This window comes from Staurois parvus, unplaced genomic scaffold (assembly GCF_062004578.1).
Source record: "Staurois parvus isolate SC_StPar_1 unplaced genomic scaffold, SC_StPar_1.0 ptg002753l, whole genome shotgun sequence".
NCBI classification, from domain to species: Eukaryota; Metazoa; Chordata; class Amphibia; order Anura; family Ranidae; genus Staurois; species Staurois parvus.
Window position 1 is genome coordinate 3687233 of NW_028320549.1, and position 60715 is coordinate 3747947.

The 60715-nt window shown below is 52.3% G+C and overlaps 1 pseudogene across 1 annotated transcript; it reads left to right on the forward strand.

Annotated features, from left to right (window-relative positions):
* The first annotated feature begins 6246 nt into the window (after positions 1-6246).
* Positions 6247-50393, forward strand: LOC149429324 (putative proline--tRNA ligase, mitochondrial; annotated as a pseudogene). The gene is made up of 3 exons (XR_016310494.1): positions 6247-6335; positions 47346-47944; positions 49591-50393. The product of XR_016310494.1 is annotated as a putative proline--tRNA ligase, mitochondrial (transcript).
* Positions 50394-60715: the final 10322 nt, after the last annotated feature.

The following is a 60715-nucleotide window of genomic DNA, read 5'->3' on the forward strand; positions in this document are numbered from 1 at the left end:
CAACACAGCTTTCTAGGGACAACATCAGGCTCACGGGGACTCTGCGGAACTCCAGGGGCATATCAACGCTGGGCCCAAGCCCAGGATCCGCCATCCTCCCTGGTCTTGAGCAGAGCACTTTAGCCCCAGGCTTCTCGGGCCTTCCTGGAGCTCACCAGCACAACCTCTCTCAGGAAAAGACTCACTGCTGGTGGTGCTGATGGGCTCACCTGCCGTGTGGGCTGCAGTATCAGTTCTCACCAGCAGGTGCTTTTCAGCAGCCAGGATCTCACTCCTGCAATCAAGCCATCACCTGAGGCTGATTGCAAGAGGTGTATTTAAGCAGTACCAGGCCTGCAATCAGTGCCTTGGTGTTTTCCCATGAGCCCTGAACCTGTATCCTGTCTTCTACCTGCTTGACTCTCCTGCTCGATTCTGACCACAACTGTACTCTGCTCTGCTCCTGACTTTGGCTTTTCCTACTGATTCTGTACCACGCTGCCCGCCTGTTGATGACCTAGCTCTCCTTTTTGACTGTCTGTTTGCCTGCCCCTCTGTGCCATATCTGCCCGATTGTTCCTGACCCGGCCTGCCTGACCACTCCACCTCTCCAGCCCTGACTACGCCTGTGTTCTTGAACATATTGATATTAGTTGAAGGTTTGGTTTTTGTTTGCACTGTGCGTTTTTGAATATTTGTGCAGCTCTTAAAAAATTATATTACTATTACATCATTCCTGAAGCCTGCTGTTCCCTGTGTCAGTCCACACATCTCTGGTCATACCCGGATCCCTTACAGGGGCCCTCACAACGACCAGCTTTCCAGGAACAGCAGCGATTAGCAGGAAGGGGCCCTCAAAGCGGCCAACTTTCCAGGGACAGCACCGATCAGTAGACAGGGACCCTCGCAGCGGCCAGCTTTCCAGGGACAGCAGCGGTCAGTAGACAGGGACCCTCGCAGTGGCCAGCTTTCCAGGGCCTGCAGCGATTAGTAGACAGGGGCCCTCACAGCGGCCAGCTTGCCAGGGACAGCAGCGGGAGTCCTAGCTGTGGGGTCTGGCCTCAGCGCAGACCCCACACAGCACTTCTCCCGAGCGCAGGGGATCAACACAGGCTTGCAGGTGCTCAACAGGGTCTTGGCTGTGGGGTCTGGCCTCAGCACAGACCCCGCACAGCACCCTGTCCCGAGGGGGGATCGAGCATCATTGCCGGGGCGATAAGGCACGCCCCCTTGACACGGGCCACGCTCTCGAGAGCGCAGCCTTTGTCTCTGGCATGAGACATGGGTACGGATAGTTGGCACTGACTGGCAGCACTGCTGGGCATTGACTGGTGCAATTGCTGGGCACTGACTGGCAGCACAGACTGATGGCACTGCGAGGCTGCACTGATAGGCACAGGTAGGTGGCTCTGCTGGGCACAGGTAGGTGGCACTGCTAGGCAAAACTAGTGGTTGGCACTGCTGGGCACTGATCATCAGGGCACTGATCATCACTGCCCTGATGATCGTTGCCGATCCCTGCTCTGACAACTGCCAGTTCTCGGCAGTACTTTCCTCATGCTCTGACAGTGTGAGGAAAGTGCAGCCGAGAACCTGTAGCGGCAAGATCTGTCTCCCATGAAGATCTGTCTCCCATGAAGCGACTGCGCATGTCCCGGTTTTAGGCATAAGAAGCCGATCGCGGTCTGTAGCACGGAGCTGCCACAGTTAACCCCTTTTAGGCTGGATTACACTTACACGCACCGCTGAGTCTGATCCCTCGGATCACTAGGAGCCGACGATGCTCCCGCAAGATGGTTCTAGGCTGCGTATTGGGGAGCATCAAGGATCGGAGAGAGGACAGTTACATAGGGGAGGGGGATTGTGACATGGGAAGTAAAGTCACATGTGGGGAGGACAGTGACATGGGGGGTGACATGTGGGGGGATCAGTGACATGTGGGGGCCATAACATGTGTGGGGGGGCCGTGACATGGGGGGGCATGACATGCGGAGGACAGTGACATGTGGGGGGCCAGTGACATGGGGGGGTGAATGACATGGGGAGGACAGTGACATGTGGGGGGAGGACGGGGGGGCGTGACATGGGGAGGACAGTGACGTGGGGGGAGGACAGGGGGGGCGTGACATGGGGAGGACAGTGACATGTGGGGGGAGGACAGGGGGGGCGTGACATGGGAAGGAAAGTGACATGGGGAGGACAGTGACATTTGGTGGGGTCAGTGACATGGGGAGGACAGTGCCACATGGTGGGGTCAGTGACATGGGGAGGACAGTGATGTGGTGGGGTCAGTGACATGGGGAGGACAGTGACATGTGGGGGGGTCAGTGACATGGGGAGGACAGTGACATGGGGAGGACAGTGACATTTGGGGGGGGTAAGTGACATGGGGAGGCAGTGGCATGGGGGAGTACATTGAAATTGGGGGGGCAGTGACATGGGGAGGACAGTGGCATTGGTGGGGGCCATGGCATGGAGAGGACAGTGACTTGTGGGGGTCAGTGACATGGGGGTGGGGCAGTGACAAGGGGGGAGCATGACATGCGGAGGGCAGTGACATGTGGGGGGGCAGTGACATGAGGGGGGGAATGACAAGGGGAGGACAGTGACATGTGGGGGGAGGATGGGGGGCGTGACATGGGAAGGACAGTGACATGTGGGGGGAGGACAGGGGGGCATGACATGGGGAGGACAGTGACATGTGGTGGGGTCAGTGACATGGGAGGAGAGTGACACGAGAGGGGGAAGTGACATGGGGAAGACAGTGACATGTGGGGGGGGTCAGTGACATGGGGGGGCCGTGACATGGGGAGGACAGTGACATGTGGGGGGTCAGTGACATGGGGAGACAGTGACATGGGGGACATTGACCTGGGGGGGCTGACATGGGGAGGACAGTGACATGAGGGGGGGCACTGATATGGGGAGGACAGTGACATTGGGGGGGGGGGCAGTGACATGGGGGAGGTCAGTGACATGAGGGGGGCGCTGACATGGAGAGGACAGTGACATGAAGGGGGCAGTGACATGGGGGGCCTCACATGGGGAGGACAGTGACATTTGAGAGGCAGTGACATGGGGAGGACAGTGACATTGGGGGGGGCAGTGAAATGGGGGAGGTCAGTGACATGAGGGGGACACTGACATGGAGAGGACAGTGACATGAAGGGGGCAGTAACATGGGGGGCCTCACATGGGGAGGACAGTGACATTTGAGAGGCAGTGACATGGGGAGGACAGTGACATTGGGGGGGACAGTGGGGCATTGGTGGGGGCCATGACATGGAGAGGACAGTGACATGAAGGGGGGCAGTGACTTTGGGGGCCTCACATGGGGAGGACAGTGACATTTGAGGAGTAGTGACATGGGGAGGACAGTGATATTGTGGAGGACAGTGACATGGGGAGGGGGCAGTGACATGGGGAGGACAGTGACATTGGGGGGACAGTGATATGGGGAGGACAGTGGCATTGGGGTGGGCCATGACTGGGGGAGGTCAGTGACATTGGGGGGCAGTGACATGGGGAGGACAGTGACATGGGGGGCATGACATGGGGAGGACAGTGACATGGGGGGCACTGACATGGGGAGGACAGTGACATGGGGAGGACAGTGACATGTGGGGCGAGGACAGGGGGGGGGCATGACATGGGGAGGAAACTGACATGGGGAGGACAGTGACATTTGGTGGGGTCAGTGACATGGGGAGGACAGTGACATGTGGGGGGGGGGGGTCAGTGACATGGGGAGGACAGTGACATTTGGGGGGGTAAGTGACATGGGGGGCAGTGGCATGGGGAGTACATTGAAATTGGGGGGGCAGTGACATGGGGAGGACAGTGGCATTGGTGGGGGCCATGACATGGAGAGGACAGTGACTTGGGGGGTAAGTGACATGGCGGGGCCATAACATGGGGGTGGGGCAGTGACATGGGGGGAGCATGACATGCGGAGGGCAGTGACATGTGGGGTGCAAGTGATATGAGAGGGGAAAAAAGACAAGGGGAGGACAGTGACATGTGGGGGGAGGATGGGGGGCGTGACATGGAGAGGACAGTGACATGAAGGGGGCAGTGACATGGGGGGCATGACATGGGGAGGACAGTGACATTTGAGAGGCAGTGACATGGGGAGGACAGTGACATTGGGGGGGGCAGTAACATGGGGAAGACAGTGACATTGGGGGGACAGTGGGGCATTGGTGGGGGCCATGACATGGAGAGGACAGTGACATGAAGGGGGGCAGTGACTTTGGGGGCCTCACATGGGGAGGACAGTGACATTTGGGGAGTAGTGACATGGGGAGGACAGTGATATTGTGGAGGACAGTGACATGGGGAGGGGGCAGTGACATTGGGGGGACAGTGATATGGGGAGGACAGTGGCATTGGGGTGGGCCATGACTGGGGGAGGTCAGTGACATTGGGGGGCAGTGACATGGGGAGGACAGTGGCATTGGGGTGGGCCGTGAAATGGAGGACAGTGACATGGGGGGGCACTGACATGGGGGAGGTCAGTGACATTGGGGGCGCAGTGACATGGGGAGGACAGTGACATTTGGGGAGTAGTGACATGGGGAGCACAGTGATATTGTGGAGGACAGTGACATGGGGGGGCAATGACATGGGGAGGACAGTGACATTGGGGGGACAGTGATATGGGGAGGACAGTAGCATTGGGGTGGGCCATGACTGGGGGAGGACAGTGACATTGGGGGGGGGCAGTGATATGGGGAGAACAGTGGCATTGGGGTTGGCCATGACATGGGGGGGCACTGACATGGGGAGGACAGTGACATGGGGGGGGGGCATGACATGGGGAGGACAGTGACATGTGGGGGGGCAGTGACATTGGAGGGGGGACATGACATGGGGAGGACAGTGACATGGGGGGCACTGACATAGGGAGGACAGTGACATGGGGAGGACAGTAACGTGAGGGGGGAGCAGTGACATGGGGAGGACAGTGATATGAGTGGGGGCACTGACATGGAGAGTACAGTGACATAAAGGGGGCAGTGACATGGGGGGCCTCACATGGGGAGGACAGTAACATTTGGGGGGCAGTGACATGGGGAGGACAGTGACATTGGGGGGGCAGTGACCTGTCATATCCCCACATGTCACTGCACCCCCACATGTTATGCCCCCCTATGTCATTGAACCCCCCCACATCAGTGGCCTCCCCATGTCACGGCCCCCCTATGTCACTGACCCCCCGCACATGTCACTGTCCTCCCCATGTCACTTCCCACTCTCGTGTCACTGTCCTCCCCATATCACTTTCCTCCTCATGTCACGCCCCCCTCTCCTCCCCCCACATGTCACTGTCCACCCCATGTCATTCCCCCCTCACGTTACTGCCCCCCCCACATGTCACTGTCATCCACATGTCATGCCCACCCATGTCACTGCCCCACCCCCATGTTATGGCCCCCCATGTCACTGACCCCCCCCACATGTCATCGCTCCCACCAATGCCACTGTCCTCCCCATGTCACTGTCCCCCCATGCCTCTGCCTCCCCCCCCAAGTGGTCTTAATTGGGTCGTGTAGCGCCCCCGCGGGCCGTGGCGGAGAGGAGGAGAGAGTACTCTGAATTGGGTCGTTTAGCACGCTCACATACCGTGGCAACATAAAACATATGGTGAGGAGAGACATCCTAGGCCCCTCTCTACCAAGTTCCTTATGCTGACATATGCCACACCACCCAATGGGCAGGATCAGACTGGGAGGGCGAACCTGGCTAGCCGCACTCCTCAATTTTATACATGTGGTGATTAGCTTTTTGCTCAAGACCCCTCAGCAGACAGAGTAGACAGAATGACCCCCCACATCTGCAAGTGGGAATGACATATGTACGGAACCTAGTAGAGACTCTCTCCTCACCTTAATTCTATAGTGTTCCGACTCTTTATATAGTGCTCCACAATCTGTGAGGTTCAGCTCACGGAGAGCTGAGAGCCCATCAATCTCATTCCCTTTATTCCTAGACATGTCTGCTCTGATGTATGTGTAGATGTATACCTCCTACACCGAATACCATACTCATACATGACACACAACCGCTCAGCCTTCACCCCCGGATCATACACCGGCATACCCACAATCCTTTGCGACATTTATGTAAATGAGATGGGCGGAGACTACCAATCAGAAAACGGGGGCGTGGCAGCAGTGCATGGGGGCGGTGCGGCAAAGCCTTAGGGCGGCATCCCTATGTCCTCCCATTGAACATTTTAGGGGGCGTGGCTTTCAGCTCCATAAACAGATGTGATAGGCTGCCCTCCTTTCTACTTCCCGGTCACCTCGGTTTCCACCATGGCGGCGCTCAGGCACCTGTTTGTAGTGGCAGAGGTGAGTATCCCCATGTCACTGTTTTCTGCAGAAGTAGCCGATCGCCATCCATAGCACAGAACTGCCACAGTTAACCCCTTTTAGGCTGCACTGCTGAGTACACGCACCGCTGAAGCTGATGCCGCAGATCAATAGCCGACGCTCGCTCGGAGACACATCTTCATTGGGACTCATCTTGCCGCTACGCCAGCAATTGCATTTCCCTGTAATCAGTGCTATAAACAAAGAAGACCGTCAATTTTGGGGAAATTTTTTTTTTTGACTTTTTGCTATAAAATACATTCAATAAAAAAAATGTAAAAAGTCAAATTTCATACATTTAGGCCAAAAAATATTCTGCTGCATGTGTTTTGCTATAAAATCCCACTAGGTGTAAATGTATTGGTTTACATGAAAGTTATAGCAAATGGCAGTACAGATACTGGAATTATTATTTTTTTTTTATACTAGTAATTGCAGCGATCAGCAACTTCTAGCGGAACTGCGGTGGGCATTCTGACGCTGGGTGGGAACTAATGGCCACTGACAAACCCAGAGATACCAACACTGTGATCGGTGGTAATAAAAAGCGCTGACATTGTGATAATGACACTGGGCAGGAAGGGGCTAACATCTGGGCCAATCAGTTGTATCCTGTTGCTCCTGCACTGTGCTGTTTCACTAGGGGAACATGCTTCATGTCCATGCTGACAGGAGAAAGATCTATGTTGTTTACACACAGATCTCTCCCCTCTCACCTTTAGCGGTGATCACCAAGTGCCAGCCGGGACCCAGTGAATGGCAGCGCAGGTAGGATGGTGTGTGCGTTCTCTACCCAAGGCATGAGCGTGCAGGCATCGCACAGACCCCTCTCGGGGCCTGAGCGTGCGGGCGTCGCACAGACCCCTCTCGGGGCCTGAGAGTGCAGGCATCGCACAGACCCCTCTCGGGGCCAGTGGGTGCCGTCATCGCACAGACCCCTCTCGGGGCCTGAGCGTGCAGGCATCGCACAGAGCTCTCTCGGGACCCTTCTTTTGGTCTGAAGGTGTAGGCATTGGGACCCTTCTTTGGGTCTGAGAGGGCAGGCATCGGGACCCTTCTTTGTGTCTTAGAGTGCAGGCATTGGGACCCTTCTAGGGGTCTGAGGGTACAGGCCTAGGGACCCTTCTAGTGGTCTGAGGGTGCAGGCATCGGGACCCTTCTAGGGTTCTGGGGGTACAGGCATCGGGACCAACATTGGGTCTGAGGATGCAGGTATTGGGACCCTTCTTTGGGTCTGATTTTGCAGGCATCGGGTCCCTTCTTTGGCTCTTAGGGTGCATATATCGGGACCCTTCTTTGGGTCTTATGGTGCAGGCATCTGGACCCATGTGGGGTCTGAGGATGCTGGCATCGGGACCCTTCTTTGGGTCTGAGGGTGCAGGCATCAGGACCCATGTGGGATCTGAGGGTGCAGGCTTCGGGATCCTTCTTTGGGTCTGAGGGTGCAGGCATCGAGACCCTTCTAGGGGTCTGAGGGTGCAGGCATCAGAACCCTTCTAGGGGTCTGAGGGTGCAGGCATCGGGATCCACGTACGGTCTGAGGGTGCTGGCATTGGGACCCTTCTAGAACTCTGAGGGTGCAGGCATTGGGACTCTTCTAGGGGTCTTAGGGTGCAGGCATCGGATCCCACGTAGGGTCTGGGGGTGTAGGCATCGGGACCCTACTAGGGGTCTGAGGGTGTAGGCATCGGGACCCAAGAGGAGTCTGAGGGTGCAGGCATCAGGACCCTTCTAGGGTTCTGAGGGTGCAGGCTTCGAGACCCTTCTAGGGTTCTGGGGGTGCAGGCTTTGAGACCCTCCTTTGGGTCTGTGGGTGCAGGTATCGGGTCCCATGTGGGGTCTGAGGGTGCAGGCATCAGGACCCTTCTAGGGATCTGAGGGTGCAGGCATCGGGACCCTTCTAGGCGTCTGAAAGTGCAAGCATTGGTACCCTTCTAGTGGTCTGAGGGTGCAGGCATCCGGACCCTTCTAATGGTCTGAGGGTGCAGGCATTGAGACCTTTCTAGGGTTCTGGGTGTGCAGACATCGGGACCCACATGGGGTCTTAGGGTGCAGGCATTGGGACCCACGTGGGGTCTGAGGGTGCAGGCATCGGGAACCTTCTAGGGGTCTGATGGTGCAGGCTTTGGTACCTTTCCTTGGGTCTTAGCGTGTAGGCATCTGGACCCTTCTTTGGGTCTGAGGGTGCAGGCTTCGGGACCCTTCTTTGGGTCTGAGGGTGCAGGCTACGGGACCTTTCTAGGGGTCCTAGGGTGCAGGCATCGTGACTCTTCTTTGGGTCTGAGGGTGCAGGCATTGGGACCCACGTGGGGTCTGAGGATGCAGGCATTGGGACCTTTCTTTGGGTCTGAGAGTGCAGACATCGGGACTGTTCTAGGATTCTGGGGGTGCAGGCATCGGGACCCACATTGGGTCTGAGGATGCGGGCATCGGGACCCACGTGGGGTCTGAGGGTGCAGGCATCGGGAACCTTCTAGGGGTCTGATGGTGCAGGCTTTGGTACCTTTCCTTGGGTCTTAGCGTGTAGGCATCGGGACCCTTCTTTGGGTCTGAGGGTGCAGGCTTCGGGACCCTTCTTTGGGTCTGAGGGTGCAGGCTACGGGACCTTTCTAGGGGTCCTAGGGTGCAGGCATCGTGACTCTTCTAGGGGTCTGAGGGTGCAGGCATTGGGACCTTTCTTTGGGTCTGAGAGTGCAGACATCGGGACTGTTCTAGGATTCTGGGGGTGCAGGCATCGGGACCCACATTGGGTCTGAGGATGCAGGCATCGGGACCCACATTGGGTCTGAGGATGCAGGCATCGGGACCCACATTGGGTCTGAGGATGCAGGCATCGGGACCCACATTGGGTCTGAGGATGCTGGCATCGGGACCCACATTGGGTCTGAGGATGCTGGCATCGGGACCCACATTGGGTCTGAGGATGCAGGCATCGGGACCCACATTGGGTCTGAGGATGCAGGCATCGGGACCCACATTGGGTCTGAGGATGCAGGCATCGGGACCCACATTGGGTCTGAGGATGCAGGCATCGGGACCCACATTGGGTCTGAGGATGCAGGCATCGGGACCCACATTGGGTCTGAGGATGCAGGCATCGGGACCCACATTGGGTCTGAGGATGCAGGCATCGGGACCCACATTGGGTCTGAGGATGCAGGCATCGGGACCCACATTGGGTCTGAGGATGCAGGCATCGGGACCCACATTGGGTCTGAGGATGCAGGCATCGGGACCCACATTGGGTCTGAGGATGCAGGCATCGGGACCCTTCTTTGGGTCTTAGGATGCAGGCATCGGGTCCCTTCTTTTGGTGCAGGCATCTGGACCCATGTGGGGTCTGAGGATGCTGGCATCGGGACCCTTCTTTGGGTCATGTGGTGCAGGCATCAGGTCCCATGTGGGGTCTGATGGTGCAGGCATCGGGACCCTTTTTGGGATCTGAGGGTGCAGGTATTTTGAACCCTCATTTGGGATTGAGGGTGCAGGCTTCGGAACCCTTCTTTGGGTCTGAGGGTGCAGGTATTTTGGACCCTCATTTGGGTCTGATGATGCAGGCATCGGGAACCTTCTTTGGGTCTTAGGGTGAGGGATCGGGACCTTTCCATGGCTCTGAGGGTGCAGGAATCGGTACCCACGTGGGGTCTGAGGTTGCAGGCGTCGGGACCCTTCTAGGGGTCTGAGGGTGCTTGCATCGGTACTTTTCTAGGGTTCTGGGATTGCAGGCATCGGGACCCACATTGGGTCTGAGGGTGCAGGCATCGGGACCCTTCTTTGGGTCTGAGGGCGCAGGCATCAGGACCCACATTGGGTCTGAGGGTGCAGGTATTGGGACCCTTCTTTGGTTCTTAGGGTGCATATATCGGGACCCTTCTTTGGGTCTTATGGTGCAGGCATCTGGACCCATGTCTGGTCTGATGGTGCAGGCATCAGGACCCTTCTAGGGGTTTGAGAGTGCAGGCATGAGGACCCTTATAGGGGTCTGATGGTGCAGGCATTGAGACCCTTCTAGTGGTCTGAGGGTGCAGGCATTGGTACCCTTCTAGTGGTCTGAGGGTGCAGGCATCGGGATCCTTCTAGTGGTCTGAGGGTGCAGGCATCGAGACCTTTCTAGGGTTCTGGGTGTGCAGGCATTGGGACCCACGTGGAGTCTGAGGGTGCAGGCATCGGGACCCATCTAGGGGTCTGAGGGTGCAGGCATCGGTACCCTTCCTTGGGTCTTAGCGTGCAGGCATTGGGACCCACGTGGGGTCTGAGGGTGCAGACATCGGGACCCATCTTTGGGTCTGAGGGTGCAGACATCGGGACCCATCTTTGGGTCTGAGGGTGCAGGCATCGGGACCCTTCTTTGGGTCTGAGGGTGCAGGCATCGAGATCCTGCTTTGGGTCTGAGGGTGCAGGCTACGGGACCCTTCTAGGGGTCCTAGGGTGCAGGCATTGGGACCCTTCTAGGGGTCATAGGGTGCAGGCATCGGTTCCCACGTTGGGTCTGGGGATCTAGGCATTAGGACCCTGCTAGGGGTCTTAGGGTGCAGGCATTGGGACCCTTCTAGGGTTCTGAGGGTGCAGGTATCGGTACCCATGAGGATTCTAAGGGTGCAGGCATCTGGACTCTTCTAGGGTTCTGGGGGTGCAGGCATCGGGCCCCTTCTTTGGGTCTGATTATTCAGGCATCAGGTCCCTTCTTTGGTTCTTAGGGTGCATATATCGGGACCCTTCTTTGGGTCTTATGGTGCAGGCATCTGGACCCATGTGGGGTCTGAGGATGCTGGCATCGGGACCCTTCTTTGGGTGTGAGGGTGCAGGCATCAGGACCATTTTTGGGATCTGAGGGTGCAGGCTTCGGGATCCTTCTTGGGGTCTGAGGGTGCAGGCATCAAGACACTTCTTTGGTTCTTAGGGTGCAGGTATTTTGACCTCATTTGGGTCTTAGGGTGCAAGCATTGGGACCCATCTTTGCGTCTGAGGGTGCAGGCATCGGGACCCTTCTTTGGGTTTGAGGGTGCAGGCATCGGGACCTTTCTTTGGGTCTGAGGGTGCAGGCATCTGGACCCTTCTAGGGGTCTGAGGGTGCAGGCATCGATATCCACATGGAGTATGGGGGAGTAGGCATCGGGACCCTGCTTGGGGTCTGAGGGTGCAGGATCGGGACCCTTCTTTGGGTTTTAGGGTGCAGGCATCGGGACCCTTCTTTGGGTCTACGAGTGCAGGCATCAGGACCCACGTGGGGTCTGAGGGTGCAGGTATTGGGACCCTTCTTTGGGTCTGAGGATGCAGGCATTGTGACCCTTATTTGGTTCTTAGGGTTCTATATATCTGGACCCTTCTGTGGGTCTTATGGTGCAAGCATCTGGACCCATGGGGGTCTGAGGGTGCAGGCATCAGGACCCAAGTGGGGTCTGATGGTGCAGGCATCAGGACCCAAGTGGGGTCTGATGGTGCAGGCATCAGGACCCTTCTAGGGGTCTGAGGGGGCAGGCATCAGGACCGTTCTAGGGGTCTGAGGGTGCAGGCTTTGGGACCCTTCTAGGGGTCTGAGGGTGCAGGCATCGAGACCCTTCTTTGGTTCTGAGGGTGCAGATCTCGGGACCCTTCTTTGGGTCTTATGGTGCAGGCATCTTGACCCATGTGGGGTCTGAAGGTGCAGGAATCAGGACCCACATTGGGTCTGAGGGTGCAGGAATCAGAACCCACGTGTGGTCTGATGGTGCAGGCATCGAGACCCTTCTAGGGGTCTGAGGGTGCAGGCATCGTGACCCTTCTAGGGGTCTGAGGGTGCAGGCATCAGAACCCTTCTAAGGGTCTGAGGGTGCAGGCATTGGGATCCACGTACGGTCTGAGAGTGCTGGCTTTGGGACCCTTCTAGAAATCTGAGGGTGCAGGCATTGGGACTCTTCTAGGGGTCTGAGGGTGCAGGCATCGGAACCCACGTAGGGTCTGGGGGTGTAGGCATCGGGACCCAAGAGGAGTCTGAGGGTGCAGACATCGGGATTTTTCTAGTGGTCTGAGGGTGCAGTCTTCGAGACCCTTCTAGGGTTCTGGGGGTGCAGGCTTCGAGACCCACATAGGGTCTGAGGTTGAAGGCATTGGAACCCACGTGGGGTCTGAGGGTGCAGCCATAGAGATCCACATGGGGTCTGGGGGTGTAGGCATCGGGACCGCTAGGGGTCTGAGGGTACAGGAATTGGGACCCTTCTTTGGGTCTTAGGCTGCAGGTATTGGGACCCTTCTTTGGGTCTGAGGGTGCAAGCATCGGTACCCTTATTTGGGTCTGAGGGTGCAGGCATCGGGCCCCTTATTTGGGTCTGAGGGTGCAGGCATCGGGCCCTTTCCAGCGGTCTGAGGGTGTAGGCATCGGGCCCTTTCCAGCGGTCTGAGGGTGTAGGCATCGGGCCCTTTCCAGCGGTCTGAGGGTGTAGGCATCGGGACCTTTCCAGCGGTCTGAGGGTGTAGGCATCGGGACCTTTCCAGCGGTCTGAGGGTGTAGGCATCGGGACCTTTCCAGCGGTCTGAGGGTGTAGGCATCGGAACCTTTCTTTGGGTCTTAGGGTGCAGCCATCGGGACCCTTCTTTGGGTCTTAGGGTGCAGCCATCGGGACCCTTCTTTGGGTCTTAGGGTGCAGCCATCGGGACCCTTCTTTGGGTCTTAGGGTGCAGCCATCGGGACCCTTCTTTGGGTCTTAGGGTGCAGCCATCGGGACCCTTCTTTGGGTCTTAGGGTGCAGCCATCGGGACCCTTCTTTGGGTCTTAGGGTGCAGCCATCGGGACCCTTCTTTGGGTCTTAGGGTGCAGCCATCGGGACCCTTCTTTGGGTCTTAGGGTGCAGCCATCGGGACCCTTCTTTGGGTCTTAGGGTGCAGCCATCGGGACCCTTCTTTGGGTCTTAGGGTGCAGCCATCGGGACCCTTCTTTGGGTCTTAGGGTGCAGCCATCGGGACCCTTCTTTGGGTCTTAGGGTGCAGCCATCGGGACCCTTCTTTGGGTCTTAGGGTGCAGCCATCGGGACCCTTCTTTGGGTCTTAGGGTGCAGCCATCGGGACCCTTCTTTGGGTTCAGAGTGCAGGCATCGGGACCCTTCTAGGGGTCTGAGGGTGCAGGCATCGGGACCCTTCTAGGGGTCTGAGGGTGCAGGCATCGGGACCCTTCTAGGGGTCTGAGGGTGCAGGCATCGGGACCCTTCTTTGGGTCTGAGGGTGCAGGCATCGGGACCCTTCTTTGGGTCTGAGGGTGCAGGCTTCGGGACCCTTCTTTGGGTCTGAGGGTGCAGGCTTCGGGACCCTTCTTTGGGTCTGAGGGTGCAGGCTACGGGACCTTTCTAGGGGTCCTAGGGTGCAGGCATCGTGACTCTTCTAGGGGTCTGAGGGTGCAGGCATTGGGACCCACGTGGGGTCTGAGGATGCAGGCATTGGGACCTTTCTTTGGGTCTGAGAGTGCATACATCGGGACTGTTCTAGGATTCTGGGGGTGCAGGCATCGGGACCCACATTGGGTCTGAGGATGCAGGCATCGGGACCCCACATTGGGTCTGAGGATGCAGGCATCGGGACCCCACATTGGGTCTGAGGATGCAGGCATCGGGACCCCACATTGGGTCTGAGGATGCAGGCATCGGGACCCCACATTGGGTCTGAGGATGCAGGCATCGGGACCCCACATTGGGTCTGAGGATGCAGGCATCGGGACCCCACATTGGGTCTGAGGATGCAGGCATCGGGACCCCACATTGGGTCTGAGGATGCAGGCATCGGGACCCCACATTGGGTCTGAGGATGCAGGCATCGGGACCCCACATTGGGTCTGAGGATGCAGGCATCGGGACCCCACATTGGGTCTGAGGATGCAGGCATCGGGACCCCACATTGGGTCTGAGGATGCAGGCATCGGGACCCCACATTGGGTCTGAGGATGCAGGCATCGGGACCCCACATTGGGTCTGAGGATGCAGGCATCGGGACCCCACATTGGGTCTGAGGATGCAGGCATCGGGACCCCACATTGGGTCTGAGGATGCAGGCATCGGGACCCCACATTGGGTCTGAGGATGCAGGCATCGGGACCCCACATTGGGTCTGAGGATGCAGGCATCGGGACCCCACATTGGGTCTGAGGATGCAGGCATCGGGACCCCACATTGGGTCTGAGGATGCAGGCATCGGGACCCCACATTGGGTCTGAGGATGCAGGCATCGGGACCCCACATTGGGTCTGAGGATGCAGGCATCGGGACCCCACATTGGGTCTGAGGATGCTGGCATCGGGACCCCACATTGGGTCTGAGGATGCTGGCATCGGGACCCCACATTGGGTCTGAGGATGCTGGCATCGGGACCCCACATTGGGTCTGAGGATGCAGGCATCGGGACCCCACATTGGGTCTGAGGATGCAGGCATCGGGACCCCACATTGGGTCTGAGGATGCAGGCATCGGGACCCCACATTGGGTCTGAGGATGCAGGCATCGGGACCCCACATTGGGTCTGAGGATGCAGGCATCGGGACCCCACATTGGGTCTGAGGATGCAGGCATCGGGACCCCACATTGGGTCTGAGGATGCAGGCATCGGGACCCCACATTGGGTCTGAGGATGCAGGCATCGGGACCCCACATTGGGTCTGAGGATGCAGGCATCGGGACCCCACATTGGGTCTGAGGATGCAGGCATCGGGACCCCACATTGGGTCTGAGGATGCAGGCATCGGGACCCCACATTGGGTCTGAGGATGCAGGCATCGGGACCCCACATTGGGTCTGAGGATGCAGGCATCGGGACCCCACATTGGGTCTGAGGATGCAGGCATCGGGACCCCACATTGGGTCTGAGGATGCAGGCATCGGGACCCCACATTGGGTCTGAGGATGCAGGCATCGGGACCCCACATTGGGTCTGAGGATGCAGGCATCGGGACCCCACATTGGGTCTGAGGATGCAGGCATCGGGACCCCACATTGGGTCTGAGGATGCAGGCATCGGGACCCCACATTGGGTCTGAGGATGCAGGCATCGGGACCCCACATTGGGTCTGAGGATGCAGGCATCGGGACCCCACATTGGGTCTGAGGATGCAGGCATCGGGACCCCACATTGGGTCTGAGGATGCAGGCATCGGGACCCCACATTGGGTCTGAGGATGCAGGCATCGGGACCCCACATTGGGTCTGAGGATGCAGGCATCGGGACCCCACATTGGGTCTGAGGATGCAGGCATCGGGACCCCACATTGGGTCTGAGGATGCAGGCATCGGGACCCCACATTGGGTCTGAGGATGCAGGCATCGGGACCCCACATTGGGTCTGAGGATGCAGGCATCGGGACCCCACATTGGGTCTGAGGATGCAGGCATCGGGACCCCACATTGGGTCTGAGGATGCAGGCATCGGGACCCCACATTGGGTCTGAGGATGCAGGCATCGGGACCCCACATTGGGTCTGAGGATGCAGGCATCGGGACCCCACATTGGGTCTGAGGATGCAGGCATCGGGACCCCACATTGGGTCTGAGGATGCAGGCATCGGGACCCCACATTGGGTCTGAGGATGCAGGCATCGGGACCCCACATTGGGTCTGAGGATGCAGGCATCGGGACCCCACATTGGGTCTGAGGATGCAGGCATCGGGACCCCACATTGGGTCTGAGGATGCAGGCATCGGGACCCCACATTGGGTCTGAGGATGCAGGCATCGGGACCCCACATTGGGTCTGAGGATGCAGGCATCGGGACCCCACATTGGGTCTGAGGATGCAGGCATCGGGACCCCACATTGGGTCTGAGGATGCAGGCATCGGGACCCCACATTGGGTCTGAGGATGCAGGCATCGGGACCCCACATTGGGTCTGAGGATGCAGGCATCGGGACCCCACATTGGGTCTGAGGATGCAGGCATCGGGACCCCACATTGGGTCTGAGGATGCAGGCATCGGGACCCCACATTGGGTCTGAGGATGCAGGCATCGGGACCCCACATTGGGTCTGAGGATGCAGGCATCGGGACCCCACATTGGGTCTGAGGATGCAGGCATCGGGACCCCACATTGGGTCTGAGGATGCAGGCATCGGGACCCCACATTGGGTCTGAGGATGCAGGCATCGGGACCCCACATTGGGTCTGAGGATGCAGGCATCGGGACCCCACATTGGGTCTGAGGATGCAGGCATCGGGACCCCACATTGGGTCTGAGGATGCAGGCATCGGGACCCCACATTGGGTCTGAGGATGCAGGCATCGGGACCCCACATTGGGTCTGAGGATGCAGGCATCGGGACCCCACATTGGGTCTGAGGATGCAGGCATCGGGACCCCACATTGGGTCTGAGGATGCAGGCATCGGGACCCCACATTGGGTCTGAGGATGCAGGCATCGGGACCCCACATTGGGTCTGAGGATGCAGGCATCGGGACCCCACATTGGGTCTGAGGATGCAGGCATCGGGACCCCACATTGGGTCTGAGGATGCAGGCATCGGGACCCCACATTGGGTCTGAGGATGCAGGCATCGGGACCCCACATTGGGTCTGAGGATGCAGGCATCGGGACCCCACATTGGGTCTGAGGATGCAGGCATCGGGACCCCACATTGGGTCTGAGGATGCAGGCATCGGGACCCCACATTGGGTCTGAGGATGCAGGCATCGGGACCCCACATTGGGTCTGAGGATGCAGGCATCGGGACCCCACATTGGGTCTGAGGATGCAGGCATCGGGACCCCACATTGGGTCTGAGGATGCAGGCATCGGGACCCCACATTGGGTCTGAGGATGCAGGCATCGGGACCCCACATTGGGTCTGAGGATGCAGGCATCGGGACCCCACATTGGGTCTGAGGATGCAGGCATCGGGACCCCACATTGGGTCTGAGGATGCAGGCATCGGGACCCCACATTGGGTCTGAGGATGCAGGCATCGGGACCCCACATTGGGTCTGAGGATGCAGGCATCGGGACCCCACATTGGGTCTGAGGATGCAGGCATCGGGACCCCACATTGGGTCTGAGGATGCAGGCATCGGGACCCCACATTGGGTCTGAGGATGCAGGCATCGGGACCCCACATTGGGTCTGAGGATGCAGGCATCGGGACCCCACATTGGGTCTGAGGATGCAGGCATCGGGACCCCACATTGGGTCTGAGGATGCAGGCATCGGGACCCCACATTGGGTCTGAGGATGCAGGCATCGGGACCCCACATTGGGTCTGAGGATGCAGGCATCGGGACCCCACATTGGGTCTGAGGATGCAGGCATCGGGACCCCACATTGGGTCTGAGGATGCAGGCATCGGGACCCCACATTGGGTCTGAGGATGCAGGCATCGGGACCCCACATTGGGTCTGAGGATGCAGGCATCGGGACCCCACATTGGGTCTGAGGATGCAGGCATCGGGACCCCACATTGGGTCTGAGGATGCAGGCATCGGGACCCCACATTGGGTCTGAGGATGCAGGCATCGGGACCCCACATTGGGTCTGAGGATGCAGGCATCGGGACCCCACATTGGGTCTGAGGATGCAGGCATCGGGACCCCACATTGGGTCTGAGGATGCAGGCATCGGGACCCCACATTGGGTCTGAGGATGCAGGCATCGGGACCCCACATTGGGTCTGAGGATGCAGGCATCGGGACCCCACATTGGGTCTGAGGATGCAGGCATCGGGACCCCACATTGGGTCTGAGGATGCAGGCATCGGGACCCCACATTGGGTCTGAGGATGCAGGCATCGGGACCCCACATTGGGTCTGAGGATGCAGGCATCGGGACCCCACATTGGGTCTGAGGATGCAGGCATCGGGACCCCACATTGGGTCTGAGGATGCAGGCATCGGGACCCCACATTGGGTCTGAGGATGCAGGCATCGGGACCCCACATTGGGTCTGAGGATGCAGGCATCGGGACCCCACATTGGGTCTGAGGATGCAGGCATCGGGACCCCACATTGGGTCTGAGGATGCAGGCATCGGGACCCCACATTGGGTCTGAGGATGCAGGCATCGGGACCCCACATTGGGTCTGAGGATGCAGGCATCGGGACCCCACATTGGGTCTGAGGATGCAGGCATCGGGACCCCACATTGGGTCTGAGGATGCAGGCATCGGGACCCCACATTGGGTCTGAGGATGCAGGCATCGGGACCCCACATTGGGTCTGAGGATGCAGGCATCGGGACCCCACATTGGGTCTGAGGATGCAGGCATCGGGACCCCACATTGGGTCTGAGGATGCAGGCATCGGGACCCCACATTGGGTCTGAGGATGCAGGCATCGGGACCCCACATTGGGTCTGAGGATGCAGGCATCGGGACCCCACATTGGGTCTGAGGATGCAGGCATCGGGACCCCACATTGGGTCTGAGGATGCAGGCATCGGGACCCCACATTGGGTCTGAGGATGCAGGCATCGGGACCCCACATTGGGTCTGAGGATGCAGGCATCGGGACCCCACATTGGGTCTGAGGATGCAGGCATCGGGACCCCACATTGGGTCTGAGGATGCAGGCATCGGGACCCCACATTGGGTCTGAGGATGCAGGCATCGGGACCCCACATTGGGTCTGAGGATGCAGGCATCGGGACCCCACATTGGGTCTGAGGATGCAGGCATCGGGACCCCACATTGGGTCTGAGGATGCAGGCATCGGGACCCCACATTGGGTCTGAGGATGCAGGCATCGGGACCCCACATTGGGTCTGAGGATGCAGGCATCGGGACCCCACATTGGGTCTGAGGATGCAGGCATCGGGACCCCACATTGGGTCTGAGGATGCAGGCATCGGGACCCCACATTGGGTCTGAGGATGCAGGCATCGGGACCCCACATTGGGTCTGAGGATGCAGGCATCGGGACCCCACATTGGGTCTGAGGATGCAGGCATCGGGACCCCACATTGGGTCTGAGGATGCAGGCATCGGGACCCCACATTGGGTCTGAGGATGCAGGCATCGGGACCCCACATTGGGTCTGAGGATGCAGGCATCGGGACCCCACATTGGGTCTGAGGATGCAGGCATCGGGACCCCACATTGGGTCTGAGGATGCAGGCTTCGGGACCCCACATTGGGTCTGAGGATGCAGGCTTCGGGACCCCACATTGGGTCTGAGGATGCAGGCTTCGGGACCCCACATTGGGTCTGAGGATGCAGGCTTCGGGACCCCACATTGGGTCTGAGGATGCAGGCATCGGGACCCTTCTTTTGGTCTTTTGGTGCAGGCATCTGGACCCATGTGGGGTCTGAGGATGCTGGCATCGGGACCCTTCTTTGGGGTCTGATGGTGCAGGCATCGGGACCCTTTTTGGGATCTGAGGGTGCAGGTATTTTGAACCCTCATTTGGGATTGAGGGTGCATGCTTCGGAACCCTTCTTTGGGTCTACGAGTGCAGGCATCAGGACCCACGTGGGGTCTGAGGGTGCAGGTATTGGGACCCTTCTTTGGGTCTGAGGATGCAGGCATTGTGACCCTTATTTGGTTCTTAGGGTTCTATATATCTGGACCATTCTGTGGGTCTTATGGTGCAAGCATCTGGACCCATGGGGGTCTGAGGGTGCAGGCATCAGGACCCAAGTGGGGTCTGATGGTGCAGGCATCAGGACCCTTCTAGGGGTCTGAGGGGGCAGGCATCAGGACCGTTCTAGGGGTCTGAGGGTGCAGGCTTTGGGACCCTTCTAGGGGTCTGAGGGTGCAGGCATCGAGACCCTTCTTTGGTTCTGAGGGTGCAGATCTCGGGACCCTTCTTTGGGTCTTATGGTGCAGGCATCTTGACCCATGTGGGGTCTGAAGGTGCAGGAATCAGGACCCACATTGGGTCTGAGGGTGCAGGAATCAGAACCCACGTGTGGTCTGATGGTGCAGGCATCGAGACCCTTCTAGGGGTCTGAGGGTGCAGGCATCGTGACCCTTCTAGGGGTCTGAGGGTGCAGGCATCAGAACCCTTCTAAGGGTCTGAGGGTGCAGGCATTGGGATCCACGTACGGTCTGAGAGTGCTGGCTTTGGGACCCTTCTAGAAATCTGAGGGTGCAGGCATTGGGACTCTTCTAGGGGTCTGAGGGTGCAGGCATCGGAACCCACGTAAGGTCTGGGGGTGTAGGCATCGGGACCCTACTAGGGGTCTGAGGGTGTAGGCATCGGAACCCAAGAGGAGTCTGAGGGTGCAGACATCGGGATCTTTCTAGTGGTCTGAGGGTGCAGTCTTCGAGACCCTTCTAGGGTTCTGGGGGTGCAGGCTTCGAGACCCACATAGGGTCTGAGGTTGAAGGCATTGGAACCCACGTGGGGTCTGAGGGTGCAGCCATAGAGATCCACATGGGGTCTGGGGGTGTAGGCATCGGGACCGCTAGGGGTCTGAGGGTACAGGAATTGGGACCCTTCTTTGGGTCTTAGGCTGCAGGTATTGGGACCCTTCTTTGGGTCTGAGGGTGCAAGCATCGGTACCCTTATTTGGGTCTGAGGGTTCAGGCATCGGGCCCCTTATTTGGGTCTGAGGGTGCAGGCATCGGGACCTTTCCAGCGGTCTGAGGGTGTAGGCATCGGGACCTTTCCAGCGGTCTGAGGGTGTAGGCATCGGGACCTTTCCAGCGGTCTGAGGGTGTAGGCATCGGGACCTTTCCAGCGGTCTGAGGGTGTAGGCATCGGGACCTTTCCAGCGGTCTGAGGGTGTAGGCATCGGGACCTTTCCAGCGGTCTGAGGGTGTAGGCATCGGAACCTTTCTTTGGGTCTTTGGGTGCAGCCATCGGGACCCTTCTTTGGGTCTTTGGGTGCAGCCATCGGGACCCTTCTTTGGGTCTTTGGGTGCAGCCATCGGGACCCTTCTTTGGGTCTTTGGGTGCAGCCATCGGGACCCTTCTTTGGGTCTTTGGGTGCAGCCATCGGGACCCTTCTTTGGGTCTTTGGGTGCAGCCATCGGGACCCTTCTTTGGGTCTTTGGGTGCAGCCATCGGGACCCTTCTTTGGGTCTTTGGGTGCAGCCATCGGGACCCTTCTTTGGGTCTTTGGGTGCAGCCATCGGGACCCTTCTTTGGGTCTTTGGGTGCAGCCATCGGGACCCTTCTTTGGGTGCAGCCATCGGGACCCTTCTTTGGGTGCAGCCATCGGGACCCTTCTTTGGGTGCAGCCATCGGGACCCTTCTTTGGGTGCAGCCATCGGGACCCTTCTTTGGGTGCAGCCATCGGGACCCTTCTTTGGGTGCAGCCATCGGGACCCTTCTTTGGGTGCAGCCATCGGGACCCTTCTTTGGGTGCAGCCATCGGGACCCTTCTTTGGGTGCAGCCATCGGGACCCTTCTTTGGGTGCAGCCATCGGGACCCTTCTTTGGGTGCAGCCATCGGGACCCTTCTTTGGGTGCAGCCATCGGGACCCTTCTTTGGGTGCAGCCATCGGGACCCTTCTTTGGGTGCAGCCATCGGGACCCTTCTTTGGGTGCAGCCATCGGGACCCTTCTTTGGGTGCAGCCATCGGGACCCTTCTTTGGGTGCAGCCATCGGGACCCTTCTTTGGGTGCAGCCATCGGGACCCTTCTTTGGGTGCAGCCATCGGGACCCTTCTTTGGGTGCAGCCATCGGGACCCTTCTTTGGGTGCAGCCATCGGGACCCTTCTTTGGGTGCAGCCATCGGGACCCTTCTTTGGGTGCAGCCATCGGGACCCTTCTTTGGGTGCAGCCATCGGGACCCTTTTAGGGGTCTGAGGGTGCAGGCATCGGGATCCACGTACGGACTGAGGGTGCTAGCATTTGGACCTTTCTAGGAATCTGAGGGTGCAGGCATTGGGACTTTTCTAGGGGTCTGAGGGTGCAGGCATCGGAACCCACGTGGGGTCTTGGGGTGCAGGCATCAGGACCCTTCTAGGGTTCTGGGGGTGCTGGCTTCGAGACCCTTCTAGGGTTCTGGGGGTGCAGGCTTCGAGACCCACATGGGGTCTGAGGGTGCAGCCATAGAGATCCACGTGGGGTCTGGGGGTGTAGACATCGGGAACATGCTAGGGGTCTGAGGGTGCAGGAATTGGGACCCTTCTTTGGGTCTGAGGCTGCAGGTATTAGGACCCTTCTTTGGGTCTGAGGCTGCAGGTATTAGGACCCTTCTTTGGGTCTGAGGCTGCAGGTATTAGGACCCTTCTTTGGGTCTGAGGCTGCAGGTATTAGGACCCTTCTTTGGGTCTGAGGGTGCAAGCATCGTTACCCTTCTTTGGGTCTGAGGGTGCAGTCATCGGGACCCTTCTAGGGGTCCGAGGGTGCATGCATTAGGACCCACGAAGAGTCATAGGGTGCAGGCATCGGTACCCTTTTAGTGGTCTTAGGGTGCATGTATAGGGACCATTTTTAAGTCTCGGGGGTGCAGGCATCAGGACCCTTCTAGGGGTCTGTGGGTGCACGCATTATGACCCACATGGCGTCTGAAGGTGCAGGCATTGTGACCCTTCTATGAGTCTGAGGATGCAAGCATCGGTACCCTTCCTTGGGTCTTAGGGTGCAGGCATCGGGACCCTTCTTTGGCTCTGAGAGTGCAGGCATCCAGACCCTTCTTTGGGTCTGAGGGTGCAGGCATCGGGACCTTTCTTTGGGTCTGAGGGTGCAGGCATCGAGACCCTTCTAGTGGTCTGAGGATGCAGGCATCGGGACACACGTGGAGTCTGAGAGTGCAGGATTCAGGTTCCTTCTAGGGGTCTGAGGGTGCAGGCATCGGGACCCTTCTAGGGGTCTGAGGGTGCAGGCATCGGTACCCACGTTGGGTCTTGGGAAGTAGGCATTAGGACCCTGCTAGGGGTCTGTGGGTGCAGGCATCGGTACCCACGTGGGGTTTGGGGGTGTAGGAATTGGGATCCTGCTAGAGGTCTTAGGGTGCAGGCATTGGGACCCTTCTAGGGGTCTGAGGTTGAAGCATCGGGACCCATGATGAGTCTAAGGGTGCAGGCATCGGGACTCTTCTAGGGTTCTGGGGGTGAAGGCATCGGGATGCACATTGGGTCTGAGGATGCAGGCATTGGGACCCTTCTTTGGGTCTGATTATGCAGGCATCAGGTCCCTTTTTTGGTTCTTAGGGTACATATATCGGGACCCTTCTTTGGGTCTTATGGTGCAGGCATCTTGACCCATGTGGGGTCTGAGAATGCTGGCATCGGGACCCTTCTTTGGGTCTGAGGGTGCAGGCATCACGACCCTTTTTGGGATCTGAGGGTGCAGGCTTCGGGATCCTTCTTGGGGTCTGAGGGTGCAGGCATCAAGACCCTTCTTTGGTTCTTAGGGTGCAGGTATTTTGACCCTCATTTAGGTCTGAGGGTGCAGGTATTGGGACCCATCTTTGCGTCTGAGGGTGCAGGCATCGGGAGCCTTCTTTGGGTCCGAGGGTGCAGGCATCGGGACCCTTCTTTGGGTCTGAGGGTGCAGGCATTGGGACCCCTCTAGGGGTCTGAGGGTGCAGGCATCGAGATGCACATGGAATCTGGGGGTGTAAGCATCGGGACCCTGCTAGGGGTCTTAGGGTGCAGGAATCGGGACCCTTCTTTTGGTCTTGGAGTGCAGGTATTTGGACCCTTCTTTGGGTCTTAGGGTGCAGGCATCGGTACCCTTCTTTGGGTCTGAGGGTGCAGGCATTGGGACCCATCTTTGCGTCTGAGGGTGCAGGCATTGGGAGCCTTCTTTTGGTCTGAGGGTGCAGGCATTGGGACCCTTCTTTGGGTCTGAGGGTGCAGGCATTGGGACCCTTCTTTGGGTCTGAGGATGCAGGCATCGGGACCCACGTGGGGTCTGAGGGTGCAGGTATTGGGACCCTTCTTTGGGTCTGGGGATGCAGGCATCGCGACCCTTTTTTGGTTCTTAGGGTGCATATATCGGGACCCTTCTTTGGGTCTTATGGTGCAGGCATCTGGACCCATTGGAGTCTGATGGTGCAGGCATCTGGACCCATTGGGGTCTGAGGGTGCAGGCATCAGGACCCATGTGGGGTCTGATGGTGAAGGCATCAGGACCCTTCTAGGGGTCTGAGGGTGCAGGCATCGGGACCCTTCTAGGGGTTTGAGGGTGCAGGCATCGGGACCCTTCTAGGGGTCTGAAGGTGCAGGCATTGGTACCTTTCTAGTGGTCTGAGGGTGCAGGCATCGAGACCTTTCTAGGGGTGCAGGCATTGGGACCCACGTGGGGTCTGAGGGTGCAGGCATCGAGACCCTTCTTTGGTTCTGAGGGTGCAGATATCAGGACCCTTCTTTGGGTCTTATGGTGCAGGTATCTGGACCCATGTGGGGTCTGATGGTTCAGGCATCAGGACCCTTTTTGGGGTCTCAGGGTGTTGGCATCGAGTCCCTTCTTTGGGTCTGAATATGCAGGCATTGGGACCCTTCTTTGGGTCTGAGGATGCAGGCATCGGGTCCTTTCTTTGGTTCTGAGGGTGCAGATATCGGGACCCTTCTTTGGGTCTTTTGGTGCAGGCATCTGGACCCATGTGGGGTCTGAGGATGGTGGCATCGGGACCCTTCTTTGGGTGTGAGGGTGCAGGCATCAGGACCCATGTGGGGTCTCATGGTGCAGGCATCGAGACCATTCTAGGGGTCTGAGGGTGCAGGCATCAGAGCCTTTCTAGGGGTCTGAGGGTGCAGGCATCGGGATCCACGTACGGTCTGAGGGTACTGGCATTGGCACCCTTCTAGTGGTCTTAGGGTGATTGCTTCGACACCCTTCTAGGGTTCTGGGGGTGCAGGCTTCGAGACCTACATGGGGTCTGAGGTTGAAGGCATTCAAACCCACGTGGGGTCTGAGGGTGCAGCCATAGAGATCCACGTAGGGTCTTGGGGTGTAGGCATTGGGACCATGCTAGGGGTCTGAGGGTGCTGGAATTGGGACCCTTCTTTGGGTCTTAGGCTGCAGGTATTGGGACCCTTCTTTGGGTCTGAGGGTGCAAGCATCGGTACCCTTCTTTGGGTCTTAGGGTGCAGGCATCGGAACCTTTCCAGCGGTCTGAGGGTGTAGGCATCGGAACCTTTCTTTGGGTCTTAGGGTGCAGGCATCGGGACCCTTCTTTTGGTCTTAGGGTGCAGGCATTGGGACCATTCTTTGGGTTCAGAGTGCAGGCATTTGGACCCTTCTTTGGGTCTGAGGGTGCAGGCATTTGGACCCTTCTTTGGGTCTGAGGGTGCAGGCATTTGGACCCTTCTTTGGGTCTGAGGGTGCAGGCATCGGGACCCTTCTTTGGGTCTGAGGGTGCAGGCATCTGGATCCTTCTTTGGGTCTGAGGGTGAAGGCATTGGGACCCACGTGGGGTCTGAGGGTGCAGCCATAGAGATCCACGTGGGGTCTGGGGGTGTAGACATCGGGAACATGCTAGGGGTCTGAGGGTGCAGGAATTGGGACCCTTCTTTGGGTCTGAGGCTGCAGGTATTAGGACCCTTCTTTGGGTCTGAGGGTGCAAGCATCGTTACCCTTCTTTAAGTCTAAAGGTGCAGGCATCGGGAACCTTCTTTGGGTCTGAGGGTGCAGGCATCGGGACCTTTCCAGGGGTCTGAGGGTGCAGGCATCGGGACCCACGTGTGGTCTGAGGATTCTGGCAGTGGGACCCTTCTAGGGGTCTGAGGGTGCAGGCATTGGATCCCTTCTAGGGGTCCGAGGGTGCATGCATTAGGACCCACGAAGAGTCACCCTTTCCAGCGGTCTGAGGGTGTAGGCTTCGGAACCTTTTATTGGGTCTTAGGGTGCAGGCATCGGGACCCTTCTTTGGGTCTGAGGGTGCAGGCATCGGGACCCTTCTTTGGGTCTGAGGGTGCAGGCATCGGGACCCTTCTTTGGGTCTGAGGGTGCAGGCATCGGGACCCTTCTTTGGGTCTGAGGGTGCAGGCATCGGGACCCTTCTTTGGGTCTGAGGGTGCAGGCATCGGGACCCTTCTTTGGGTCTGAGGGTGCAGGCATCGGGACCCTTCTTTGGGTCTGAGGGTGCAGGCATCGGGACCCTTCTTTGGGTCTGAGGGTGCAGGCATCGGGACCCTTCTTTGGGTCTGAGGGTGCAGGCATCGGGACCCTTCTTTGGGTCTGAGGGTGCAGGCATCGGGACCCTTCTTTGGGTCTGAGGGTGCAGGCATCGGGACCCTTCTTTGGGTCTGAGGGTGCAGGCATCGGGACCCTTCTTTGGGTCTGAGGGTGCAGGCATCGGGACCCTTCTTTGGGTCTGAGGGTGCAGGCATCGGGACCCACGTGTGGTCTGAGGGTGCAGGCATTGGAACCCTTCTAGGGGTCTGAGGGTGCAGCCATAGCGATCCACATGGGGTCTGGGGGTGTAGGCATCGGGACCATGCTAGGGGTCTGAGGGTGCAGGAATTGGGACCCTTCTTTGTGTCTTAGGCTGCAGGTATTGGGACCCTTCTTTGGGTCTGAGGATGCAAGCATCGGTACCCTTCTTTGGGTCTTAGGGTGCAGGCATTGGGACCCTTTATTGGGTCTGAGGGTGCAGGGATCGGGACCTTTCCAGCGGTCTGAGGGTGTAGGCATCGGAACCTTTCTTTGGGTCTTAGGGTGCAGCCATCGGTACCCTTCTTTGGGTCTTAGGGTGCAGCCATCGGGACCCTTCTTTGGGTTCAGAGTGCAGGCATTGGACCCTTCTTTGGGTCTGAGGGTTCAGGCATCTGGATCCTTCTTTGGGTCTGAGGGTGCAGGCATCTGGATCCTTCTTTGGGTCTGAGGGTGCAGGCATTTGGAACCTTCTTTGGGTCTGAGTGTGAGGATTTGGGACCTTTCCAGGGGTTTTAGGGTGCAGGCATCGGGACCCACGTGGGGTCTGAGGGTGCAGGCATCAGGACCCTTCTAGGGGTCTGAGAGTGATTGCATCGGGACTTTTCTTGGGTTCTGGGGCTTCAGGCATCGGAACCCACATTAGGTCTGAGGGTGCAGGCATCGGGACCCATCTTTGGGTCTGAGGGTGCAGGCATCAGGACCCTTTTTTGGGTCTGAGGGTGCAGGTATTGGGACCCTTCTTTGGGTCTGAGGATGCAGGCATCTGGACCCTTCTTTGGTTCTTAGGGTGCATATATCGGGTCCCTTCTTTGGGTCTTATGGTGCAGGCATCTGGACCCATGTGGGGTCTGAGGGTTCAGGCATCAGAACCCATGTGGGGTCTGAGGGTGCAGGCATCGGGACCCTTCTTTGGTTCTGAGAGTGCAGGCATCCAGACCCTTCTTTGGGTCTGAGGGTGCAGGCATCGGGACACATGTGGGTCTGAGGGCGCAGGCTATAGGTCCTTTCTAGGGGTCTGAGGGTGCAGGCATCGGGATCCTTCTAGGGGTCTGAGGGTGCAGGCATTTGGACCTTTCTAGGGGTCTGAGGGTGCACGCATCGGTTCCCACGTTGGGTCTGGGGATCTAGGCATTAGGACCCTGCTAGGGGTCTTAGGGTGCAGGCATTGGGACCCTTCTAGGGTTCTGAGGGTGCAGGTATCGGTACCCATGAGGATTCTAAGGGTGCAGGCATCTGGACTCTTCTAGGGTTCTGGGGGTGCAGGCATCGGGCCCCTTCTTTGGGTCTGATTATTCAGGCATCAGGTCCCTTCTTTGGTTCTTAGGGTGCATATATCGGGACCCTTCTTTGGGTCTTATGGTGCAGGCATCTGGACCCATGTGGGGTCTGAGGATGCTGGCATCGGGACCCTTCTTTGGGTGTGAGGGTGCAGGCATCAGGACACATGTGGGGTCTAAGGGTGCAGGCATCAGGACCATTTTTGGGATCTGAGGGTGCAGGCTTCGGGATCCTTCTTGGGGTCTGAGGGTGCAGGCATCAAGACCCTTCTTTGGTTCTTAGGGTGCAGGTATTTTGACCTCATTTGGGTCTTAGGGTGCAGGCATTGGGACCCATCTTTGCGTCTGAGGGTGCAGGCATCGGGACCCTTCTTTGGGTTTGAGGGTGCAGGCATCGGGACCTTTCTTTGGGTCTGAGGGTGCAGGCATCTGGACCCTTCTAGTGGTCTTGCTGTGCAGGCATTGGGACCCTTCTAGGGGTCTGAGGGTGCAGGCATCGATATCCACATGGAGTATGGGGGAGTAGGCATTGGGACCCTGCTTGGGGTCTGAGGGTGCAGGATCGGGACCCTTCTTTGGTTCTGAGGGTGCAGGCATCGGTTCCCTTCTTTGGGTTTTAGGATGCAGGCATCGGGACCCTTCTTTGGGTCTAAGGGTGCAGGCATCAGGACCCACGTGGGGTCTGAGCCTGCAGGTATTAGGACCCTTCTTTGGGTCTGAGGGTGCAAGCATCGTTACCCTTCTTTGGGTCTTAGGGTGCAGGCATCGGGACCTTTCCAGGGGTCTGAGGGTGCAGGCATCGGGACCCACGTGTGGTCTGAGGATTCTGGCAGCGGGACCCTTCTAGGGGTCTGAGGGTGCAGGCATTGGAACCCTTCTAGGGGTCTGAGGGTGCAGTCATCGGGACCCTTCTAGGGGTCCGAGGGTGCATGCATTAGGACCCACGAAGAGTCATAGGGTGCAGGCATCGGTACCCTTTTAGTGGTCTTAGGGTGCATGTATAGGGACCATTTTTAAGTTCTGGGGGTGCAGGCATCAGGACCCTTCTAGGGGTCTGTGGGTGCACGCATTATGACCCACATGGCGTCTGAAGGTGCAGGCATTGTGACCCTTCTATGAGTCTGTGGGTGCAGGCATTGGGTTCCTTCTAGGAGTCTGAGGATGCAAGCATCGGTACCCTTCCTTGGGTCTTAGGGTGCAGGCATCGGGACCCTTCTTTGGCTCTGAGAGTGCAGGCATCCAGACCCTTCTTTGGGTCTGAGGGTGCAGGCATCGGGACCTTTCTTTGGGTCTGAGGGTGCAGGCATCGAGACCCTTCTAGTGGTCTGAGGATGCAGGCATCGGGACACACGTGGAGTCTGAGGGTGCAGGCTTCAGGTTCCTTCTAGGGGTCTGAGGGTGCAGGCATTGGTACCCTTCTAGGGGTCTGAGGGTGCAGGCATCGGTACCCACGTTGGGTCTTGGGATGTAGGCATTAGGACCCTGCTAGGGGTCTGTGGGTGCAGGCATCGGTACCCACGTGGGGTTTGGGGGTGTAGGAATTGGGATCCTGCTAGAGGTCTTAGGGTGCAGGCATTGGGACCCTTCTAGGGGTCTGAGGTTGAAGCATCGGGACCCATGATGAGTCTAAGGGTGCAGGCATCGGGACTCTTCTAGGGTTCTGGGGGTGAAGGCATCGGGATGCACATTGGGTCTGAGGATGCAGGCATTGGGACCCTTCTTTGGGACTGATTATGCAGGCATCAGGTCCCTTTTTTGGTTCTTAGGGTACATATATCGGGACCCTTCTTTGGGTCTTATGGTGCAGGCATCTTGACCCATGTGGGGTCTGAGAATGCTGGCATCGGGACCCTTCTTTGGGTCTGAGGGTGGAGGCATCAAGACCCTTTTTGGGATCTGAGGGTGCAGGCTTCGGGATCCTTCTTGGGGTCTGAGGGTGCAGGCATCAAGACCCTTCTTTGGTTCTTAGGGTGCAGGTATTTTGACCCTCATTTGGGTCTGAGGGTGCAGGTATTGGGACCCATCTTTGCGTCTGATGGTGCAGGCATCGGGACCCTTCTTTGGGTCTGAGGGTGCAGGCATCGGGACCCTTCTAGGGGTCTGAGGGTGCAGGCATCTGGACCCTTCTAGGGGTCTGAGGGTTCTGGCAGTGGGACCCTTCTAGGGGTCTTGGGGGGCAGGCATCTGGACCCTTCTAGAGGTCTTGGGGTGCAGGCATCTGGACCCTTCTAGGGGTCTGAGGGTGCAGGCATCGGGACCCTTCTAGGGGTCTTAGGGTTCTGGCAGTGGGACCCTTCTTTAGGTCTGAGGGTGCAGGCATCGGGACCCATGTGAGGTCTGAGGGTGTAGGCATCGGGAACCTTCTTTGGGTCTGAGGGTGCAGGCATCGGGACCTTTCCAGAGGTCTTAGGGTGTAGGCATTGGAACCTTTCTTTGGGTCTTAGGGTACAGGCATCGGTACCCTTCTTATGGTTTGAGGGTGCAGGCATCGGGACCCTTATTTGAGTCTTAGGGTGCAGGCATCGGGACCCTTCTTTGGATTCTGAGTGCAGGCATCGGGACCCTTCTTTGGGTCTGAGGGTGCAGGCATCGGGACCCTTCTTTGGGTCTGAGGGTGCAGGCATCGGGACCCTTCTTTGGGTCTGAGGGTGCAGGCATCGGGACCCTTCTTTGGGTCTGAGGGTGCAGGCATCGGGACCCTTCTTTGGGTCTGAGGGTGCAGGCATCGGGACCCTTCTTTGGGTCTGAGTTTGCAGGCATCGGGACCCTTCTTTGGGTCTGAGGGTGCAGGCATCGGGACCCTTCTTTGGGTCTGAGGGTGCAGGCATCGGGACCCTTCTTTGGGTCTGAGGGTGCAGGCATCGGGACCCTTCTTTGGGTCTGAGGGTGCAGGCATCGGGACCCTTCTTTGGGACTGAGGGTGCAGGCATTGGGAATCTTCTTTGGGTCTGAGGGTGAGGATTTGGGACCTTTTCAGAGGTCTGAGGGTGCAGGCATCGGGACGCACCTGGGGTCTTGGGGTGCAGGCATCTGGACCCTTCTAGGGGTCTGAGGGTGCAGGCATCGGGACCCTTCTAGGGGTCTTAGGGTTCTGGCAGTGGGACCCTTCTTTAGGTCTGAGGGTGCAGGCATCGGGACCCATGTGAGGTCTGAGGGTGTAGGCATCGGGAACCTTCTTTGGGTCTGAGGGTGCAGGCATCGGGACCTTTCCAGAGGTCTTAGGGTGTAGGCATTGGAACCTTTCTTTGGGTCTTAGGGTACAGGCATCGGTACCCTTCTTAGGGTTTGAGGGTGCAGGCATCGGGACCCTTATTTGAGTCTTAGGGTGCAGGCATCGGGACCCTTCTTTGGATTCTGAGTGCAGGCATCGGGACCCTTCTTTGGGTCTGAGGGTGCAGGCATCGGGACCCTTCTTTGGGTCTGAGGGTGCAGGCATCGGGACCCTTCTTTGGGTCTGAGGGTGCAGGCATCGGGACCCTTCTTTGGGTCTGAGGGTGCAGGCATCGGGACCCTTCTTTGGGTCTGAGGGTGCAGGCATCGGGACCCTTCTTTGGGTCTGAGGGTGCAGGCATCGGGACCCTTCTTTGGGACTGAGGGTGCAGGCATTGGGAATCTTCTTTGGGTCTGAGGGTGAGGATTTGGGACCTTTTCAGAGGTCTGAGGGTGCAGGCATCGGGACGCACCTGGGGTCTGAGGGTGCAGGCATCGGGACCCTTCTAGGGATCTGAGGGTTCTTGCATCAGGACTTTTCTAGGGTTCTGGGGTTGCAGGCATCAGGACCAACATTAGGTCTGAGGGTGCAGGCATCGGTACCCTTTTTTGGGTCGGAGGGTGCAGGTATTGGGACCCTTCTTTGGGTCTGAGGATGCAGGCATCGGGAAACTTCTTTTGTTCTTAGGGTGCATATATCGGGTCCCTTCTTTGGGTCTTATGGTGCAGGCATCAGGACCCATTTGGGGTCTGATGGTGCAGGCATCAGGACCCTTCTAGGGGTCTGATGGTGCAGGCATCGGTACCCTTCTAGGGGTCTGATGGTGCAGGCATTGGTACCCTTCTAGTGGTCTGATGGTGCAGGCATTGGTACCCTTCTAGTGGTCTGATGGTGCAGGCTTCGAGACCTTTCTAGGGTTCTGGGTGTGCAGACATCGAGACCCATGTGGGGTCTTAGGGTGCAGGCATCAGGACCCTTCTAGGAGTCTGAGGGTGCAGGCATCGGGACCCTTCTTTGGGTCTTATGGTGCAGGCATCGGGACCCTTCTTTGGGTCTTATGGTGCAGGCATCAGGACCCATGTGGGGTCTTATGGTGCAGGCATCAGGACCCTTTTTGGGGTCTGAGGGTGCAGGCATCGGGACCCTTCTAGGGGTCTGAGGGTGCAGGCATCAGAAACCTTTTAGGGGTCTAAGGGTTCAGGCATCGGGATCCACGTACCGTCTGAGGGTGCAGGCTTTGGGACTCTTCTAGGGGTCTGAGGGTGCAGGCATCGGAACCCACGTGGAGTCTGAGGGTGCAGGCGTCGGGACCCTTCTAGTGGTCTGAGGGTGCAGGCTTCAAGACCCTTCTAGGGCTCTGGGAGTGCAGGCTTCGAGACCCTTCTAGGGTTCTGGGGGTGCAGGCTTCGAGACCCACGTGGGGTCTGAGGGTGAAGGCATTGGGACCCACGTAGGGTCAGAGTGTGCAGCCATAGAGATCAACGTGGGGTCTGAGGGTGTAGGCATCGGGACCAAGCTAGGGGTCTGAGGGTGCAGGAATTGGGACCCTTCTTTGGGTCAGAGGCTACAGGTATTAGGACCCTTCTTTGAGTCTGAGGGTGCAAGCATCGGTACCCTTCTTTGGGTCTTAGGGTGCAGGCATTGTGAACCATGTGGGGTCTTAGGGTGCAGGCAGCGAGCTCCACGTGGGGTCTGGGGGTGTAGTCATCGGGACCCTGCTACGGGTCTTAGGGTGCAGGAATCGGGACCCTTCCTTGGGTCTGAGGCTGCAGGTATTTGGACCCTTCTTTGGGTCTGAGGGTGCAGTCATCAGTACCCTTCTTTGTGTCTTAGGGTGCAGGGATTGGGACCCTTCTTTGGGTCTGAGGGTACAGGCATCGGGTCCCTTCTTTGGGTCTGAGGGTGCAGGCATCGGGACCCTTCTTTGGGTCTGAGGGTGCAGGCATCGGGACCCTTCTTTGGGTCTGAGGGTGCAGGCATCGGGACCCTTCTTTGGGTCTGAGGGTGCAGGCATCGGGACCCTTCTTTGGGTCTGAGGGTGCAGGCATCGGGACCCTTCTTTGGGTCTGAGGGTGCAGGCATCGGGACCCTTCTAGGAGTCTGAGGATGCAAGCATCGGTACCCTTCCTTGGGTCTTAGGGTGCAGGCATCGGGACCCTTCTTTGGTTCTGAGAGAGCAGGCATCGGGACCTTTCTTTGGGTCTGAGGGTGCAGGCATCGGGACCCTTTAAGTGTTCTGAGGGTGCAGGCATCGGGACACACGTGGGGTCTGAGGGTGCAGGCTTCAGGTCCCTTTTAGGGGTCTGAGGGTGCAGGCATTGGGACCCTTCTAGGGGTCTGAGGGTGCAGGCATTGGGACCTTTCTAGGGGTCTGAGGGTGCAGGCATCGGTACCCATGTTGGGTCTGGGGATGTAGGCATTAGGACCCTGCTAGGGGTCTGAGGGTGCAGGCATTGGGACCCTTCTAGGGGTCTAAGGGTGCAGGCATCGGTACCCACGTGGGGTCTGAGGGTGTAGAAATTTGGACCCTGCTAGAGGTCTTAGGGTGCAGGCATTGGGACCCTTCTAGGGGTCTGAGGTTTAATCATCGGGACCCATGAGGAGTCTAAGGGTGCAGGCATCGGGACTCTTCTAGGGTTCTGGGGGTGAAGGCATCGGGACCCACTTTGGGTCTGAGGATGCAGGCATCGGGACCCTTCTTTGGGTTTGATTATGCAGGCATCAGGTCCCTTCTTTGGTTCTTAGGGTGCATATATCGGGACCCTTCTTTGGGTCTTTTGGTGCAGGCATCTGGACCCATGTTGGGTCTGAGGATGCTGGCATCGGGACCCTTCTTTGGGTCTTAGGGTGCAGGCTTCGGGATCCTTCTTGGGGTCTGAGGGTGCAGGCATCAAGACCCTTCTTTGGTTTTTATGGTGCAGGTATTTTGACCCTTGTTTGGCTCTGAGGGTGCAGGCATTGGGACCCATCTTTGCGTCTGAGGGTGCAGGCATCGGGACCCTTCTTTGGGTCTGAGGGTGCAGGCATCTGTACACTTCTAGTGGTCTGACTGTGCAGGCATTGGGACCCTTGTAGGGGTCTGAGGGTGCAGGCATCGAGATCCACATGGAGTCTGGGGGTGTAGGCATCGGGACCCTGCTACAGGTCTGAGGGTGCAGGAATCGGGTCCCTTCTTTTGGTCTGAGGCTGCAGGTATTGGGACCCTACTTTGGTTCTGAGGGTGCAGGCATCGGTACCCTTCTTTGGGTCTGAGGGTGCAGGCATCGAGAACCTTCTTTGGGTCTGAGGGTGCAGGCATCGAGACCCTTCTTTGGGTCTGAGGGTGCAGGCATCGGGAACCTTCTTTGGGTCTGAGGGTGCAGGCATCGGGACCCTTCTAGGTGTCTGAGGGTGCAGGCATCGGGACCCTTCTAGGTGTCTGAAGGTGCAGGCATCGAGACCCTTCTAGGGTTCTGACGGGGGGAAGGCATCAGGACCCACGTGGGCACTGAGGGTGCAGGCATTGGGACCCATGTGGGGTCTGAGGGTGCAGGCATGGGGACTCTCCTAGGGGTCTTAGGGTGCAGGCATCGAGCTCCACGTGGGGTCTGGGGGTGTAGTCATCGGGACCCTTCTAGGGGTCTTAGGGTGCAGGAATCGGGACCCTTCTTTGTGTCTTAGGGTGCAGGGATTGGGACCCTTCTTTGGGTCTGAGAGTGCAGGCATCAGAACCCTTCTTTGGGTCGGAGGGTGCAGGCATCGGGACCATTCTTTGGGCCTGAGGGTGCAGGCATCGGGACCCTACTTTGGGTCTGAGGGTGCAGGCATCTGGATACTTCTTTGTGTCTTAGGGTACAGGCATCGGGAACCTTCTTTGGGTCTGAGGGTGCAGGCATCGGGACCTTTCCAGGGGTCTGAGGGTGCAGGCATCAGGACCCACGTGTGTTCTGAGGGTTCTGGCAGCGGGACCCTTCTAGGGTTCTGAAGGTGCAAGCATCGGGACCCTTCTAGGGGTCCGAGGGTGCATGCATTAGGACCTACGAGGAGTCTGAGGGTGCAGGCATCGGTACCCTTTTAGTGGTCTTAGGGTGCATGTATAGGGACCATTTTTGAGTTCTGGGGGTGCAGGCATCAGGACCCTTCTAGGGGTCTGTGGGTGCACGCATTATGACCCACATGGGGTCTGAAGGTGCAGGGATTGGGACCCCTCTAGGAGTCTGAGGATGCAAGCATCGGTACCCTTCCTTGGGTCTTAGGGTGCAGGCATCGGGACCCTTCTTAGGTTCTGAGAGTGCAGGCATCCAGACCCTTCTTTGGGTCTTAGGGTGCAGGCATCGGGACCCTTCTAGTGGTTTGAGGATGCAGGCATTGGGACACATTTGGGGTCTGAGGGTGCAGGCTTCAGGTCCCTTCTCGGGGTCTGAGGGTGCAGGCATTGGGACCTTTCTAGGGGTCTGAGGGTGCAGGCATCGGTACCCACGTTGGGTCTGGTGATTTAGGCATTAGGTCCCTGCTAGGGGTCTGAGGGTGCAGGCATTGGGACCCTTCTAGGCGTCTGAGGGTGCAGGCATCGGTACCCACATGGTGTCTGGGGGTGTAGGAATTGGGACCCTGCTAGAGGTCTGAGGGTGCAGGTATTGGGACCCTTCTAGGGGTCTGAGGTTGAGGCATCGGGACCCATGAGGAGTCTAAGGGTGCAGGCATCGAGACTCTTCTAGGGTTCTGGGGGATCAGGCATCGGGACCCACATTAAGTCTGAGGATGCAGGCATCGGGACCCTTCTTTGGGTCTGATTATGCAGGCATCAGGTCCCTTCTTTGGTTCTTAGGGTGCATATATCGGGATCCTTCTTTGGGTCTTATGGTGCAGGCATCTGGACCCATGTGGGGTCTGAGATGCTGGCATCAGGACCCTTCTTTGGGTCTGAGGGTGCAGACATCAGGACCCATGTGGGGTCTGTGGGTGCAGGCATCAGGACCCTTTTTGGGATCTGAGGGTGCAGGCCTCGGGATCCTTCTTAGGGTCTGGGGGTGAAAGGAATCGGGACCCTACTAGGGGTCTGAGGGTGTAGGCATCAGGGCCCAAGAGGAGTCTGAGGGTGCAGGCATCGGGACCCACATGGGGTCTGAGGGTGAAGGCATTGGAACCCACGTGGGGTCTGAGGGTGCAGCCATAGAGATCCACATGGGGTCTGGGGGTGTAGGCATCGGAACCATGCTAGGGGTCTGAGGGCGCAGGAATTGGGACCCTTCTTTGTGTCTTAGGCTGCAGGTATTGGGACCTTTCTTTGGGTCTGAGGGTGCAAACATCGGTACCTTTCTTTGGGTCTCAGGGTGCAGGCATTGGGACCCTTTATTGGGTCTGAGGGTGCAGGGATCGGGACCTTTCCAGCGGTCTGAGGGTGTAGGCATCGGAACTTTTCTTTGGGTCTTAGGGTGCAGCCATCAGGACCCTTCTTTGGGTCTGAGGGTGCAGGCATCAAGACCCTTTTGTTGGTCTGAGTGTGCAGGTATCGGGACCTTTCTAGGGGTCTGAGGGTGCAGGCATCGAGATCCACGTGAAGTCTTGGGGTGTAGGCATAGAGACCCTGCTAGGGGTCTGAGGGTGCAGGAATCGGGACCCTTCTTTTGGTCTGAGGGTGCAGGCATCGAGACCCTTCTTTGGGTCTGAGGGTGCAAGCATCGGGACCCACGTGTGTTCTGAGGATGCAGGCATCGGGACCCTTCTAGGGGTCTGAGGGTGCAGGCATCAGGACCCTTCTAGGGGTCCGAGGGTGCAGGCATCAGGATCCACGTGGGGTTTGGAGGTGTAGGCATCGGGACCCTTATTTGGATCTGGGGGTGCAGGAATCAGGACCCTTCTTTGGGTCTGAGGCTGCAGGAAACGGGACCCTTCTTTGGGTCTGAGGGTGCAGGCATCAGGACCCTTCTAGGGGTCTGAGGGTGCAGGTATCGGGATCCACGTGAGATCTTAGGGTGCAGGCTTAGGGTCCCTTCTAGTGGTTTGAGGGTGCAGTCATGGGGACCTTTCAAGGGGTCTGGGGGGTAGGCATCTGGACCCACGTTGGTTCTGAGGGTGCAGGCATTGGGACCCACGTGGGTTCTGAGGGTTCAGGCATTGGGACCATTCTAGGGGTCTGAGGGTGCAGGCATCGGGACCCTTCCAGGGGTCTGAGGGTGTAGTCATCGGTACCCTTCCAGGGGACTGAAGGTGCAGGCATCGGGACCCTTCTAGGGGTCTTGGGGTACAGGCATCTGGACTCTTCTAGGGGTCTGAGGGTGCAGGCATCGGGACCCTTCTTTAGGTCTGAGGGTGCAGGCATCGGGACCCTTCTAGGGGTCTGAGGGTGCAGGCATCGGAACCCTTCTAGGGGTCTGAGGGTTCTGGCAGTGAGACTCTTCTAGGGGTCTGAGGGTGCAGGCATCGGGACCCTTCTTTTGGTCTTAGGGTTCTGGTATTGGCACCCATGTGGGTATATATATCTTAGTTACATCTTCTCTGTAAATAATTTTATTGCACCTGTGTGACTCTTTTAGTAATAAATCTTTCTTTCTGAAAGTGTTGAACTGTTTCTTCAGCTCTTAATTGCAATTTACGAATCCCTTCCTTTGAAGAGACGCTACTGTTTGTTTAAACCTCTATAACCGGCCTGCGGACCGCTTTATACAGACGATTATTTCAATCAATATAGTGTTATAACTGATAACGCGAGTTTCTTCTTTCTCTGTACAAGAAGGAGGTGGTGGCAGTGTGGCGGGTTAGTTGCATAATTAACCCGACCCAGTAACAATCGCTCAGGCTGTCGGTACATCAATCTGTATCCATTAGCTGGAAAATCGTTGTGCAAGGTGCAGCTGGGCGTGGCATTGTTACGCACGTCACATCGCGGTTGTAGATTGGCTAGTCCTTCGGTCACCAGTTTGGTGAGAAGGTCTGGGGTCTGACGCTGCGACAGTGACATATTGGACGTCGCGATCGTGAGATTGTCGCATGTTGGTGGTGGCGATCTTGCGATCCTGACATGAGCAGGTGCCAAGTCCTGCTGGAAAATGAAGTCAGCATCCCCATAAAGCTCGTCTGCGGAAGGAAGCATGAAGTGCTCCAAAATCTCCTGGTAGACGGCTGCGTTAACCCTGGACTTAATGAAGCACAGTGGACCAACACCAGCAGATGACATGGCTCCCCAAATCACACTGAGCAACAGACCAGGTCTGTTTTTCTTTAGCCCAGGTAAGACGCTTCTGATGTTTGTTGTTCAGGAGCGGCTTGACAACAGGAATACAACATTTGAAGCCCATGTCCAGGATCCGTCTGTGTGTGGTGGCTCTTGATGCACTGACTCCAGCCTCAGTCCACTCCTGGTGAAAGTCCCCAACACTTTTGAATGGCCTTTTCCTGACAATCCTCTCCAGGCTGCGGTCATCCCTGCTGCTTGTGCACCTTTTTCTTCCACACTTTTCCCTTCCACATAACTTTCTATTAATGTGCTTTGATACAGCACTTTGGGAACATCCAACTTCTTTTTCAATTACCTTTTGAGGTTTTCCTTCCTTATGGAGGGTGTCAATGATGGTTTTCTGCACAACTGTCAGGTCAGCAGTCTTTCCCATGATTGTGAATCCTACTGAACCAGACTGAGAGACCATTTAAAGGCTCACTAACCCTTTGCAGGTGTTATGGCTTAATTAGCGGATTAGAGTGGGACACTTTGAGCCGAGAATATTGCACCTTTTCACAATATTCTAATTTTTGGAGATTGTGGATTTGGGGTTTTCATGAGCTGTAAGCCATAATCATCACAATTATGACAAATCACGGCTTGACCTATCTTGCTTTGCATGTAATGAGTCTCAAATATTAGTTTGCATTACTGAAATAAATGAACTTTTGCACGATATTCTATTCTATTTATATTTTTATTCTATATTCTAATTTTTTGAGTTTCACCTGTACAATAGCTCAGTGGGTGTGACTCCCCCATCCTTTTCGAATGTGTGGACTGGGGAATCAGATCATTTTTTTTATTTTTCGCTCAACGAGCTGGTTGAACGGAAAAAAAAATGATCATGTATGGCCTGCCTAAAGCCCAGTATGCACTATAAGAAAACTGGACAAATGATCTTCTGGTTTTCCTCGATGTTTCACAGCAAGTCAAAACTAAGGATTGGTTTTAATTGTATGAAAATTCTCAAACGTCAAAGGCTTTTTTTTGTTGTTTATTTATGATCATGTGCAGTCTTTCATATCCCATTTTTCTGATATGAAAACAGAACGCATGAAACAAAAATCATTAGTTCTGTAAGAAAAAAAATTTGGAGTTTGTCCATTTGGAAATTTTTGCTTGGAAAGTCTGAATCAGATGTAGAAAGTTGTGTGTACGCTATTTATAAATTTCATATACTTATATAGCACCTTCAATTTACACAGCACTTTACATACATATATTGTACATTCACATCAGTCCCAAACCCTCAAGGAGTGTACAATCTAAGGTCCCTAACTTACATTCATACGTATACATACTAGGGCCAATTTAAACAGGATCCAATTAACCTGCCAGCATGTCTTAGGAGGGTGGGAGGAAACCGCAGTAGCCGGAGGAAACCCACGCAGGCACAGGGAGAACATGCAAACTCCTGACAGGTGGTGCCATGGTTGGGATTCGAACCGATGACCCTAGTACTGCCAGGTGGAAGTTAGCCACTGTGCTGCCCAAAAAAGATATTTTACTTATAGATGAAGCCTTTTGGGCTATAAGATAATCGAATGATCGTTCCTCGTAATTTTTCATCTGATTTTCTCTCAGTGTGTACCCAGCTTAAGAAGCTCTCAGGTGGTTCAGCTGTCTAGTGTCTATGAAAAGCTGAAATCATTTTGGATGGACTGATACTTGGTGGTAAGCGTTGGAGAGGGGTGTTTGGCAGTTAATGGTGAAGGGCTCATTTTACAGGTTCAGAGGTTTAGGCTATAGCCTGGAATTCCACTTTTAGATTTTGTTGAGTGTTGAAAATCTCTTGTCCTTCTCTTTGCAAACCAAACCAAGATAAAGGAACAAAAAAAATTGGAATTTGAATATAAATACATAAAATTTAGAAAACCATATTCATCAAACCTTGCTAAAGCAGTCCCATCGGCGTGATGGAGAATGTTTGTTGTTTTTCCAGCATCATCCCAATGTAGCACCAGGACAAAGCTAAACAAGAATTAGAACTATGTGTAAAAAACATATGACAACTCATTGTACCTTCATAGTGTCACTGACCTACACATTGTAAAACTAATAAGCAGCAGGTTCCAGGCATGGCTGCAGCAGCTCACAAACATCTCTGCACAAGTATGAATGTTTTTGTCGACTTAATACAACAACAAGCCATTTTTTGACAGTGATCCATCCTAAGGCTAGGTTCACATTATTGCAGCTCTTCAAGCCCCATTTGCACAAGCACGGTAGCCCATTAATTTGAGAGCTGATTCACACATGTGGTGCGGATTGAAGCTCAGGTTTCACAGCTAATTGATACAGTAATTGTTCACGTCAGGTTCAGGACAGGATTAGCTGTTCACACATATGCGGTTTAGAAACGGTTCCCGTAGAAGTCAATAGCCTGTAATCCACACCTGTACCAGACTGCACTGCTCAGAAATTGTACAGGACTCTTTAAAACTGCACTGAATCTGCACCACCAGTGCACCGGACATATGTGAACAGGCACCATAGGAAGCAATGTGTTTCCACATGTCATGCGGATTAGATGCCGTTCAAACTGCATCCAATCCGCATATATGCGAACGGGCACTGAATTGGCTGCTGTGCCTGCGTTTCATGCAGGAAATAAGTTCCTGCTCCATTTTAAGAAAATGCAGCAATAGGAAAATAATATGGTGCTTTTGGACTATGAGCCCTGCACATTTTTAACCTCTTGGCGCCGGCTGCATGCAAATGTGCGGCCTCCCGACATCTGGGCCTTGACGCCAAGCGGCCGCGCATTTGCGTGCAATTAAGAAAAACATATGTGCTGAGAGCGTGCGCCCTGCGCTCTACCAGCACACATGTCTGTTACTCACGGAAAGGTCCCGTTCTCCTCTTTCGATCGGGACCTTTCCTGATCATGTGACTGCGAATCATGGCGGTCACATGACCCTAAAACCCCGCCCCGCCTCCCGACTTCTGAAACCCTTAAAGGGTCAGGAGGCGCCGGTGCCAAGGGGTTAAAGAGCAGCCCACTTTGGTTGCGGGTGTAGAAAGAACTCTGATATCTGCAGTAGTGTCAACACACCTAGAGTTCTTTGGGCCATGTATGGGTTGCATGCTGGATAATGTATAGTATACAATATTTACATAATTATTATGGTTAAAAGAACAAATTTCTCTCACGTTTATCTCCTGTGCTACATCGGGCAAGCATAGGTTAATTTTGAAGATCTAAGGGCTCATTCATACAAGCTTTGCCTTCTGAAGTGCGATTCGCATTAGTGGGTATAATTGTGGTCACAGTGTTTTTATTAAAATAAGTGTAGTGTCATCATCCATATACTTAAAGAGAAGGGATCATGTAAATCCAATATTGTGTGTTTAGTATCATTTCAAGGTTACAAACTGCTTAGACTTCAGAACCACTTTGAGAAGAGATCAACTAGATAATACTGTATGAATGGAAAGTATGAAAGAAAGAATTCATCTGACCTCAAAGAAATATATATATATATATACAACATAACAAAAGGTTCTATACAAACAGAAATCTTCTGCTGTCACAACAGACACTGTGTCCATTGTAAGAGAGACAAAGCTGCTCACACTAACTCTGTAATGGTTGTGGAAGAACTTCACCACATCCTTAGCTGTGCTTGTATTTTCAAGGCTTTTCCCTTTATTTTCAGCTTGTGATCCTGCCAGCAATAAACTTTCTGTTCTAGGGTGACAACATTCAATCACTCTACAGTATCTATGCAGCAGTGTTGTCACTTTAAGACAGGACTACAGACACTTCCCCCTGTCTTCCATAAGATAGAGGAGAGGGGTATTGTTGTCACAAGGGACAACAAACTTGTCCTAAGGTTGACAGGCACTGCTCCTGCTGTATGGTAGGCTTTAGGTGGGCAGTCAGGTGGTAAAACTGTGGCTCAACTACCCATATTTTACCATTTTACAACCCCCCCCCCCCCCCCCAAGAGGGACCAAAAAAGTGAAGTTCACTGTTGCACTTTGCATACATTTTCATTGGCTGCAGGGGTCTCCAAACTTTCAAAACAAAGGGCCAGTTTACTGTGCTTCAAACTTTATGGGGGTGGACTGTGGCCAGTAGGAGTAAATAATGGCACAGGCTTGGTGGTCAGTGGGAGTAAAAAAAAACTATGTATCATTGGTATCAGTGGAAGGAATAGCGCCCCATCATTGGTTACATAGTTAATCTGGTTGAACAAAGATACATCATGTTCAACCAGCAGAAAACAAAAAACACAACACACACACAAATAGAAATCCTTTATATACACTATCCAATACCTGCAGTTGATCCAGAGGCAGGGCATAAAACCCAATAAAGCATGGTCCGATTTGCTCAAGTGGGGAAAAAAATTCCTTCCTGATCCATTAAGAGGCAATCAGATATTCCCTGGATCAACTTTACAAATGAATATTCAATATACAATGAATATAAAATTATATTATGTGCAGTGGGAGTATTAATTCCCCATCTCTGGTGTCCGCGGGAGGCATAATACCCAATTGTTAGTATCAGTTAGAGGAATAGTGCTCCATCTTTGGTGTCAGTGGAAGGAATAGTGCCTTATATCAGTGGAATGAATAATGCTCCAAGGGCCAAATAAAGGCAGGCAAAGGGCCACATCCAACCTGTGGGCTATAGCTTGGAGACCCCTGTTCTATAGGAACAAATCAAATTAAAACCTGCATTCAAATATGATAATTGGATAAAAAAAAGTTTACTGTGAGCCAAAATAGACAATTCCCTTTTGACACGCTCCTAAATGAGGCTCAAATGTGATTGCTACTGTATATATATGTACCCAAACTGTTCCCATCCCAGGATGGTCTCCAATGTGGGCGCTTCAGCGCCTTTTCTGGAACCAGTCTATTCATCATGCTTAACAAGAGATCTGTCAGGAATGGACTCACCAATAGTGGTGGGATGCACCTGCCTTGTTGGCTGCAGTACCAGGGCTGGCCAGCGGGTGCTCTCAGCAACCAGAGGCTCACTCCTACAATGAGCCAGCACCTGAAACTGATTACACAGGTGTATTTAAGGAATGGCCAGGCCTGTGTTCAGGGCCTTGGTGTATGTTTCCCATGAGCCTCTGTACCCTGTCTGCTTCCTTCCTGATCCTGCTTAATCCTGATTCTGCATGAACTCTGCCTGTCCTGACCTCGGCTATTCCTGACTCCGCTTCCGCCTGCTCCTTGTACCTCGCTGCCCGCACGATACCGACCTGGCCTGCCTGACTACGCTCACTTCACCCGACGATCCATCCATCCCGCACGGATCACTGGTTCCAGTCTGCACCAAGTCCATCCCCACCATCAGGGGCCCTGGTGAACAGCAGGCTGGGACTTAGACCCCACGCCCTGAGGAAATCCCTGCTGTGGGCTCAGCCTGCCTGACCACTCCACCTCACCAGCCCTGACTGCCCTTGTCTGTGTAAATTCTGTTATCAGTTGGAGGTTTGGTTTTGTTATACTGAAAGAAAGAATTAATCTGACCTCAAATAGCCTAATGTAACACAACAAAAGGATCTATATAAAGAGAAACCTGCCGCTGTCATAACAGACACTGTGTCCATTGTGAGACAGACAAAGCTCCCACTACCTCTGTAATGACTTTGGGAGGACTTCACAGCTTCACGGAGCAGCATCAATGCTTTGTTAAAAAATAACAGTCGGCTTTGTTCAGGTTCTAGTTTTTTCAAGAAGATTTCATCCAACCTAAAAATGGAAATACTCTATTAAAAATACTGCAAAATAATTAAAATTAAAATGAGTTTATATCAGGAAGTATAATCAATAAGCACTAATATGAACTTTGCTTTCAGAGTCCTAGAACCTTTAAATACTATGTGACTGCACCAATCTCCTCCAGCAAATGGCAATGATTACAGTACAGCCTAGTGGCTGGGTGTGTAAATCGGGTATTGAGACTTCACACTTGTCCATTCTGTTGCAGTGCATTACTGCATACATTTTAAAGCCCAGATAAGCCTTCAGTGTAAATGACCTAAATGATGTTCCAGGTGCATCAATGAAAATGGTGTACAGCCCATCCTGCTTTGGTTTTATTTTCTGTAAGGTAATTACAGCCTGAGCACAAGAGCATCTCCCCTGTGAGCATATTACAGAACATGCCCTTTGCTCTCTGTGTAGAAGCAGTGGTCTCTCTGCGGATGTCCAACGTTCCCCCTATTGAGTCAGAAATAAAGTTCTAAAATCAGCAAAGCTCATGCTCCCTGCTGATGGGAAAGTGCTAGCTGTGACTTTGCAGGGGCTTTGCCCACTGCTTTCAGGCAGCATGCAAGAGTTTTTTTTCCCTACAGCATGCTACCAGGGACCAGACCTTTCTGCGTAGGCTGTGACTGTTATCTAAAGAAAATATTTGTAAGACTTTGTACACCTTTTTTGATGCTCTGGCATGTATTTAGCTGATTTAAAATACAAGTTTATTTTGGCTTCATTGTGTAGTATTAGTCATGTTAACATGCATAGTGTTAAAGTATATGTAAACCCTCACCTTGTAAACTCAATTTACAATTGAAATGAAAGGCAAAACATTTGTGTATAGATATAAAAAAACAAATATCTTTCTTTCTCTTTTTTATAAGTGATCACATGCTGTCTGTTCTCAGCTGCACAGAGAGGTGGGAAAGGAGAAACAGCATCACACTGATCTTCTCAGTGAATGGTTGTGCAGGGGAGGGGGGGTACAGGACAAGTCTGATCATTGGAGGAGAGCAGGCAGCTCAGTTCCCAGCACAGCTAGAAAGCTGACCACGCTGTGCTCTCATGCCTAGTGTAGTCAGTTTTTAATAGGAAAGCAGAGGGACTGGCAGGAACACCAGGAATTTTATGCAAAGGAAGCAATACAAAGAGAACAGGATACCTTTTCACACATGTACATGGTACAGCAGGCACGTATCAGTAATATGAAATGTTGGGTTTACATATTCTTTAAGGCATCCTATTTTTATTTAGAATGGGCCGTCAAAGCATAGCAATGAAAGAACTTTACAGCATGTTAACGCAGTGCACTACAATGCATGGCATGTAAGTAGCTTGGAGACTACTGTACATGTGTGTTGGGGTGCCATTCTAAATTAATGACATTGCAACACATCACACAAAGTACTGCATGCTGATGTAATTTCCTGAAATGCATAGGTGTGAAGTCGGGCCTAAAAGTCAAAATCAGGCACTGAAAACTTCTTGTAGTTTTTCTGACCTGGGAGCCCAAAACCTGAGGTACCCTCTAAGAAAACATTTACCTATAGCTCTAAATTCATATATCCCCCCTCCCCCCCGCCCCCATACTCCCCTGCAAAATACTAGTCACAAAGACCTGGCATATTGGTTGTGCCAACTATGGAATACCAGGCCCTCCAAAATGACTCCACAAGGTACACTTACTCGATGTCTTGGAATCTTTTTACAAGCTAGATCCTACATTTGCTATGGAACCAACCCACCCATACCAAAATGTAGTCTTACTTGGAAGTGACTTACCGCATACAGAGAGAGGCCATTGTGAAATACCAGCTCCTTTTCTCTTCCAATGAGATCTATAAAATAAACAGCAAACGCAATGTTCAAATATTTGTTCTGGGTTTTAAAACTAACTCTGTGTATTATATTTATTAACATTCAAAAAAGGATTTATTGGACTAGTGATATTTCTTGGTTGTATTTCCATCACTGGAGCTTGTAGGAATACAACATTTGGCATCTACTACTAAGGTCAATACAACACACCTCTGCTGGTATCTCTTCCTTAAGGCTTGGTTCACATATGTGCGGGTGGTGCCGCTGCGGATCCACACAAAAATCCATGGAGCTGCATCACCCACACAGAAGAATGCAGACCCGCGGACGGGTGCAATTAATTCTAATGGCACGCTGCCCGCACTAGAAATTGGGACGACATTGGGAACTGAGATTCCTGTGTGAGCTGCGGTTTCCGAAGAAGTGCAGGGACTTCTTCCCTGCATGTCCCGGGGCACGGGAGTCCATTCAAATGAATGGGCTATCGTGCCCACGCAAAATCAAAGCCATTGATTGTTTACAATTGTCGTGTGATCTGCTGTGATTGGTCACAGCAATCACATGGTAACAGCAGCGGCCCAGCACAGTGATCTGTCACACGTTAACAGATCGTGCCCGCATGACATGTTTCGGGAAGATGTCAACCCAGATCGACAAAAGTCCCACCCAATCGCCATTTTGCAATAGGCCAGACAGGAAGTGGTTAAGGTTAAAGGATAAGTTCATCTTTGGGAACATGTTATAGAGGAACACAGAGGTGAGCTCATTATTCTGCTGCTGTGCCTTCATTATCCAATCAGCAGGCAGGGATTATGTTCATGATTAAAGCGGTTGAAAACCCTTCCATGAAGTGACTGACCTCAGATGATACACCAAGATGAAACCAATCCTCCTACACAAGTTGTACTTGCTCATTTTCAGCCCTCTCTTCTGTAGATTGTTCTAAAAACACACCGATTAAATAATTTTTTTCTCAGCGCTATCAGTGGGGATCTGAAGTCTCACATTGCAGATCTCAGTGAATAGAGCCCTGAATCCTGATTGTAGGGAAGGGACACATCCCCCTTCACACAGCACACAGAAAACATGCAGAGCTAAGGATATGAATCACAGGCTGTGTGCCGAAGCTTTACTCCCCATCACTTTTGTATCTCTTGGGGTCGGGAAAACCTGTCAGAAGTGACTGCTAATAACTGAGGAACGAGTCAACAGAGAGGAATCACACTCAGTGCTTTGGACAGAGGCAAGTACACACTATAGAAGGATGTGATTTGTTCATGTTTCATTTCTGAGGTTTAAAACCACTTTAAGCAGTGCTGCTGCAGCAGAAGTTAAGGAACTAGCTCTGATATATGCCTGGATCAAAAGATAGGGCAGAATTACACATCCTTCGGCAGGCAAGCAAGTTCAGTATATGTTTTTGGACTGTGGTGTTTAGCTCTCGGAGTTCAGTTTACATTTTAGGCGTAAACTTTGTAGCTGCAAAAACATGAATTGTATACTGTGCTGAGAAATAGCAAAATTAAATGTTATGCTTGTCTTTCACAGGGAACCCACAATGGTGAGACTGCTGAGAATATCATTTTCCCACCTTGTGGCCAGCAGATATTATTGCCACAATGCGGGTGAAAGAAGGCACCACTTAATCTCTAAGATTTATAATCCAGGAAATCTGTGGAAAGAAAGTTCTTCAGAACTGCAGCAAAAATCCAATGAGCCCACCAGCAGGAGTCAAAGACTCATGACAAAAGCTGGCTTAATACATCCCTCTAGCCCTGGCTGTTTCCATTACATGCCATACACAGTACGAGCCATGGAGAAGCTAATTTGCCTTGTCGATCATGCCATGCAAGAGATTGGAGGACAGAAGATGGACATGACCACTCTTTGCTCTGCTGCGCTTTGGAGACAAAGTGGACGCTGGGATTTAGTTGCAAAGGAACTGTTCTGTCTGATGGACAGACACAACCAGGAATACTGCTTGGGGCCAACACATGAAGAGTCTGTTACCCAACTTGTTGCCACAGAAGGGGGCATTAGCCAAAAACAGCTTCCTCTGCTGCTCTACCAGATTACTCGGAAATTTAGAGATGAGAAGAGGCCATGCTTTGGCTTGCTGCGTGGCAGGGAGTTTTACATGAAGGACATGTACAGTTGTGTTCAAAATAATAGCAGTGTGTTGAAAAAAGTGAATAAAGCTCAAAATCCTTCTAATAGCTTTTATTTCCATACACACAAATGCATTGGGAACACTACACATTCTATTCCAAATCAAAACATGAAGAAAAATATATCAAATTTGTGTTGTTCCTCTAAAAAAATGGAAGAAAAGTGAATATTAGACTGTTCAAAAAAATAGCAGTGTTTGTATTCTTTTTTACAAACTCAAACATTCACTATATAAACTGAAAAATGTTTGAAAATTTTGCTTTCCTTTGAATCACTTAATGAATATTTAGTTGTGTAGGCACTGTTTCTGAGAACTGCTGTACATCTGTGTTGCATGGAGTCAACCAACTTCTGGCACCTGTGAACAGGTATTCCAGCCCAGGATGATTGGACTACATTCCACAGTTCTTCTCTATTTCTTGGTTTTGCCTCAGAAACTGCATTTTTGATGTCACCCCACAAGTTTTCTATGGCTTAAGATCCGGGGATTGGGCTGGCCACTCCATAACGTCAATCTTGTTGGTCTGGAACCAAGATGTTGCACGTTTACTGGTGTGTTTTGGGTCCTTGTCTTGTTGGAACACCCATTTCAAGGGCATTTCCTCTTCAGCATAAGGCAGCATGACCTCTTCAAGTATTCTGATGTATTCAAACTGATCCATGATCCCTGGTATGCGATAAATAGGCCCAACACCGTAGTATGAGAAACATCCCCATATCATGATGCTTGCGCAACCATGCTTCACTGTCTTCACAGTGTACTGTGACTTGAATTCAGTGTTTGGGGGTCGTCTGACAAACTGTCTCCGGCCACTAGACCCAAAAAGAACAATCTTACTTACAGTCCACAAAATGTTGCGCCATATCTCTTTAGACCAGTCAATGTGCTCTTTGGCAAATTGTAACCTCTTCAGCACATGTGTTTTTTTTCAACAGTGGGATTTTGCGGGGGCTTCTTGCAGATAGCTTGGCTTCACGTAGGCGTCTTCTAATTGTAACAGTACTCATAGGTAACTTTACACCTTCTTTGATCTTCCTGGAGCTGATTGTTGGCTGAGTCCTTGCCATTTTGGCTATTCTTCTATCCATTCGAATGGTAGTTTTTTGCTTTCTTCCACGTCTTTCAGGTTTTGGTTGCCATTTTAAAGCATTTGCGATCATTTTAGCTGGGCAGCCTATCATTTTCTGCACTTCTTTTATATGTTTTCCCCTCTCCAATCAATTTTTAATCAAAGTACGCTGTTCTTCTGAACAATGTCTGGAACGACCCATTTTCCTCAGAATTTCAGAGAGAAATGCACTGTAACCAGCATGTACAACATTTGCTGCCTTCCTTCTTTAAATAAGGGCAATAATTGCCACCTGTTTTTCAAAGAATGAATGACCTCACTAATAGAACTCCACACTGCTATTATTTTGCTATTATTTTGAACATGCCCCTTTCAATTAGTGATTCAATTACACAGAATCAGCAGCATCCATGTCATGACTGTTGGGTCTGTTGGATTTCTATTAGTCTACTACACCTGCTAGTAAATTATTTGCCATGTAGAAGTATCATTTCTACCAAAAACAGTGATTGATCTGGTTAGTGATGTCTGACTGCTATTATTTTGAACACAACTGTATACGTTTGACATGACTGAAGAAGCTGCCTACCAAACGTACAACAACATGTGCAACGCTTACTGCAAGATTTTCCACACTCTTGGCCTACAGTATGTGAAAGTACAGGCAGATACACATTGATTCCACCTACCTGCCAGCATTGGCGAAGACAGGTTAATGTTGTGTGGAAGTTGTGACTTTGCAGCAAATGTGGAGACATTGAAAGTCGAGGAGGAGGACTGTCCGGTATGTTCAGGAAAATTGGTGGAGAGCAAAGGCATTGAGATTAGGCACACATTCTACCTGGGAACCAAATACTCACTTATGTTTAATGCAGTCTGTTATGATTCACAGAGCAAACCCACCATTGCACAAATGGGATGTTATGGCGTTGGCATATCAAGACTTTTGGCAGCATCTATAGAAGTCCTTTCCACTGAGGAGGATGTTCACTGGCCGGGTCTAATTGCCCCATATCAGATCTGTTTAATTTCCCCCAAAAAAGGAAGCAAAGAGATTGCAGCATTACCAGTAGCAGATAAGCTCTATGACGTTTTATGTTCAGTCCATCATTTGAGAGATGAGGTAGTTCTAGATAATCGGGACCATTTGACTATAGGAAAAAGGTTAAGGGAAGCCCATATAATGGGCTATCCATATATAATTATAGTGGGCAAAAAGGCTTTGGACAGTTCACCGCAGTTTGAAGTACATAATCACAAAACTGGTGAGGTCCAGTTCCTCTCTAAGGAAGGTGTGCTAAGCTTTGTGCAAGAAATCCAGGTGGTCTAAATAAAGGTTTTTTTTTTGGGACTAGAATGGGTGTGTGGCTCACATGGTCTTATTTGTATGGTGTAGAGCATGAGCTTCTAAACAAAAAGGGCCAGTTTACTGTCTGTCAGACTTTGAGGAGGCTGGACTGTGGCCACTGTAAGTAGAAAGTGCCCTTGCATTAATGGGAGTAAATAATGCCCCATCATTGGCATTAGTGAGAAAAATAATGCCCCATCATTGGCATTAGTGAGAAAAATAATGCCCCATTGTTGGTATAAAGGGAAGGAATAGTGCCCCATCATTGGTGTCAGTGAGAGGAATAGTGCTCCATCATTGGTGTCAGTGAGAGGAATAGTGCTCCATCATTGGTATGAGTGGGAAGAATAGTGAGCCATCATTGGTGTCAATGGAAGAAATAGTGCCCCATCACTGATGTCAGTAGGAAGAATAATACCCCATCACTGATGTTAGTAGGAAGAATAATTCCCTATTGTTGGTATCAGTGGGAGAAATAGTGCCCCAAGGGACAGATAAAAGCAAGCAAAGGGCTGCAGTTTGGAGACCACTAGTGTAGAGTATCAAGCTGGGACAAGCAATGATGTGAGCCTGAGAAAAAAGAATTTAATCTCAAAAAATATCTAAATGATAAGAATTGCCAATTTAAGCTGAGCACACACCCAAATGTATTCCCACATCGAAAAAAAAATGTCAAAAATGAATGAAAACAATGCTGGATTGCTAATACCTTCCCCAATAAAAATGTGATAGAAGATATAAAATTATGTAAAATAAATATATCAACACAGTGCCACCAGGATCTATAAGGCATAAATAAAACATAAACAACTTGCTGCCCTACTAGCACAGTATGACAATGTGACACAATATAATCACTAATACCAGGTATGCAAAAGTATGTATATCAACACAGTGCTACCCTACTATATAAAGCATATGTATGTATACGTAAATCAAAGACATATAAATACCAACATGCTGTCCTACTAACACACATGCAAGTAAAAACAAAAGGTGTACTAGAATAAGTAGAAGATAAATATACAGCTCATATAGTTAAAAAAAAATCCAAAGACAGTGAGCCCATCCCTATGTGTTGGATCCAAATGTATAAGATAATCCCACTTCTCAAAAAGGATAGGTAGACCTTCAATTAATATGACACCCATGAATCTTCAATATACTACACCACTGTGCTCCTTCACCATCAGGTGTGCACGCTCACCTTAGTGCCCGGACATACCAGTGTGATATGGGAATTGAGATCGCATCTGGTGAATGTCAGCGTCTTAACGTTTGCAATTTGCTGCAATGCGATTTCTAAAGTAGTTCTTGCATTACTATTTCTGCAGTTTTGTTGCGATTTCACATACATAGAATATAATGGAAATTGCACTGCCAATTGCAAGAAATCATTGATCTTCACAAGTAGCAATAAAGTCTTCTGAAATTGCACACAAATCGTGTGATTTTAAATCGCAGCGGTGTGACCAGTGATTTATGACCAATATATGTAGAACCAGCATACACTACATCCAGAAACTATTCACAGTGCTTAACTTTTGACACATTTTGTTATGTTACAGCCTTCTTCCAAAATGGATTAAATTCATTTTTTCCTCAACATTCTACAACCAATACCCAATAATGACAACGTGAAAGAAGTTTGTTTTGAAATCTTTGCAATTTATTAAAAATAAAAAATGAAAAAAACCACATGTACATAAGTATTCCCAGCCTTTGCTCAATACTTTGTTGAAGAACGTTTAGCACCAATTACAGCCTCAAGTCGTTTTGCGTATGATGCTACAAGCTTGGCACACCTATTTTTGGGCAATTTCTCCCATTCTTCTTTGCAGTGCCTCTCAAGCTCCATCAGGTTGGTTGGGGAGCGTCGGTGCACAGCCATTTTCAATTCTCTCTAGAGATGTTCAATCGGGTTCAAGTCTGAGCCACTCCAGGATATTCACAGAGTTAGCCGTAGCCACACCTTTGTTATGAGGGCTGTGTGCTTAGGGTCGTTGTTCTGTTGAAAGATGAACCGTCGCCCCAGTCTAAGGTCCAGAGTGCTCTGGAGCAGGTGTTCATCAAGGATGTCTCTGTACATTGCTGCATTCATCTTTCCTTCGATCCTGACTAGTCTCCCAGTTCCTGCCACTGAAAAACATCTCCACAGCATGGTGCTACCACCACCATGCTTCACTGTAGGGATGGTATTGGCCAGGTGGGGAGTGGTGCCTGGTTTCCTCCAAACATGACGCTTGGCATTCAGGCCAAAGAGTTCAATCTTTGTTTCATCAAACCAGAGAGTTTTGTTTCTATGGTCTGAGAGTCCAAGCAGGCTGCCATTTGCCTTTTACTGAGGAGTGGCTTCCATGTGGCCACTCTACCATACAGGCCTGATTGGTGGAGTGCTGCAGAGATGGTTGCTCTTCTTGAAGGTTCTCTCTCCACAGAGAAACACTGGAGCTCTTTCAGAGTGACCATTGGGGGCTTGGTTACCTCCCTTGCTAAGGCCCTTCTCTCTCGAGCGCTCATTTTGGCTGGGCGACCCGCTCAAGAAGATTCTTGGTGGTTTCAAACTTCTTCCATTTACAGATGATTGAGGCCACTGTGCTTATTGGGACCTTCAAAGTTGCAGAAGTTTTTCTGTACCCTTCCCCAGATCAGTGCCTTGATACAATCCTGTCTCGGAGGTCTACGGACAATTCCTTGGACTTCTTGGCTTGGTTTGTGCTCTGACATGCCCTGCTAACTGTGGGACCTTAAATAGACATGTTTATGCCTTTCCTAATCATGTCCAATCAAGTTGTGGAAACATCTCAAGCAGTGGTGTATTTTGGTTTTGTGCTGCCCTAGGCAAGACTAAAATCGGACACCCAACCCGCATCTAAATTTGTCCCACCCCTTCCTGTTTAAGATCCACCCCTTCATCTGTAACCCCAACCCCTTCCTATTTAGGCTCCACCTCTTCCTATTAGAGCTCCACCCACTGACAACGATGGGCTCTATTCCTCCCACTGACATCAATGATGGGGCACTATTCCTCCCACTGACACCAACAATGGGGCACTATTCCTCCCACTGACACCAATGATGGGGTGCAATTACTTCCACACTGACACCAGTGATGGGGCACTATTCCTCCCACACTGGCACTAATTATGGGACACTATTCCTCCCACTGACAACAATGATGGGGCACTATTCCTCCCACACTGGCACTAATGATGGGGCACTATTCCTCCCACTGACACCAACGATGGGGTACTATTACTTCCACACTGACACCAATGATGGGGCACTATTCCTCCAACACTGACACCAATGATGGGGCACTATTCCTCCCACTGACGCCAATGATGGGGCACTATTCCTCCCACTGACACCAATGATGAGGCACTATTCCTCCCACTGACACCAATGATGGGGCACTAATCCTCCCACTGACACAAACGATGGTGCCCCATCATTGTTGTCCCCTCCCTCCTAGATTGTAAGCTCGAAAGAGCAGGGCCCTCGATCCCCTCATGTTTTGCATTATATTGTTATTGTTCTGTCACATGTTCCGTCCCCCTTTGTAATGTACAGCGCTGAACGAACTATTGGCGCTTTATAAATACTGTATAATAATAATCATTGATGTCAGTGAAGGGAGGAATAGTGCCCCATCGTTGGTGTCAGTGAAGGGAGGAATAGTGCTCCATTGTTGGTGTCAGTGGGGTGAGGAATAGTGACCCATCGTTGGTGTGAGTGGGGGGAGAAATAGTGACCCATTGTTGGTGTCAGTGGGGGGGGGAAATAGCACCCCATCATTGGAGTCAGTGGGAGGAATAGTGCCCCATCATTGGTATCAGTGACACCAATGATGGGGCACTATTCCTCCTGCTGACACCAATGATACTTACCTTGCTGACCCCTGCTCCAGCCTGGGCTCACTCCCTCTCTCTCCCATCTACAGCCAGCATACCTGGCTGCAGCAGCACCATCTGCACGGGACAGACACTTACCGGTCAGCTGTCTTCCTTCTCCGGCCACTCTCTTCAATCACTTCGGCTGCTCCCTCACTAGACCTTCTTTGATCATTGTGCTGCCGCTCGGCTCCTCCTCTCCAAGCTCCACCTTCTCGCTGGTGATTGGCCACCTGTGTGCCTTTCCTGAGCTACAATTTAGGCGGCTAATCACCGGCAAGGAGGCAGAGCTTGCAGAGGGAGGGACAAGCTGCCTTAGGCTGTTGAGTGATCCTGGGGGTGTGGCCAGATGACAGGGGCGGCATGTCATCCCGCTCACACATCGCAATCCAGGGAAATGAAGACACCGGATAACCTCTTTACCCCTCCTCCAGCAGCACTTCGTGGACCGGATTGACGTGGGACTGGGACATGGAGTCGCGGACCCAAGTAAGACACAGCAGCCCGCCCATGTACTAAGTATCCCTTCTGTGGGAAAGGGGGGGGCCGTGCCACCCCCCTAAAATGTGCCGCCCTAGGCAAACACCTTGTTTGCCTCGCGGCAAATACGCCCCTGATCTCAAGGATGATCAGTGGGAACAGGATGCACCAGAGCTCAATTTTGAGTGTCATGGCAAGAGCTGTGAATACTTATGTACATGGGTTTTTTTGTTTTTTATTTTTAATAAATTGCAAAGATTTCAAAATGAACTTCTTTCATGTTGTCATTAAGAGGTATTGTTTGTAGAATGTTAAGGGGGAAAATGAATTGAATCCATTTTGGAATAAGGCTGTAACATAACAAAATGTGGCAAAAGTTAAGCACTGTGAATACTTTCTGGATGCGCTGTACATAAGAAATCTTCTGCTTATAGGCACCCAGGATCTCACAGGCTCAAGATGTGTGCACCCTTTAAAGTACTTGGACTGATGTGTGCTCAAAGAGAGGAGAAGGTTTCCCATAGAGCTGTAACATTTATGAAATATTAATAAAATTCATAAAAATACACTCACAAAATAACAGAGAATCACAGGCTCATGTAAAGCAGACTCATGCAATCCCCCTATTCTATTCAATCCCCAGATTAGTTCCCTTAACATATTCAGACCTCTGATCAGCCCCCTTTACATGCAGAACCAAGATAAACTCCATTAACGTATCCTGGCCCCAGATAAATCCTGTTGGCATATTCTTGCTCCAAATAAGCCCCATTAACATTATCAGACCACTGGTCAGATTCCTTAACATATGCAGACCCCAGATCACCCCCCTTAACATATTCCAAACCCAGATCAGTCCCTCGTAAGATATTCAGACCCCAGATAAGCTCCCTTAACATGCAGACCCCAGGTCAGCAACCTTTTGCATATTAAGCCCCCAGATATGCCCCCTTAAAATTCAGATGCCAGATCATTCCCTCCCTTAACACAATGAAACCCCACATAGTTGATGCATTTGAAATGTATTAAGATTTAAACTGAAAATTCATCTGGGCTTTACCTCATTCAGCCTGCTTAGTTGTAAATTTTTATTAGACATGACAGGTTTCTTCTAACCCAGTTATTGTTTTCTCCTAGTAAAACATACAAAACAATTTACATTTACAATTCTTTTCATGTTATAATGTGCATTTTGAGACAAAAAATGACCTAATACCCCAAAATATTATATATAAAGCAGAGAACCTGTAGAATGAAAGAATAGCTAGTTGCAATTTTTATGTTGCACTATATTTCCGCAATTTTTTGTCAAACCTAAATTTTGAATGTAACCAGGTGCTGGCAGGTCTGTTCCCACTCAATACTTGGAGCCACTTAGTACAGGGAGCTGTAGGTCTCACTTATGCCTGCTCCCTCTCTCTCTCCTCCTCCCTTCCATCCAGCTGCTGCTAAGCCCAAAGGGCAGCCAAGGGAAAGACACAGCCACGAATGGCATTCTGGAACGTGTAGTCCCGTGAAGGTGATATTGTACTGTGTGGAGCAGGGAGAAGACTACCGTTCCCAAGGAGCCACAGGACACTGAGGGTGGGGCAGAGGCATACATACCAAACTGCCCAGGAAAGGTCATGGCAGTTGGCGCTGGGACGATGGAGAGTTAGCTGTTCGGGATCCCAGCCAATGGGAAAGCCTATGCCCTAAACCATCACTACCTGAGGGTGGTCTACAGCCGCACTGTTCACCTTGCCACTGCAGAATAGTCAAAGAGAGAGGGAGATAAAGAGACCACACAACACCACCCACAGCTCTGATCGCCAGAGACACAGAAAGAGACCTTCTGCCACAAATGCTGTTCCGTAGCACTGGGGAGAGGGCTGTCAGGCTGCTATCTGTACTGTTTGGTAGGAACTGAGTTATCCAGAAAGCCGCCATCCACCATACACTTTGCACATACACTCAGACCTGCTACATACATCTTGCAGCAGGCTCTCATACAGCTCTCATATTCAAGATAACAAAATACTTCTTAAAACTGCTCTTATATCTGACTTGATTTTATTCAGTCTCTGTTCCCTAACTATCTTGCAACTGAGCCAAATACTACACTGGTTCGCTAGCATACCCTAACTGGATGCTACCCAATGGTAGCCAGAAGAAGAAACAATTTAAGGACTGCCCCCTACTACACTCAAATTTGCCCATATACCACCTTCTGTTACTTACCCTGGACCGCCTAGGCCTGGACAGTGTCCTTCAGGCATTCTTGGTTTAGCATAGCCAGCCTTGTGCATCTGGGCAGTATAGCTATGGGGTCTTATACACATCTGGTTTTACTGCGGCTCGTTGTTGCACTTCAGGGGATGGCGTTACTGTTTAAGCTGCCCTGGGTGGCTGGTATCAATTTAAGCTGGGTACACATTATATGTTTTTCTTTGTTCAACCCAGCAGGGTGAACGAAAAACAATCCTGAGAGATCGCTGTACTAACACAAGCTGCCCTGGGTGGCTGGTATAAATTTAAGATGGATATACACTATACGTTTTTCTTTGTTCAACCCAGCAGGCTGAACGAAAAAAAAAACCTGAGAGATTGCTGTACTAGCACAAGCCATGTTAGTGTGCAGATCTCCCCCGCTGTGCTATTGTATTCTGACAGAGGGACTGCTCCGACCCCCCCTCATGAAACACACTGATCAGCACTGGCAGCCATTGGATACCGGTTGGATGCTGGTTTTCTACCATGACCGTTTGACAGACCATTGACATACAGAGCATTGTTTACTGCTCTGTATGTTAATTGTACTATTATCTCTGTCATTTAATGCCTTTTTCTTTTGTTACTCTCATGTTACATTGTTTACCCCTTACTGTACATCAATACACAAAGTTTGCCTTTAATGATTGTTTTGCTGTCTATTCTTTCAAAGTAGCATTATTGCTGAATGCAAGATTAACTTTAGTGATTTTCTTGTGAGGACTAGTGTTTGTGTACTCAGCCGGTTGAGTCAGAGAGGCTGGGGGTTTTGACTAGGTTGAGGCCAGCATCAGAGGACCCATCTCAATCAGCAGCTCCTTTGGGAGTAGCATTACACTATAATAAGTTTAATATTCACCAACACAATATAATTCCCAATTTGTGTAATGTTTAAAAGAAGAGACTGTGTGGAATATAAATTGTCCTCAAAAATTATACTCAAAATTTATCATAGGCAATGCTTTAAAATCTTTACAGCTCATTGGTTTAGCATTACCCATGAAAAAAGGCCCTAGAATATTCCTCTCATGCTAGCAAGCGTGGTGATAACCAATATGTTTTACCTTAACACTCTTATATACAAGTACATCCTAGGTTTATGCACAGGGGTGTCCAAAAGCAGTGATTTTCTTTTGTTTTTTTTTAAGGCTGACATTTACAAAGGAAGAAAACAAAATACAGGCAAATGACATCTCTCTCCTGCTTCTTCTGCATCTCTCTCCTACACACAGACCCCAAAGGTCCCCCAAAATACATAGCAGTCCCTTAAGGGTCTGTTATGTATTGTGTGGAACATGGGAGTGGTTTGTGTGTTCTATTATTTTCTGTAAAAAGAAAATGTCTGCAATTTGAACTGTATCATTTTTTTTTCTTTGTACATACCACTTTAGCTGTAGCTCTTCTATGGCAAGAATGCAAAGAAATTTGCGGAGAGTCTCCACAAAATGCGTACCAGATGCTTTCAGTCTGGTATAGATTTTAAGGGGGTCCCTCATGCAAAAAAAAAAAAAAAAAGTGTGCGGTCCCCTAGAAAATCTATACAATAGAAATAAGATGAACAAATCGTTATACTGCATATATGTCCTACCATCAGGTGATAAAGGGGTGTGGCTACATATTAACACAAAAAAATTTGAATGCACCTGCTGAACGCTGCTATACAGCCTTTCTAGCCATCTATGTATAAAAAACCAGGATTTTTAGTTCACATACATTGCAATACATGTTTAGGTTGGCCAGTCGTGTCACAGTAATCCCCTTCTGGCCAGCCCCTACTCTGCTCTGCAAAATTCAAAATACTTCATGTACTACAGTAGATATAGTTCCAATATAGGGCAAATGGACACAGACTGCAGGCGAGCGACAGTTTCAGATCTGGTCACTGACCTGCACTATACAATAGACACCAATATACACCCTTTCTAGCAGCCTTTGACTAATAACATGGATTTTTAGTTGACATGCATTTCAATACATGTTTAAGCTGGCCAACTGTGTCAAAGTAATCCCTTTCTGGCAAGGCCCTACACTACACTACACTACACTACACATCACTACACTAGCTTACGCTACTCTATACTACACTACTATACTCCATACTAATCTACTCTACATGACACTACACAGTCACTACAGAACTCTACTCTTCACTACACTACACTACACTACACTACTCTTCTCTCCTCTCCTCTACTGTACTGTACACAATCACTACACTACTCTACTGTTCTCTACTATTCTCTATACTACTCTTCTCTACTCTATACTACACAACTGTACTCTATTCTACACTACAGTACACTAAATTGCTCTGCTCTGCACTACTCTACACTATACTACACTACGCTACGCATCACTACACTATACTACACTACTATACACTATTTTACAGCCAGGCAGCCAGTAAATTGGTGATGTAATCACTAACATGTATAAAATAGTTGCTGACTTAAAATAGTATTTTTGACATGTCCGGATGGCAGTTGCTGGAGTTGACATTATCTGCAATATGCTGAAAATAATTGTTGCCCTGGTGATCTTCCATAGGCTGCATACTTGCAGGTCTTCAAGTCTTACCCGAGATGTTCTTCAAACTCTCTCTTTTCCAAACTTTGTGGGATTGTCCTTCCATGACCTGTAAAACCATAAATGTGTTCAGTATAATGCAGTCTGTAGAAATGATTGTAACATCAATTGGCCGCAGAAACATTCAGGATGATGGATTTCAAGGTACAGATGGAAATTTGAAACCGCTACTGCCATTCACTTGGGACAACTCAGCAACTTTTATTTTATTACATTGGCTAACTTACATACTTATATCTGTCTTAGGGTGCTTCATAAATATCATTCTCCCTTTACTTTACCAATGCAATGGTTTTCTGTTCATTAAATTGGAAATATCACAAGAAACCATATACAAATGATGAAAGTCTGGTAATAAAGCCACACCTACATCACCCCTTTTTACAAATGCATGACAGATCTATTCACCACTACATGATACAGCCTCCATCATGCTATATCTGTCTTACCTTTTTATGCTCCATATCATATATGGCAAGTTCACATTTTGTGCTATGGCTGTGAAGATATTTTTCATATACACTCAGTGGACTCTTGATGATCATTGCTACCTAGTTTGCCAAATTCTGATTCAAGCTGTACTAGGTGGATAGCGAATTTAGGGCTAGTGTACGCCTGTGTCACCCTCTGAAAAGTGATCCACAGTGGTTTGCTTGTCAGAGGATGTTTGACAGATGGCAAGGAGGTGTTAGGTTGCCTCCTCCCCAACTGTTTACAGCAAGTGTAAATGAACCCTCTGAACATGGCATCCAGACATTGATCTTAGGCAGTTGCACAATGCACTAAAATCTACATTGTTGGGTATTCTAACAACACGTCATGGGGCCTTTGTGGAATCGGGGGATCCATTTTTGGCCATTGTAATCTAGGGCAAAGTTAGTCTATAACAGCACTGAACAAGTGTTTCCATTTTGTGGGCAATTTTGGGAACATTATATGACTTTTGGAGGGTTGTTTTATTTGTCAGAGCTATTCTAAGAGTTTAGACTTTTTACTGTCTTGCTGGCATTCTTCCAGGGAGACCCAGGCCTTCATCCTCATCCTCCTGATGCACTCCCTTGCTGCAGCTTTAAACTGTGGGATCTCGATGAACTTCTTGACCACGGTGTAGATGGAATAGTA